Source organism: Theropithecus gelada, chromosome 14 (assembly GCF_003255815.1).
Source record: "Theropithecus gelada isolate Dixy chromosome 14, Tgel_1.0, whole genome shotgun sequence".
In the NCBI taxonomy this organism is placed as follows: Eukaryota; Metazoa; Chordata; class Mammalia; order Primates; family Cercopithecidae; genus Theropithecus; species Theropithecus gelada.
In genome coordinates this window covers 79,783,551-79,855,639 of record NC_037682.1, presented here as the reverse complement: position 1 = coordinate 79,855,639, position 72,089 = coordinate 79,783,551, and positions in this window count along the sequence as shown.

The following is a 72,089-nucleotide window of genomic DNA, read 5'->3' as shown; positions in this document are numbered from 1 at the left end:
AGAGAAACTAAATGCATTATTGTCTTATAAAGGGTATGGAAATGAAAAGATATTTGATCACCTACATTCAAAGCTCCAGGAGGGCAAGACCTGTATTCTTTCTATTTACTCCTGATTCCTAGTGGCCTGGCTATAGTATTCTATAACACATTTCAAATTCTTGATACACATAATGTACATATTCAAAATCTTGGTGTAATTCATTTGAACTACAGGGCAGTCTATTCACTGGGATGAGAAGAATTTTGTAGCCAGAAAAATATTTCCAATTCATAGTTTAAATATATTTCTAATGAAAAGGGTCATTCTGATGTCCAGAAACTCTGTTCTTTAGATGATCCTTAAAACTCATCTAGTTTCTGCCAGTAAATAGAGGAAAGAGCAAAATCCATTTCAGCTTGCCAACCATTGGAAGCACAATCCAATCACAAAATCTGACTGATCAATGAACAAGTGGTAAGCAATCTCATGTATTTTTTTCTTGATACTAAAGTAAAAGATTGTAAAGTTCCTTTTTTGTCACATTCTTTAGGGTGTCTGTTAGATGTCTGGTGTTTTAGCAAGGATGAAAAGCAAGAAAATGGAGGAACAAATGAAAAGCAGACTTGCTAAGGTCACCCCAAATGAAGACCTGTCTTTACCAATACTCTTCACATCACTGTGTAATTATTTTTCTTTAAAGATAGTAAAAGTTGAGAGGGTTTTGCTCTTTCTCGTGGAATGTATTGTGAATCAACCTAATCTAGATGAGAGAGGGTGGGTCAGAGCTGGTTTCATGAGAGTGTGACCTATGCAGGTGCACACAGCCTTATAGTTAGAAGGGTCTTACTCTTGGTTTAATGCTCTGCTGTTGCTATCTTGACATTCTTACTAATATTTTTCTTAACAAGAGTTCCCAATGTTTTCAGTTTGCACTAGGCTATTCCTCCTGAAATGGATATACTAGTGCAATATCTAGCACATAGTGAGTACTCAGTAAGTGAATGAATTCATAAATGAATCAAATTTTTCTTGAAAAATAAATTAGAGATTTCCAAGTTGAAGTGGGGAAGAATTAGTACAAGAAAAACTTACACAAAAACACAGAGGATAAAGAGAACTTCTATGATTCAGGGAGTGGCAGGAAGTTTCGACTATGGCTAGAGACCAGCCTCTTTGGAGTCAGTTATGGGAGAGATGAAATTGGAAAAAAAACAAAACAAACAAACAAAAAAACCCAAAACACAACAGTTAGTAAAAATTTTGAAAGCTTTAGATGCCATTCTAAACAGTTTAGGCTTTATTCCATAGCATAAAGAAATCCATAGAAGTCCATTAAACATGAAAGTAACAAGCATTGGGTATGAATTTTAGATGGTCACTCTGGCAGGTGAGGGATGCACCAAGGGCTTGGTATGGTCATGGGATACTTAAGCAGCAGAAGAACATAGGAGGAGCTGGCTGCTGGGAGGGAAGACACATCTCTCCTGGAAGGAAACAGGTTGAAAGTAACAGCAAAGTGAATGTGTTTGAACTTTAAAATACTTTTAATCTTAGGCAACATACTTAATCTTCCCATGCGTACTTCTTCATACATATTATAAATAGTCTGGATCACATGATCATTGAATTGTCTTCCAGGCTTAAAATCTGTGTGATTTTATAGTTTTTCAGATTTTATTAAAGTTTTATAAAAATATACAGAGGTGATTCTGTAACTTTACTAGATTGGTGCTCCTAGAAAGCAGATGCTTTTTCTTCTTCACCTCTTTATAGCTAATTACTAGTGTCCTGAACATAGAAGGTTTTTCACAAATATTTGTCAAATAAATAATATACAATATTCTATCATTTATAATGTATATAATTTTTATACTGTTAATATCATCAACGAACATTTAGTGTTCCTCTAACATAATGAAGCTCTGTTAGATACTGAGAACACAGAGGAGAGGTACGATATCTGCCCTTAAGGACACATTCTAGTTGCAAAAATAACAACAAAAAAACCACACACAAACACACACACACATCTACATGTTGAATAGAACAGTAAGTGTCATGTATAAGGAAAGTGTGATGTAAGAGAAAGACTATGGGCTTTGAAGTGAGAAAAACTCTGGATTCAAACCTGATGCTTCTATTTAGCTACTCTGTCAGTTTGGGAAGCTAACTTGGCTTCTGTGTGCTTCTTTTACAAAATTGGAGATAATACCTTTGTTGTAGAGATGCTAAGAGGATTTTAATATATAATATATGTAAACAATCTCACATAGAGTAACTACTCAAAAATTATAACTATCATTATTATTACTGATCATAATTATTATCATTATTGATAATTATTATAATTATTACTGCATACACGCTGGAAAAAGTAATCCAGTCAACAAGTTAGGAAAGGCTTTTTCAATGAGGTGATCTTGAGCAGATTCTTGAAAGGTGAGAAGAAATAAATTAGGTCTAATCCTGGGCAGAGGGAAGAGCACATGTGATTTGGATTTGGGAGGTCATGGGTACTCAGTGCAAGCATTCTTGTTTGGCCCCAGCAAACTCTGCATGGTAGAATCAGTCAGAGGGAGGTGGAGAAGGGTGGGAGGTGGAGAAGGGTGGGAGGTAAGGGGCCCTCTGCTCCCACCTTCTTTCCTTCTTCTGTACTTCCTGGGCAGACGGCACCTCAGCAGTTTCCTGGCCTAATAATCAAGGAGTTCTTCCATTTGGAGAAAAACATAAGGTCATACTTTTTTCACACTCATATTTTCAAACTTTAAAAACTATTGCTGATAAGAGGAAAACAAAGTTATTAGTGAGTGTTCTGTTCTGTATGTTTTTCCCTTTAGAGTTACATGAGCGCTAATTAGGGAAACATCTTTTCCTTGAAGCAGTATTCAATGTTTTGTCTAAGCATCCCAATGAACCGCTTGCAGACAGCACTAATTGCTAGTGGTGTCTCCTTGGAAGTAGCCTATGCCTCCATTGTCCCTTTGGAGTTCAATAGTGCAGTACTTCATTTCACCTTTTAGGCAACCAATCCATTGGGCTACGTGTGTGAGAAATTGGCTCTAATGGATTACAACAAAGGTAAAATAATCCTTGATGTAAACCATAGCTTATTGCTCCTCATCCCCTAAGAGCAGCACTAAATCTCATTTCTTGTATTTTTCCAGCAGGGTGGAAGGAGCAGGCAGCGAGGTCCCTTCTAACCCCCTTGTTCTTGAATATTTACTAGAAGAGCAGTTGAAGAAGAAGGAAAGGTACAGATTAGTACATAAATGATGCTTGCACATATATAATCTGATTTCCAACATTCTTTCAAGGCACAGATTATTATCTTTATCTTAGAATGAGAACTGAGGCTCAGAGAGTGAAAGTATGAATGTTCCAGATCTCACAGATAAAGAGTGATAGAACTGGGATTTAGACCCATATTTGTCTAACTCCAAAGCTGGTGCTCTTTTCATTATCACATGCTCTCACTTTTTCTGGCTGTTTGCAACTTACTGTATTACATCAATTCCAAGACACATTTTTTTCCACATTGCGAGCATAGCTGAAATGGAAATGCAGTGTTTTACAACTGCTATTAGCCAAGAGAGAATTGTAACTATTAGTCACTGCCTCTGTGTGCATAAACTTGGGTGTTATTCTCGGAGTCATGATTGGATAACTGCAGTCACTTGATGTCTTTGTCAACAAACCACTTAGGAAACATTTGAAGAAGGATTATGTGTCCTAGTGGTCTTCTGAAAAATCTTCCTTTGGAACATGGTAAGATCAAGAAAGCACCACCACTAAAATATACAGAACAAGAGTCTGGGGCTTGGGAAAAAAAAATCTTTAGGAAAAGAGTAGAATACTTTTCAGAAATGCTGCATCAATAATGCCCTTGATAGTACAGGGGACAATGTTGTATAAAAAAATGCACCAACTAGAAGATTTTTATAGCAAAGTTTACTCAGAATAGTCAAACTAGTTTTTCTTATATTGTTATTACATTTTGCTGTATTACCTCTGCTTACATTTTATTTTTATGTAACATTGGTAGGTGATTTTAAAAATCCATGTTCAAAATGTCCCACATAATTCTGGGATTATTCATGAATTTGCCTTCTTCCTTTAGCTAGATGTATATTTCAAAGAGCAAGGTCTGGCCATGACATGAATAACATCATGTTTTTGAGATCCTATCATCTTCCAAATTTTATGTTATGACATATATCTTTTATTTCAAACAACAATCTTGTCAAGTAGCTATTACTTTTCTCATCTTATAGATAAGGAAATGAGGCTTAAAGACATTAAATAATTTGCCTAAATTCATACTACTAGAAAGAGAGCATTTTAACACAGAGTAGTCAGACTTTATCATCTTGGTGTGGAATATCATATTGTATTACTTTTCAAATATTTTCTGCACATCACACCAGAGATCCTGAAGCACTCTGCAGAGCCTATGCTAAGTATTAGTCAGTTTCTGGAAAATTAAGTAACAAATTCCTGTTTGGGCCACTGAGGAAGAAGAGGGCAAGGATGCTCAGGGCAGCAGTAAGTTGCTAAAGACATCTAGCCTTTTCTTGCCACAGCACAGTGAGGTCAGGCAGACTTTGGAGCAAAACATAACTGAGTTTTAATTTCAAATAAACCACTCACTTACTGCAAGAATTGGAAAAGTTACTTAGCCTCTCAGAGACTCATTTGCATGTAAGAGGATGATAGCCTCAAACCTGGTGGGCTTTTGGTTGCCTTAAAGGAAATAATGAAGGTGATTTTGTCACACTTAGCACACCACCTAGCACAAAGGCCCCCATGGGAAGAGAGTTGTTTTCCCATTTCATGGGGTTAGTTTGGGGCTGAATATATTAGTCTGATTTTACTCTCAGGCTTTTACTTCATGAAAGTTATACTGGTTGATGAAAATTGTTTTCTGTTTGGGTGACAGATAGAACCTTTTATTGATGAAACATATATCCCTTGAACATAGACTGATGTATCAGAAGATGGGCTGACATCAGTGTAAAAGGGAAAAAAAAAGCAAGTGCTTCAGCATCAGGACATCCTCATGAAACCCGGCTCCATCAAGTGGTATCAGCTTGGACAATCAGCTCATCTTTCTTTCTCATCCTCACCTTGTTTATTGAAAGTGAATAATAGTATCTCTTTTCCAGGGCAGCCGTGATGATTAGAGGAGATAATTTAAATAAAATTGTTTGTACCAAGAAGGAGTTAATGTAATAGCTATTTCCCCTCACCTTGATAGCCATGGGTAGAATCACGATCCTTGATTAGTTGCAAATTAACCAACCAACTGCTAGTGTGCTGGTAAATCCTTAACCACAGGTTTTCTGGGGGAAAACAATCCCCGTTTGTAGCACTTGATGATTTCCATGGTGTAAATTCTTCCAGGAAATTCAAGCCCAGCCCCCATAGCTATTTCTCTTACTCTGTCTAACAACATGCAGGCTCACCAGCGGAGGACTGGAATCATCAGGAAGGTTAGATCTCTCTCTCCTGCACATGTGCATGCAAACACACACACTCACACACATACTCATGACATAGACCGTTTTTCCCTCCTGAATACTGTTGGGGTGATCAGACCCAACACCAGGTCATGGGAGCGATGAAGTCCAGTGGAGTTAAAGGAATGAGAAAAAGTTTCAGAAAGAAAGTGGGACCAGCCAGAGGGTCACCACGAATGTGGAGGCTGCAAAGGCCTGGAGCTCTGGGAGCCCATGCTATTTATTGGTGATCAAACAAAGAAACAGGTGGTGAGGATGTGGGAGTTGAAAGGAAATGGTGTATTAGGTGAATGAGAAACATATGGCTACTTGAGATAATGGGAGTGCTAGAAGCAAGGAGCCAGCAAGTCTAGCAGACATGCAAGCCCTGCCTCAGCTTCTCTCCCAACACTCAGCTTTTCTCCCAACAGAATACTAGAAAAGAAACAAAAGAATTATGAGACAATACTTCAATAGATGATTATAAATTTTAGTGTAATTTTTGCACCATCCCTATTCATTCCTTGATTGATACAAGTAACTGCAAATTCCTGGTACCTCATTTTTTAAAAAAATCCCATGCTAGAGGCCAAGGCCACAGGGCAACTGGTCCCCAGTTTTACCTTTTAGGTAACACTGCTTTAAGAAGAAACAAAAATGAGGTTCATTACCCCCAAACTCATTTCCTGATGATTAGAGGAATAATCATGACATCTGCTCACATCAGCCAATATTAAGGCGAGGTGCAGAAGTATTTTGAAGAGTGACTTCAGTACAGCAGAACTTATAGCCCTGAATTTTACACAGGAATGGGCAGGGTTCCAGCGTCAGGCATTGCATGTGTTTACCCGCAGTACACTGCCAGCCTTGTCTCTCATTTCCTGCCTATGCTACATGGTTCAGATGTCAGATAGGATAACTCCAAAGCAGAGAGAACAGAAGCAGGAATGTTCAGGGTGGTAAGTGTAGCAACAGAGCAACTAAGGATCACACCTGACACACCCAGTACATCTGAAGTATCACGTATCATTTTGATTATGTAGTAGGATGAATGTCTTCTCTTAAAATAGTAGTTCTCAATTCTGATTACATATTGAAATCATCATGAAGAAATTTTGAAAACACACTTGCGTGCAGATGATTCGGTTGTTCTGAGATGGGACCTGTGGGTCTCTATTTTTTGAAGTTTTTCAGATGTATCTAATGTAAAGGTAGGTTTGGGAACCACTAACTTACAGCAAACCCACAGTTAAATGTTCTACCTGATCCAGGGCCATAATGATCAGATAATCAACATTGGAATCATCTGGGGATTTCACTGAACTGTAGATTCTTGATACAATAAGTCAGAGGTAGGAAAATCTGCATTCTGAAAGGCATCCAGGTAATGTCATGATAAAATGGAAGTGTAGGGCCTTAGTTGTTTATTATTTTAGTGGGAATTAAGAGAGGAGTCCCTCAACTGATTTTGATATTCCTTTTTTGCCCATCTAGTCATAGAGACTAAAGTGGGGGTATTTGGGACATTGTCTTTGGCTTCCATTTATTTTAGTGCTCAGTTTCCTACAGTAATAACTCAGAACCTCCAAAATTACCTCTCTGTTGTTAACCTGTGAGCACAGTGTTTTCCCGCTTACTAAGGAAGTAATGTACCAGTTCCATCCCCATTGCTATGTGAAGGCCCAGGGCATTCTTTCTTCAGGACAGGGCACATCTTTCTCTGCTATGAACCATCTTGTCATTTTCATGGTGTTGCTCCAGGTGAGGCATTGCCCCATCTCCCAGTCTGAGGCCAGGCTATTTGACTAACAATTGATCTTTCCTTTGTTACTTTGTCCCACTTCAAGGAAATAACTATTATCTTCCTCCCCAAGGAATCCTGCCTTCCTTTACTTCAGGGAGCATTTCTTTTCTTCACTCTGACACATATCCCCACTCTTAGGAGCAGAAGCAACCTCAAATAATGTCATCAGATGTTAATTCTAGGGGTTTTGTTCCATTAGTTATTACCATTTTATTAATAGGTGACCTATAGGTATCTAATCTAAAGATAAGGATAGATGATGGTTTATAGAGACCATGTATCTCAGAAATTCAAGGTCATCATCCTTAGCTCAATCGTATAAGAGAATAAAACATTTTTTGCAAGTGTGGTCATGATGCTTAATAACAAGAGTAGTGTATGAGTTTTCTATTTCTTCCATAACAGATCACCACAAACTCAGTGGTTTAACATAAAATTATTATCCTACAGCTTGGGATATTAGAAGTCTAAAATGACTTTCACAGGTCTAAAATTAAGGTGTCAGCAGGGCTGAGTTCTTTTCTGGAAGATCTAAGAAAGAAACCGTTCTCTTGCCTTTTTCAGCTTCTGTAAGCCATCTACATTTCTTAGGTCATGACTCCTTCTACTATCTTCAAAGCCAGCAACAATACATCTCTCTGACCTGTCTTCCATTGGCACAGCTCTCTTCATAACCTGGAAAGGGTCTCTGTTGTTAAGAATACAAGTGATTAAGTTGGGCACACCTAGAAAAGCCAGGCAACTTTTTCCCATCTCAAGGTCCTTAACTTTAATCACTTTTGCAAAGTTCCCTTTGCCATGTAAGGCAACATATTCACAGGTCCCATCCTTTGCAGATCATTTTTCTACCTACCACAAATGGCTGCCATTTATAATGCTTTTCGTTATGTAGAGATTCTTATCTGCATTTTGCAGATAAAGAAACTATGGCTCAGAGAAATGAATACGGTAAGGTGACCTAGCTGGGAAATTGCAAAGGTGAGGTTTGAACTGAAGTCCTAAAATTCTCAAGCCTATGTCCACATTCACCTCCTTCTGCTATCTCCCTTATCAAGGATTCTGTAAGTCAATTCCATGGTTTGACAGAAAATTTCCAAGGCAACAGTTGGCTTGCTGTAGTGGTGAGGGATGGAGGTTTATTTGGAGATATGTGGTGTGATCTAGAGTTGATAATGCAAATAAAATTTGCTCTGGATGGCATGTGCTGTCAGCAGTGACCTACAGTAACCAGAGAAATATCTACCAAGAGTATTTCTATACTTTAGCTATGCTGATTCCACCAAGGCTTGTCGACCACAATCACAAATATCATATAGGAGTAAAAAAAGTAAAAATAAATTAGTGAAAATTCAATGAATCCTCTGCAACATAGTTGTGTTGGAACTCAGAGCTGTCTCTTAGAGCAATAAAAATGGGGAAAACATAGTACATTCTATTTTAATCTCAGCCAAACTTATTTTTTTTTCTTGGGGAGAGAGGAGAAAGCTCACAAAGACCATGCCTCACAAGCCATTTCCTGAAAAATAACTGAAATTCTCCTTAAGAAAATAGGTTACCTCAGTTTCCATGGGAATGGTTTCTAATGCCAAAATTTTACTGCTGACAACAAAAAGTGACAATGACAGAGAGACCAAAATGAGTGTAGCTATAGAAACTGCTTGTTTCATTATCACATCCTATTCTAATTGTTTCTTTACATGTCAGACATCACTCCCTATTATATTTTGAAGACAGAAACTAACTTATTCAGTTTGTATCCACATTATTTAACACAATGTCTAGCAGGAAGCAAATGATTCATAAAAATTGGTAGATACAATTGAATATTACATTACCTACTAGAGTGGTTCTCAAACATAATCTGCAGATTGATCGTCCTAGAATCACCTGAGGAGAAATGAAAATATAGGTTCTCTATATTTATCATAGACATTGTCAAGTATAAGATCTGATGGGGCCCAGCCATTTGCATTTCTTTAAAGCCCTTTAGGGACTTCCAATATACACCAAAGTTTAGAACCGCTACCTAGCCTTATATACAAATTTATAGGCAACATGCTAGATTCACATTTGCCAAAAGCCAACCTTGAATTAATACCCCCCCATGCAAAAGCATAGAAATAACTTATTTCACTAGTTATGGGCCTATTAATGTGGCCAAATCTGGGCCAGAGGCAGTCGAGGATACAAGAATGAGGAGCTCTATCCCCACAAAATGTAAAATTCTATTAGGACACCAAGGATATTTTTAAGATTCAGGTCAGTCTGGGATAGTTTGGGAGACTGGTAAGGAGCTAAGGAGGCTTCTGACAATAACTGTGCTAAAGGGGGAGATTTGAGTGGCATTAATTTGCATCAAGGACAATGTACAACTGTGGCAGGAAAAGAAGAATGGCACTGGTTACTATTGAATGCAAGGGCTCTCTGCCAGACACCAGCCGCCCTTTGCACATTGAGCATCAGTGGTCTTGGCATGGACACAGAGGCATGGCCAGCAACATGGTTCACAAGTTTGTCTGTTGTGTTTTTAGCAGGATAAAGAATATGGCTCTGACTTTTGGTATTGAAGGTATAAGAATATAATCAGAAAGCCAGAGCAGAAAATGCGGGAAACCTGAGGAAAAAAAACACTTAGTGGCTAAAAAGAACTAAATTATGGAGCTCATATTAGACAAACCCATAGTAATCTTAAGTAGCTGGAACTAGAGAAAGATCATATTGTCATTACAGTCCTATTCTTACTCACAGGTTAGTGTAGTGTGGCAAATAATACATTAGTTTTATAATAATGAAACACTGAGAACAGTAAATGAATGTAGAGAAAAGAATAACAGATCACTATGTGACATGATGCAGTCTCCACATTTATGAGTTCATGCCCAAAAGATATGGGTAAAAATTAAAATCATGTGAACCTAATAAAAAATAAAAGTAGAAAGAAAAAGAGAAGACAAAAGAAGAGTCAGAACTGCTTTATTAACAATTGGATAGGCATTCAATAGCCAAGTGCCTAATCTAGAATCTTTCTTTTAAGTCAATAACCCACGGATAAAACATGAATCAACAAATATCCTGGGTTCTGAACATGAGGGCAGCAGGGGCAGTGCATTATCCAAACAACCCACGTTATTCCATTCTCTTCAGTATTTTCTATGTGCCGGTGCTGTTAGGCATTGGAGATGCTATTACAACAAAGCAAAGCGGTCTGGGCAGGATGGCTCATGACTTAATCCCAGCAATTTGAGAGTCCAGGGTGGGAGGACCGCTTGAGCCCAGGAGCTCAAGGCTACAGTGGGTTATGATCACGCCACTTCACTTCAGCCTGGGTGACAGAGCAAGACCCTGTTGCTAAAATGAAACAAAGTACCTTCTTTATTTTTCACCATAGCACTCAGCACTAGTTGATACTTAATTATAAATTTATTTTTAAAGTGTCTGTAATATTTATTCCATATATGAATATAGTTCATGAAGTAAAGGGCTTGTCCTTGTCACCACTCTATGCCCAATGCCCTTTATAGGCCCCACTCATTAACTATTTGTGAAATAAATGAATAAATGAATGAATAATTGAGCGCGTGAATAATATTGGCCATTAAATGATTAAACAGCAAAGTAGTTTCTTTTGAACTATTATCTTGGAAGGTACTTTTTCAAGTGTATAATGTAGAAAGAGCAATGTTGTGGGACCCTATACATTCTTTCTGCTCTGACTGAAAATACAAAGTGAGTCTTCTCCCCAAAACTGAATATAAACTGCCTCAACTGGAAACAGTGTATTAGTCAGTGTATTCTAGGCTGAATGTGGCAAAAAAATAAACCTCACAATTTCAGTAACATAACGCAATATGATTTCTTTTTCATATTACTGTCCTTTGAGTGGCTCTTCTATAAGCTGTGACTTGGAGTCTAGCCTGTTACCATATTGTGGCTCTACCATCTTGAACTCTGTTTTCAAGGCTTCAAAATTGGGATAGAGAGAGCAGGAAAGATATGTGGAGCATGCTGTGGCCAGGACTCAAAGGGATGTACATTACTTCCACCCATATTCCGCTTGCAGAGTCTCACTGAGTTGTAAGAGGGCTACAAAACATAGTTATGTTGTATGCCAAGAAGGAAAATGAAGTGGTTTGGTGAACACACGGCATTGTCTCAATGTTACAGTTTCAACATTAGGTTTAAAATGAAAAAGAACAATAGTATTTCTAGTCATAGCCAACAAGTGTAGAAAATCCAGATAGGAAGCAAAATTATCTATGGAAATCCCTCAATAAATATCTAAGAATCAGATATTCATTCATTGATTCATTTTATATCTGAACTTATTACTCTGTACCACTATTCTCACTCTCTTAAAGCTTACAGTCTAGACAGGAGGACAAATGAACCATTAAATGAAGATGAGTGCTTTGATAAAGTACAGCATATTATAGGAGATCTATAATAATATTTAAAATATAATTACTAATATTTTGAACATTAGGTACTTTATAGATATGATTGCATTTATTTCTTTACAATGTGAGGAAATACTATTACTGTTGTTGTTTATGGTTAAAACAGCCACTTGCTTAGGGTCTCACAATAATTAATGCACTTTAAGTACCTCAATGAGCAATGACTAACATTGTTCATGAAAGTTACTAAAATAAGAACTGGTAGTTTTACCCCATATTAGATAATGTAGAAGGAAAAGAATGGAAAATCTCCAGAAGAGAGCCCACGTGAGATAAGCATAGAGGTTACTCCATGAGCACTCAGAGGTTCTCACTAGATTCCTAGGGAAGAAAAACTAGAGGTGACAGCAGAACCCACTCCACATTCCCTTAGTCCACTGCATAAGATGTAAAATTAAAGCTCAGAGTTCCCATTCCAGAGAGCAAGTCTTGCCTTTTTAAATATTTTTTGTTGTCTTTTCATAGTCCCAATTAAAAAAAAAAAAAATCTTCTCACTTACTGGAATACACTCCCCACCCCCATCCCCACACGTTGAAAAGTAGGCGGTCCCTTCCAAATCTGTCCCTTATGCCTGGTGCTAGGATGAATCATGTTCTCACAATGTGGTTACATATTTACATAAACACATAAGAAAATATTTATGAGTGTATACAGTCCGTATCCATGTAAATGAAAATTTTTATGCTCAACTTAAGCCATTTATTGTTTTGGTAATTGATGTAGGAATTGGTAAACAATGAAATTTATATTTATGATATGCCTAATATAAAAGCAATTATATTTCCACAATGAAAAAACAAAGCAAAACCACTAGAGTGTTGCCTAGCTTTAATATGACTTACCCCTCTCCTCAACATTTCTGTAAGAATTCAAAATCCTAGGCAATACATATTTTCCATTGAGGCAAAAAAAAAAAAAAAATCAATAATTGCTCTGAAAATTAGACAAGCCAGCTAAGATAGAGTACTTAACTTGGATATTTTCCATTGTAATAACATGGAAATAACAGAATGCACAAGAATAGCATAATGAGGTAGAGTACAAATTTCATCCTTGAGCCAAAGTCACACTTTTCTCTCCACAGGATGAATTAAAAAGGTGGATTGAGCAAGAAACTCACCTGGTGAGCATATTGGTTTTGCAGATGTAAGTGGCACACAGCTGGCTTTAAAAGCTATGATTTGCTTACCCATATGTGGTATTACATGAACTAAAGAGAAGCTGAAACTAGGGAGGGGAAATGCAATTTTTAGCACAGCCTCACTGTCAGCAATGGGAATTGCTTTTTCAAAACTGGGAGTAGCTTTGATGAAAACATCCTCCGACATTCTCAACATTGCCTTGGGATGAATTCTTCCAGAAACCATAGAACACTTCCTCTTTATTTGCAGTTTTATAACATTTTATTGTCTACGTTCATTTAATGTTGTGAAGCTCTTGCACTGCCCTCTGCTGTTTTCTGAGCTGCATAACCAGGGTGTTCACTAGCAAACTACTGAGTTCATTTAATTCTTTCTTTCTATCTATCTATCTATCATCTATCTATCTATCTATCTATCTATCTATCTATCTATCTATCTATCTATCTATCTATCTATCTTTAGCACATATTAGGCATCCAAGATAAAGGAGCAATGTTTTAAAAAAGCAGTAAATGGACAAAGCATAGATTTTACAGTTAGGCAAAATGAGTTCTGATCCTAGCCCCACCAACATTTTCAGTTGTGAGACTGTAGATAATTTAAATGCTCTCTGGCTCAAGGCTCAGTTTCCCTACATACAAAATGAGATATTAATACTTATTTGCATCATGTTACAAGGATAAGTCAGGCATACTTAGTGCCTACAACAGAGAAGACACCATGGTATGAAGCTATTATAATATAAATTAGTCATGCACTCTACAAGAAGATAGGGCAAGTGAGGAATCTGGCAATTATGTAACAGAAGAAGAGATAGATTAGATGGCTATTGTAGAAAACCAGATAGTAAAGTGAACTTAAATGAGAATTTCAGCCGTGAAAATGATACTGCTTTAGTAACCAAGTGGAGACCATGCAATTAAGGGGGCAGAGACTGGAAAAAGAAAGAATAGCTAGGAGGGCTAGTGTTATAGTTGAGGATGAAATGTAAGGTGGACATAACTATGGAGGCACCATTACTAAAAGGAAGATAGGCACAGTCAACAGTCATGGTAGAGGTTGAATATGAATAATTTGGTAATAGATTGGATACAGGACACAAATGAAAGAAAATTGGATTCTGGATATGTTGGAAGGATGATAATTGGCATATTACATGGATGAACAGGAGTCAGAGTTAGCAAGAAAAGGAGATAACATGGGTGTGGGGGGAGGGAGGAAATTCATAGTTACCTGGCATCAACTAATAGAAATAATTTTCCTTTATTCCTTGCAATAATTCTGCAATATATACTTTATTATTCCCATATTTCGAATGAAAAAGCTGGGTCCCAGAAAAGTAAATATGTTGTTAATGACACCCATCGCAGCATAAAGAAGCTAGGATTCTAATAGTTTTATGTGCATTCCAAATTCTAGGCCCTTTCCTCTATGGCTTTACAGATCAGTGCAAAAGAAGCAGTATAGTCCTGATTCCATGGATGAGGTCCTCAGCACTTATGGTACTTCCATGTATGACACTGTTTTCCTTAGGTATAAAAAGATGACACCTATCTTTCCTGTTTATACTGTTTATACAGAAGTCCACTCATGAATATTCTCATGATATTTACTGTTGATGGGTATTTCACTTTTGGTGATGGTGAAAAGGCACATTGATTTGACAACTGATTTAAGATTTCTTCTAATGCCCATTTGCTGTTTTAGGATTCTCTATTGAAACTGCATTATGTGGTTAATTTCCTGAGAGATACTATAAGGACACTTCATCTGAATGGCAAAGGAGAAAATGTGCCCGGTATCACTGCTCATCTGCTACCAGGTGAGCAGGTCCAAATAGCATTAAAGAACACCGTTTCCTTCTCTCTTTCACCAAAATCTTGTTTGAAGAGTAGTCTCACACAGGCCTCACTAGAATTTCATAATCCAGAGTGACTTCTAAGAAAAGAATTTTCAAACTTAAAGACAATGGAAAGTCAAAGATGTGCATGAACTCTAAAGAAACCACCTATCAAGAAGAGACATAGACTCAAACTAGCCTCCCACCAACTCCAAAGTCCTAGAAGCTTTCTAAAGTCTCCTGTCTTCATAATCCCTTCATTCTAACATTTTTATTAGGTAAGAATTAATATTTGTTACTTTTTCAAAGCTGTGTTAGTTTGGATTTGCTGAGGAGAAGTCAAGAGAGAACCAGATACACAAAAGGTTTATTGAAGGAGGAAGAAAGAGGAGATGGAGAGAGCTTTTGGACCATCACACTGGTCTAACATCTGTGAAAGAAAAGAAGGAAAAAGGACTATGGTAGAAAAATGGCTGGTAAGGGGCCATCATCATGCCCAGATACCCACTAGAGGAGGTTTCTATCTCTATAATAGACCCACTTTATTCAGTCATTGGCATGAATGTGGTAGTTGATCAGAAGGGCATCAGCTAAGACCATCACTCAATTCTGTTACCTGCAGCTAGAGATCTTAGCAGCATGTTTTCATAGCAGTTTCGAATTCTACCCCCAGAGATCTATATTGAAATATTAGAGGAAATTATAGAGTAATAATCAAACATAGAGTTTGGAGATGAACTTCCTAAGTTCAATTCTTAACTTCATCACTTGGTTGGGTAAAGACAATGGATAAAGAGTCTCCCTACAGTGCAATAGATCTAAAAGATTATTCTTCCTTCTATCTGAAACTTTGTAACCTTTGATCAACAACAGATCCATATCTTGGCCATTGTGAATAATGCTAAAATGAGTATGGCAGTATAAGTATCCCTTCAACATATTGATTTCAACTCCTTTGAATATATACCCAGAAGTGGGATGACTGGACCATATGGTAGTTCTATTTTTAATTTTTTGAGGAACCTCCATACCATTTCCCACAATGGTTGTACTAATTTACATTCCCACCAACAACCTGCAAGGGTTCCCCCTTTTCTCCTCATCCTCGCTAATGCTTATCTTTTATCTTTTTGATAAAAGGTATTTTTAACAGATGTAAGGTGATATCTCTTTGTGGATTTAATTTGCATTTCCCTAATGATTATGGATGCTGAGCATTGTTTATTTATTTATTTATTTACCTCTTAAGCCATTTCTATGTCTTTAAAAGGTATCTGTTCACATTCTTTGTCCATTTTTTAATTGGGTTATTTGTTTTCTTGATACTGAGTTGTTTGGGTGCTTTATATATTTGGGGTATTATCAGATGTATGGCTTGCAAGTATTTTCTTCCATTCTGTGACTGTCTCTTCACTTTGTTGTTTCCTTTATTGTTATCAGTATTTTAATAAGTGAAAGAATGGTACTTCACACAATATGCAATAATTAATTCTAGATGGGTCATAGATCATAATGTAAATGGTGAAACAATAAACTAGAAGTAAACATAGAAAAATTTCTCTATTAACAAGGAGTAGGGAAAGATTCATTAAACAGGACCAAGATGCATTAACATAAAGAATATTGTCAAATTGGACTTAATTATATTTGTAACTTCTGTTCATCAAAAAGTAACATAAAGAAAATAAAAAGGGAAACCACAGATTGAGATATCTGTCATATGAAGACCTGAAAAAGAACTATTATGCAGAATACACACACACACACACACACACACACACACACACACCCCTATACACTGGCAAATCAGTAAGAAATGTAAACATATTCAATTTTAAATCAAATTTATAACAGAGAGTTAAGAAAGAAATATAATACAAATTGAGTCAACTGATCTTTGACAAAGAAGCAAAACAATTCAATGGAAAAAGGATAATTTTTTTCATAAATGGTGCTGGGACAACTGGATGTCCACATGCAAAACAAAATCTAGACACAGACTTTACTCCCATTGCAGGAAATCAACTCAAAATGGATTATAGTCTTAAATGTGAATGCAAAGTTTTGAAACTCCCAGAACATAACATAGGAGAAAATCTAGATGACTTTGGATTGGGTTTGGTGATTACTTTTTAGATACAACACCAGGGGCATAATCCATGAATGAAATCATTGATAAGTTAAACCTCATCACTAAATAATAAAAACTTCTGCTCTGCAAAAAATACTGTCAAGAGAATGAGAAAACAAGTCAGAGACTGAAAGAAAATATTTGCAAAAGATATATTTGATGAGCGACTGTTATCTAAAATATGCAAAGAAGCCTTGAGTTTTAACCCAATAATAAGAAAACAGATATTAAAAAGTGGGTAAAATATCTGAATAGACACCTCACCAAAGAAGATATACAGATAACAAGTAAGCATATGAAAAGATGCTCAACATCATATATTACTAATGGATTGCAAATTGACACAACCATGAGACATTATTACGTACCTGTTAGACTGTCTAAAATAGAAAACATTGACACCAGGTGCTAATGAGAATGTGGAGGAACAGGAACTCTCATTTTTTGTGGGAATGCAAAGTTGCACAACTATGATGGAAGACAATCTGGAGGTTCTTACAAAACTAGTATTTTTACTATGCAATTCAGTAATTGTGTTCAAATTATTTATGGAAATGAGTTGAAAACTTACATCCATTCACAAACCTGCACATAAATGTTTATAGCAGCCTCATTCATAATTGCCAAAACTTGGAAGTAAACAATATGTACTTTAGAGGGTGAATGGATAAATAATCTGGGACACATTCATACAACAGAATATTATCCAGCATCAAAAATTCTGAGCTATCAAACCACAAAGAGCTGTGAAACACCTTAAATGCATGTTACTAAGTGAAAGAAGCCAATCTGAAAAGGCTAAATACCATTAAGTAAAATGAAATAAAAGATTCCAACCATATGATATCCTGGAAAAGGCAAAATTATGGAGACAGTAAAAAGATCAATGATTTCCAGGGTTAGAGGGCAGGGAAGAATGAATAGGTATAGCACAGGGGATTTTTAGGGCAGTGAAACTATTCTGATACCATAATAGGGGATATATATCACTACACATTTGTCAAAACCCATAGAATGTAAATCAAGAGTGAACGCTGGTGTAAACTTCGGACTTTATTTTATAATGACATGTCAGTGTTGGTTATCAGTTGTAACAAATGTACCAGCCAGGCGCAAGATGTTGATGGTCGGGGAGGCTGTGCGTATGTGAGATGACGAAGCATAGGGGAACTATTCATACTTTCCACTCGACTGTTGTGTACCTAAAATTACTCTAAAAATACATTCTATAGAAAAAAAATCCAATTTAAAAATAGACAAAAAGTTGAATAGTCTATTCATGGGAAAAGGAAAAGGATATTTCAATGGCCAATATGCATATGATAAGATATTCAATGGCTTACTACTAAATGCACACCAGAATGGCAAAAATAAATGACAAACAAGTGTCAGTAAAGACACCAGGTAAATAGTACTCTCAGATACTGTTGGTAGAAATGTAAATTCATACAACCAATTTGATAAAGTATTAAGCACTATATTATAAAGCTGAGCCTATGACTCTGGAGTTCTATTCTTTGATGTATATATATCCAACAAAAATATGTACATATATTCACTAAAATACAGGTAACACTATTTGTAATAGTCAACAGTGGAAACAAACCATGTGGCCATCAATAATAGAAAGGTTAATATGGGGTATGTTCATTCAACGCAACATAATGAAAATAGGTAAACCATTACTATATAGAAGTCATGGATAAAATTCACAAAATGTTAGGCAACAAAAATGCAGCATATATCATATGCTTCTACTTATATAAATTTCAAAAACAGTCAATCCTAACTCATGGTGTTAGCAGTTAGAATATTTGTTAGCCACAGGGAAAATGTAGTGGCTAGGAGAGAGAATAAGGCACTTTTCCAGGATATTGATAATGTTCCATTATATTTTGTGGAAAATCATTTATCTACATACTTATGATACATCTACTTTTCTATATTTATATTTTTATAAAATTATACTTTAAAATATGCAAGGTTTTTATGGAGTAATTTATGCTTTTAATTGGAAAGCACTAAAAATAATTTTAAGCATAGGTATATGACCGTGTGCATGTGTATATGTATTTGTGTGTATACCACAAACTTCTGGGTCAAGTTCAAAATCTTAGCATGTATCATATATTTGAGAATTTGTTTTGTAGGTGTAGTCTTTTTCACATGAAGCCTCACTTCTTACCTAAGCTGAGCCAGTCTAGCTCTGATTCCTGCTTTATGGGAGCTTGTGGCAGACGGTAGGGAGGGGTTGCTGGGAATGGATCACAGTCTGTTGCTCTGGAATCTAGACGTTTCACAGCTTGTCCTGGAGGCAATCAGAATATACAATGACATGCTTTGACAAACAGACTAACAACAAATTTGAATCATGTTTAGACCCTCAGGTGAAATCAACTAAACATAAAAACAATTTTCTCAAAATTGTTTGGTTTAATTTTTACATGTTACATATGAAACCCAGTGTTTGCATCCAGATTAAAGTTTGAAACAAATGGAATACTTTGTACATAAAACATGGTTACAAAATATTTTAACATTTTGCGTGATATACTAAAACACAAGGTAATGTTATGTGTGATATAAAAAATTCAATTGCATAAAATGCAGGATTAAATAATTGCATTGCAAATGAAAAAAATATGTTTTTCATTTGGTCTGAACATAAAGCACAAATATACAATGATAGTTATTCCATGCATAAACACCAGACTGAGATAGGTCCCACATGATGATAAGGTTGTCACTTTCAACCCCTTCTTTCCCCTTCCAATCGCAGAATGTAAGTCTATTTCTATTAAAAATTGGCTTGGGCAGAGGACAGGAGCAATTGTGTTATATCCTTGCTTGAGTTATCACTTTCCTGCTCCAATTTATGTGGGCATCTTCTTAATGTCACACATTAGTTGATAATACAAATAGGAGCTATCTTAGCTTAGAAACACCAAACTAAAAACAAGAATAAAGAAACAAATTTAGGCCGGGCGCGGTGGCTCAAGCCTGTAATCCCAGCACTTTGGGAGGCCGAGACGGGCGGATCACGAGGTCAGGAGATCGAGACCATCCTGGCTAACACGGTGAAACCCCGTCTCTACTAAAAAAAAAAAATACAAAAAACTAGCCGGGCGAGGTGGCGGGCGCCTGTAGTCCCAGCTACTCCTGCTGAGGCAGGAGAATGGCGTAAACTCGGGAGGCGGAGCTTGCAAGGAGCCGAGATCCGGCCGCTGCACTCCTGCTTGGGCGACAGAGCAAGACTTTGTCTTAAAAAAAAAAGAAACAAATTTAGTATGGTCAGAAAAGCCAAAGACCACAGTAAGGAAAAGTTATGGATCCCTGATGACAAATGTGTGTAGACCCTTAAATGATTTTTTTGTTTTGTTTTTTGACAAAAGGAATTTCTTAAAATTTGAATTAAGAATGAAAATGGACATGAATAGCTACATCACAAACATAAGACCTATATTAGTTTTGGTTTAAGTCTGTGCCAGTGATTCTGGGCCATTTTCACGATGACTCACAGTGGATGATGTCTCTGTATCTGACATTCTGGGCATATACAGATATTTTACAGAACTGTGAAAGCTTTTGAAAGGAAGTACAGTAAATAGTCCCACAAAAATATTTTCTCTTTAATGAGGTGCTCATAAAAAAGATCTGTTGTGAGCATGTGAATAATAAAATCAGTCCCAACTAAGTAAGTATTTTAAAAGGCTAGATAATATAATGACTAAACTAAAATAGTATTAATTTTAAAAGGTCTTATATGTTTCCAGACTTCTATTCTACAGATAATATTAAGATGAACAATATTACATAATTTAAGCGTAAGTATGAATATATTTTATTTTATTGTGAGGGTTATTATGGATTTTATAAATTAAATAGGCACATTATAATGAATTTTAGAATTTTCTGACTTTTAACATATCTATAGAACTTTTTTAAGTGTTAGCTTAGTTGAGTTGCTTTGATTGGCAACAGGCATACCTTTTTGTGAATTTGGTAATAAAATCATACTGCTCTTCTCCTTCATTTATATATACTTTAGAGATGGCCGTGCAGGAATGCAGCTGATCATTTGGGCTGTATTGTGTAGATGGGATGTCTCCTACTGAAGAAAACATAAGGGAATACAAACAAACAATTACAGTGTTATTATTGGAATACTCTTGAAAGAACCCTAAAGTTATTTTTTTCAGTTCAAAACTTCACAAATACTTGAATATAGTACAAACAAGGACTACAGACTTAAAATGTACTTTTTAAACAATAGCACTCCATCTGCTGCTGTGATTTATCCAGTAACTACAAAATTACTGCATTTTCCAAAAAGATTTGATACTTCTATTAATGCAGACCTGTTTACAGGGTACATATGCACTGTAGTAGAGTAAACAGAGCAGTAATTTGGGGTGAGTGAGTTGGGTTCTTATTCAGGCTCTCAAGGTGTATTGACCAAGTAACTATGAGGGATTATTTAGTTTCTCTGAATCTCAATTTTCTAATATTTCAGTTTAGGATAATAATACTCACCACATGAGTGTTAGGAAGACTAAATGAGATAGATGTTAAATGTTTATCCCAGTACCTGAAGTATAATAAATAATCTAAAGAGTAGTAGCTGACCTTGTGTTTTGGTTGATGAGAGAGCAGATGATCATTCAGCAGACAGCAGTAAAGGACAGTTTACCACAAAAATATAAGTGATCATGATAGTGACATTTAAAATGGTTTGTTTTATGGCTTTGCTCCCTAGATTCTGATACCAGAATAAGATAACAGGATAAGGCAATGGAAAAAGTGAATCAAAAGCAAGTTCTCGGCTAGAAAGTCATGGCAGTCTGTTTTTTGTGGGAAGCTCTGGGAGCACAAACAGTTCCAGTCTTGGTTTCACCTTTGGGCCAGGGAGTGGCCTTTGTTACCATCTAGGCAGTCAGACATTGGTGACAGCGTATGAACCTGAAGAAGGTAGGAAAGAAACAGGCCTCTCTGTCTTGTGGGAGGCAATTCTCCTGAGAAGGAGGCAACACTCAAAGCAGCTGGGATGGTACGCCAGCCAGAAGAGAGGATGTGAGCAGGGTACCAAAAGTTGTGTCCCCAGCAACTAGCATCCTTCCTCAGTTGGATCTATTCAGTAGCAGAGAAATCCTGTGGTAGGAGTATATGGCCTTGTTGTGTGTCTATCCTCCAAATTAATTATCCCTTCTTTGTTTATTCTCATTGCCTCTGCCTCTCTCTCTCTCTCTCTCTCTCACTCTCTCTCTCTCCTTCTTTCTCTGTGTCTTTGTCTGGCCTCACCCCTTATCATTTTAGCCCTAATCTGGATCACTCTTTAATTTCTGTTGCCACATTCTTTGTCACATAATGTCTTAGTCTATTTGTTGTTGCTATAAAAGAATACTTGAGGCTGGGTAATTCATAAAGAAAAGAAGTTTATTGGCTCATGGTTCTTCAGGCTTTACAAGCAGCATAGGACTAACATCTGCTTCTGTTGAGGGCTTCAGTCTGCTTCCACTCATGCTGGAAGGTGAACAGGAGCTGATGTGCACAGATCACATGGTGAGAGAGGAAGCAAGAGAAAGAGGAAGGAGGTGCCAGGCTCATTTTAACAACAGCTCTTATGGGAACAAATAGAATGAGAACTCACTCACTACCTCAAAGATGGAATCAAGTCATTCATGAAGGATTTGCCCCCATGACCCAAACACCTCCCATTAAGCTTCACCTCCAGCACTGGGGATCAAACTCCAACATGAGATTTTCAGGGGCACTCATATCCAAACTATAGCACATAATGTTCCACATTTCAAGATATTCTATATGAGACTGACCATTTCCATGTATCAGTCTTGACATATCAACTGTGAAGGGTTTCAGCATCTTTGTTCATAACTGTTGAGTATTCTGTTTCATAAAGTGTGAGATAATGCATAGTGTCACTCAGATTAGGGCCAGGTGACTTGGGTTTGGATCTTATCTCTGCTGTTTTCTTTTTTTTTTTTTTTTTTTTTGAGACGGAGTCTCGCTCTGTCACCCAGGCTGGAGTGCTGTGGCCTGATCTCAGCTCACTGCAAGCTCCGCCTCCCGGGTTTACGCCATTCTCCCGCCTCAGCCTCCCGAGTAGCTGGGACTACAGTCGCCTGGCACCTCGCCTGGCTAATTTTTTGTATTTTTTAGTAGAGACGGGGTTTCACCGTGTTAGCCAGGATGGTCTTGATCTCCTGACCTCGTGATCCGCCCGTCTCGGCCTCCCAAAGTGCTGGGATTACAGGCTTGAGCCACCGCGCCCGGCATCTCTGCTGTTTTCTAGCTCACTGAGTTGAGGCAGATGATGTAACTCTCTGGATCTTAGTTTCTTCATCTGTAGCATAAACATAAATATTTCACTTACCTGTTAAGAGTCCATGGTAATTCAACTAATTGATACATTTAAAACACATAGAATAGTATCTGTTGTTCTATTGTGCTTACAGGGTAAGCACTAAATATTAAGTGTTCATAGTCATAAAATGCAGAGGCTGCCTTTTTCAATTTCAGACTTCCAATTGTGTTTCTAGTTATTACCATATCTCCCAATTGCTATTTATTACCCATATCTGTGAAATTTTTGGATAATCATAAAGTCCAATTCTTGAATGTCAGGAAGCTCCACCAATGTCTTCTACCTACAATTTCCAGAAAAGCCTATGAATAGTTGTTGTGACTATACTAAAATAGATTTGGCTTTTAGCTAAAGGATAAATGACTTTTAGATTAAGTTTTGCGTAGAAGACTCTCACATTACAGTGGATTCTTTCTTTTACTATGGCATTTTAATTTTTCTGTCTTGTATCTAATGTACCCCAAGATCTAAACATTGAGACTAAAACTGCTTCATGGAGACCAAATGTTAGTCTTTAAAACTGAAATAACTATTTGGATCATTGTTTGGCTACTATGGTGTCCAATGAACTCCAAAATTTAACCTGAGAGGTATTATCCCAATTAGCTCTGTAGCTATCATATCTTCTGGTCTGCTGCCAAGCATGTGGTAGTGGGCCTGGATTTCTGTTCATCTGGACAACCAACATTCAGAAAGCTGAGCTGGATGCAAACCAGAGAAGAGCAAGAACAGGTTGGCTCCACCCAGTCATGTCTGCATTCAACCATCATCATAACTGATTTCAAATACCTTCCAAGGCAATGGCCACAGATTTACTTCTGTTTCCCAAATATTTTGCATGTTTCTCATTTATCCAACTCTACCCTAGGACTCTATAGGGAAAGGTGTTTGGTAAAACATAGCTCCAACTTAACCAAGTCTCCATAGCAAAATCCAGCCCATGCCAGAAGCTTTCCTGACTCTCCACATTCAGTTGAATGCTCCTTGCTGTGACCCTCTTCCATCTTGGGCATGTCAAAGTTATTCTGTGAACACAAATCAGCTCTTCACATTTTGGTACAGGGGTCAGGGGAGCTTGCATAACTACCTATTATTCCGATTAGTTTAAGTTCTACCACCTTGCCCACTACATGGCACATGGTAGGAGTTCAATATACATTTATGGAAATGGAATGAACAGAGACAAGAAAAAAATGAAAAGGAGGTTTGGTAGAAGGTAATTCTCTCAATAAGTATATATCACAGAGACAGAGCCAAGACTCCAGAAAGCAGCTAAAATCAATAATAGAATTCAGCTTATTTCAGTTATGAAGTAGAATTGACTGATTTGTGCCTGATAAACATGTTTATAAAGAGAAGTGAATGAAGAATAAAGCAATGCCATGGAAAGCAATGGTACTGGAAGAGTCTGTATTGGAAAGATATTAACCATGGAGTAGTATTAGTGCTTGCCAGAGAACTTGCCACAAATTAAGGTACACATAGAGGCCCCAAAATCTTGATATTTGTTTGCTGCTTAACTCTTTCCTCAAAATTCTGGCAAGCACATCAGTAACTCTAAGCCATTTTCTCTCCCTCTTCCCCTATGCCCCACACTCTTCCTGCTCTGGATATCCTTGTCCTTCCTACTTTTCTCCTTTTCAGTTACTTTAATTCCTCATTCCAGAGGAAGATCAATCTGGCTTGGAATACTGACTCCACTGTTCATTCATACTTTCTGAGACTCAGATTTCTCTTCTATAAAATTAAGAATATTTTCTATTGCAAAGGCTAACAACTAATTTATTGTGAATATTTATTCAGTGTATATGTAAATGCCTCTCCATTTCCTTCTTTCCAAGACTAAAAAGATAAAGATTAGGGGCCATCTGCTGTTGCACCAACATAGTCCCTGAGATATAACCTGACACGTACAATATTCTCCTGAGAGAAATTCTAGTGACTACAAAACCCCTTCCTCTTTCCGTTGTATATTTACCCTGATTGGTTTTCCAAGTCTGCTGCCTCTCACAATTTCTTAATCTTTCTCTGCTTTTCTTCCTTCCTTCTCTTTTCCTTCTTTTTTCCTCTACCTTCCCTTCTCTTCATGTCCTCCTTTCTTGATCATGTATTAGCTTCCTATTGCTCATCTAACAAATCACCACAAAACTAAGTGGCTTAAGGCAACATATTTCATCTTACGGTTTTGAAGTCAGAAGTCCAAAATCAGTTTCACTGGGCTAAAATTAAGTGTCTGTGTTCCTGTGGGAGACTCTAGGGAGGGAGACACCCTTACTTTGCCTTTTCAAACTTCTAGGAATGCATGCGCCAGAATTCTTTGACTATGACCTCTTCCTCCATCTTCAAAGCCAGGAGAATAGCATCTTCTCTCCTCTATGACCTTTGCTTAGTTCCTTATATTTTTCCTTCTGATTCTTCTGCTTCCCTTTTGTAAAGACCCTTGTGATTACGTTGAGACCACCTGGATAATCTAGCAAATTTCCACACTTCAAGATCCCTAATCATATTTACAAAATCCTTTCATTAAGTAACACATTCACAGGTTCCAGGCATGAGTACATGGACATCTTTGGGGGATGTTATTCACTCCATCGCAAACCCCATTTCTTCAAGTTCATCTTCCCTTTTCCCCCATTTCCTCCATCCTTCCCTGTCCGTGGTCTTCCTTTCTGGTGACCCTCTTACAGGAACACATCAGTCTCTCCTCATATTACGTGCAGTAAAAATAAGTGACTCTCATTTTGTCAAATCACAAAATGTAGATGACAAGAGAATGGCCATGTTTACTCAATTAAATTATAAGGTAGAAAATCTAACCTTTCAGATACACAAGCTGGATAGCCGTTCTGCTGAGTTATCTCTGGAAGTTTGTTTAGGTGATGAGCAACCACACTGAGCACTGCTTCTCTGTGATATTACTCAAGTTAAATTCTATTTTCACCTTACCACCATCTAACAATATTTTATACTTTGTCTAACTCGTTTCTTTTAATATTTGAAAGTCTTCCACTATTCTTTCACCCATCTAGTGTTGAGGGAAGAATATAAATTAGAATTCCAAATAACTGGTATCATATTCTAGTCTGACACTCACTAGCTATGTGGCTATGGGAGAATTATTTTATTTCTTTGAGCCTCAGTCCTCTCACCTAATTAAAGGATAAAATGTTACATTTTCTGTCAAAAAAAGTAAGATAATTCATATTATACCTGTAAACCATGATATTCCAAGAAAATGTGAAATAAGAATATTATGTTTGAGGCTTTCTGACAAGATTTTTGCAAAGACTAAATTAAATGATGTATGTAAATTATGAGGTAAAATACTGCTACTACTACTACTGCTAATAGCAGTAGTAACAATGTACATATATTGAGTAGGCCCAGTAGAGGGAGAACTGTATCAATGTATTATATGATATAATATATAACATATTAATATAAATAATATATAGTATAGTATAGTATATTAATTATATGAGCATTGTGATTCCACCAGCCTTGAGAGTGGAATGATGAGGGGACTGACACAACTAAGAAAGAAGTTTTGGTAATGTTTTCTCCGTAGGGTGTCATTTCCAAAATGTCCACGTATCTACCTATGAGGGACTTTTGCTGAAGCCCTGGTTAAGAACAATTAGCTTCATCTTTGGAGCAAGAGTTACTCTCTCAAAGCCCACATGTATTGCTGCATGTGGGAAAGATAAAGGGTAGATTTTTACCATGATCATGACCACCACTCCCCCAAAAGCTCTACTAGGTTCAGCTGCTCAGCCTTGGTAGTACAGGGGGTGGTAACCGCTTTGCCCTGAATAGGAAGATATGTATTAGCCCATGGGGCAGCATCCATTTATAGGAAAAAGCACTGTATTATTTAATTTAAAGGGTTTTCATATTATGCTTAGACATTTTTAAATTCTATAAGGATTTTAGGTGAGTAAAGTTAGTGAGGCTAGGTTGCATAGTAAACTATGCTTATCTAAAGATTTAAGAGCTATACACTTTATTATGAGTATATTTAATATAGCTAGAAAGATGGTTTAAAAATACGGGATCAAGCAGAAAGTGATTCTATCAAGCAATGAGTTATAAACTTTGAGGAGGCCTAAAATCTAGGTTTAGGTCTTCAGGTTTTTATTTAGAACACTGTCTTATTTACACTATCATGCATCAAACAGAGTCCTGCCTTCTGTTTCTGTTTTCATGTATTTCTGCAAATTCTGTCGTAGGTCTGAAATTGGGACTTTTCACCACCCAGTGGTTGTAACTCCCCTCTCCAGCCCACTACCTACTTCATGCTTGCTGGTGAAGTGTGAGAAACACTACTCTGCGGTTGTCTTATGAAAAGAGTACAGAACGAAGAAAGGAAACTAACAGGTATTGTCATTTGCCATAAGTTGGGTACTTTTGGGGTACTTGACACTTTCAGTATGTTATTCTCTTTAATCCTTCTCTCCCCCTTATAAAAGCAAGATTATTTTCTATTTTAAAGATGAGGAAATAAAAATCAGAGAAATAATTTACCTAAAGTCACACAACTTTTACTTTTGCAGAACTGATATTTGAATTCAGATCTTTTTAACATTGGAAGACCATTCTAGTGCCATTCCTCTACTATTCATTCTTTTCTCACTTCTTCCTACTCATTCATCCACCCATCAACATTAAGCATTTTCTATACACCAGACTGTGTTCAAGACACTAAAGAAGTATATTAAATAACATTCAGCCTGTGTCCTAGAGAAGCTCAGTGATTAGTGCAAAGGGACTGCTATAAATGAATTACTATATTAGAGTGAGTGCTATTTTAAAATATGTGCTTTACAGGGAATGGTTTATTCATCAATCAAGACAAAGGCTTTATTTATTTATTTTAATGTAAACGTTATTTATCAACATTAATTCCTTCAAGTTCAAGACACTTTCGTAAGTGATGATACCAGCCATTTAGTCTATCTTTTAGAAAAGATTGTAAACATTTACTTAGTATATTGTGTCAAGGTTTATATAAGATATACTGAATCCTTGCACATTTATTTGAAGATCAGCATTATTAATCTCATTTTTTAGTTTTTATTTAACTTTGTTTTAAGTTCAGGGGTACACGTGCAGGTTTGTTACATAGGTAAACTTGTGTTGTGGGGGTTTGTTGTACAGATTTCATCACCCAGATATTAAGCCCAGTACCTATTAGTTGTTTCTCCTGATCCTCTCCCTCCTCCCACCCTCCATCCTCTGATAGGCCCCAGTGTGTGTTGTTTCTTTCTATGTGTCCATGTGTTCTCATAATTTAGCTCCCACTTGTAAGTGAAAACATTCCATATCTGGTTTGCTGTGCCTGTGTTAATTTGCTAAGGATAATGGCCTCCACCCCCATCCATGTCCCTGCAAAGGACGTGATCTCCTTCCTTTTTATGGCTGCATAGTATTCCATGTGTATATGTACTATATGCACCACATTTTCTTTATTCAGTCTGTTGTTCATAGGCATTTAGGTTGACTCTATGTCTTTGCCATTGTGAATAGTGCTGCAATGAATATATCCGTGCATGTTCCTGTATATAGACAATTTATATTCCTTTGTGTATATACCCAGTAATAGTATTGCTGGGTCAAATGGTATTTGTCTTTTGGTCTTTGAGGAATTGCCACACTGTCTTCCACAATGGTTTAACTGATTCACACTCCCATCAACAGTGTATAAGCATTCCTTTTTCTCCACAACCTTGCCAGTCACTGCTATTTTTTGACTTTTTAATAGTAGTCATTCTGACTGGTGTGAGATGGTATCTCATTGTGGTTTTGATTTTCATTTCTCTAATGATTAGTGATGTTCAGCTTGTTTTCATATGATGAGGGTCCTGGAAATTTAACCATATAAATGCACTCTGTTATACATTATTAACTGAGGAAAAATTGATGCTCTTTTAAGACTAGGAAACAAAAATAAGTCAAAAGGAGCCAAATCAGGAATGCAAGTTGGGTGCCTAATGATTTCCCACTGAAATTTTTGCAAAATTTCCCATGTTTGATGAGAGGAATAAGCAGCAGCATTGTTGTGGTGGAGGACTCTCTATGAGGGTGTCCTGGGTCCTTTTCTGTTAAAATTTTGCCTTTCTCAAAATATTCTTATAATAATCAGATAATATCACTCTTTGGCCCTCTAGAAAGTCAACAAGCAAAATGCCCTAAGCATCTCAAAAAACTGTTGCCCTGACCTTTGCTCTTGACTGGTTTTTGTTTGCTTTGACTAGACCACTTTCACCTGTTGGTATCCATTGCTTTGATTGTGCTTTGTCTTCAGGATTCTACTGGTAAAGCTATGTTTGATCCCTGATTATAAGTCTTTGAAAAAAATGCTTCAGTATCTTGATTTTTCACATGTTTAAAACGTCCATTGAAAGCTCTGTTTTTGTCTGCAGCTGATCTGAGTGAAACCATTTTGGCACCCATTGTTCAACTTCAATTTTTCAGTCAGAATTGTGTAACCTGAACCAACTGAGATGTCTATGGTGTTGGCTATTGTTTGTGCTGTTAAGCATCCATCTTCTTCAATTAGGGCATGAACAAGATGGCCTTTTCCCATGCAAATTAATGTGGGTAGTCTGTAGCTGTGGGCTTTATTTTCAATATTGTCTTGTCCCTTCTTAAAACAAATTATCCATTTGTAAACTGCTGATTTCTTTGGGGCATTGTTCTCCTAAACATTTAATAAAGCATGAATAATTTCACCTTTGTTCCAGCAAAATTTCGCCATAAATTTGATTTTTCTTCTTGCTTTAATTTTAGCAGAATTTATGTTACTCAGATGCGGACTCCTTTTAAACTGATGTCTTGGCCTTATAAAACATATATGACATATAAAGTGGGATCCTTACTTTAAATTATAACATACTGCTCCTTTCTCCAAAAAACTCCAACTCATTGTGGAAATAGCTCTGACTTGTAAAATAAAAATAACAAAAATAGCTTTCACATTTGACTCAGAAAATAAAAAGTCCAGATGTTACTTATTTTATTATCTCTACCAAAACAATCTGAAATCTTTTTTCATTTGTATTATTTCCTTAGCATTATTTTAAATCAGCTTAGTGAAACAATTAATCAGTCACTCAACAGATAACTCCATATTCTTTCTATTTACAAAGGTTTGCATTCATTTTAATATTTATGTAAGAATTTTATTTATACATTTCCTTATAAAATTACATACAATTAAAAAGTATTCACAATGAAAGTAAATGTCTCACTTTATCTTATCCTCTCAATTGTCTACTCTCTACTCTAAAAGTAATTAGTGTTAAAGTTTGACATCTATTATTCTGTAAACTTTATATACATTGCATATAAATGTAACTTTACAAGTTATAATTTAATTTTTACAGAAATAGGGCCATGCCATTTATGTTATTTGGCAATATTATCATTTCACTTAATTCTGTAACTTAAGAGTTTTTTCCTAAAGCAATACAATTAGATTTCATTGGGTTAAACTAAAGTCATGTTGCTTTATTGATGCATATTTAGTATTGTTCTTATTTATTGTTACTATAATTATATGATGAACATCCTTATGATTCCTTTCTCTAGTATAGTGAGCACTTTTAGACATTGGCCCATCAAGCATCTATTTTTTAGTAATGAAATCTAAATCACCTTTGTTAGAATCTCCTCCATCGCCCTTCTAAGTAATTCAGGGAAGACCCTACCTACCCAATTAGGGTGGAGCATGAGCTTTAGGCTGATGCCAGTTGAAGTATTCCATATCACAGACACGTAGTTTGGCTTATAGATGGGTACATGACCCAGCTGGCCCATAAGCACCATGGCTTTCTCTTAATTTGAAAGAAAGAGAAACAATATTTTCTGCTGACTACAAGCTTGTTACAATACAATGTGGAAAGCACTAAAATCTTTCTGCCACTACCATGAATGAACCTGTCTGGGAATGGAGCCAAAATAGTGGAAGCAGAGCCAAGAAGTAGAAAAAGAAGTAAGTCCTGTTGACCTATTGTTAATCTCTGAAACAAGATGTTTCTGATGCCAGCAAGAACTAGCTCTGGACTTTACAATGGTGTGAGTCAATAAATTTCCTTTTGCTGCCTAAGCCACTTTGTTAACTTTTCTCTCAATCACAACCAAAAGATATGTTACTAATGCTGATAGAGACATACAAATATAATTGTCAAGCCATTTAAAGGTATCTGCAATTAAAATTATTATAAATGTTCACAAATTGCACTTCCATCAATGCTACCAATTTAAACAATCACAAACCTCCAACCATCAAGGTGTCTTAATGGTGCATACATTTCTCCTATTTTTCTATTAGGTCATTTATTATTATTCTGATTATCTTCATATAGCCTGTAAATGTTCCCTTTATTACACAGAGTACAGCATTTTCTTTCAAACCACCCTTTTTCTTGAAACATTATGTATAAGTAGTCATATCAAGGTTTTAAATAAAATTTTAAATTATTAAAATCTAGGGACATCTGCTAATTATTTCTTTGTAACTGACAGATTAATATTTTGTCTTCTCAATAGCATATAAACATTCTTAAACTTTTATTTTTTTCCTATTTTTAAAATTTTATTTTACTATTTTCTTTTAAAACATTTAGAATTTATTCAAGTGTATATTGTGAGGTATTGCGATGAATAGTTAATTTTGCTAAAACTATTTATTAAAGAGTCTATTCTTTTCCAGCAATTCAAAAGGCTATTTTTATTCTTTGTTATGTTCTTCTTTACATTTTCATTTATTTTAAGTCTGTTCCTTGGCTTTATTCTGTTTTGCTGAATTATTTTTATTTTGTGGACTCAGGTGGACACAATTTTATTAATCATATTTCTTGTTTATGATATACTGTCACCATTGGCTTATGAATGAATTGTCATTTATTTTGTTTGTTTGACAATTTAATAAACACCTCCAAATCCATCACTGGAAACTAAAGTTAGGACCTTGACAATGACCTACATATAACTACATCCCTTCTTCCTATCCCATTTCTACCAATCCATCATTTCCTGTTTTCTTTATAAATACTATATGTCCCTTGTAAATTCTATGCATATTCCCAAAATTAAATATTTTATATTTCATTTCTTAACCTTAATGCAATGGCATTTAAGATTTCCTTAAGGTTTTTAGGGTGTTGAATAAATTTTTTGTGTGGAGTCCCTGTCTGTAAATAATTTGAGTTATCCCAAATAAGCATGCTAGAACCATAATGGCTTTCTAATGTAATGTGATCCCATTAATTAAATACCTTTCCGGTCTTCAGCAACAATTTGCTTGACAGGCTACCCTCCTGGAACCACTGAGTTCTTGCAACAACACATAGGCATGAGTCCAGAGTTCCTTGGAGCATTTGGTCAACTCTACAACAGAGTAGAGGATCAAAGAGGACGCCAAAGAAAAGAAATAGCAACCTGAGTCCAAAAGTTCTGGTCTGGGATCAGAGAACTCCACCTGGATGACACTGTAGGCCAATGTTGATTCCAGGCATTGGAGAGGAATTAAGAAAATTTTAAAGAAGTCACCTGCCTCAATCAAGTACAGAGAAGCCTTGATGATCTAGGTTTCATTACATACTTTATTTCATTTACAAGCACTGGTTCATATTCTGCACATGTATCCCAGAACTTGAAGAAGAAGAATAAGAAGGAGAAGAAGGAGGAGGAGGAGGAGGAGAAAGAGGAGAAGGAGAGGAGGGGAGTAGGGGAGGAGGGGAGGAAGAGAGGAAGGGAGGAAGGGAGGAAGAAGGGAGGGAGGGGAGGGGGAGGGAAGAAGAAGGAAGAAGGAAGAAGTTCTCAAGCTATGCTCTAGTAGGACCAAGGCATTTTGATGATAAATTTGAATTATTTCTGCTATTCACAGGTTTGATGGGAAATGATGAGAAAAAAATTTTTAATAATACATTTATCTAAAACTTTTGGTGTTTGTTACGTTCACATACTAAAATCTATATAAAACATTGTATTAAGATAAGTAGGGTTAGTAGCTGCAATAAACAACAAATTTTTGTGGCTTACATTAATAAATATTTACCTTTTTCTCATGTCATAATCCAATGTGAGTTAGCTGGGATTGTGCTCCACATAGTTACCCAGAGACTCAGAATCTTTCCAACTTGTGTTGCTTCCACCTTTAATAAAAGATTCCCACAGGACAGAGAGTATATAAGAATATATGAAGAGCGTATATGAGAATCACTCAAGTGGTTTTATGTGCCAGTCATGGAAGTGGACCACACTGCTTCCACTCAATTACATTGGTCAGAATTCAGTTCATTGCTCCAAATTTATTTGTAAAGATCAGGACACATAACCCTCCCATATGTCCAGGAGGAAAATGATATACATTCGGAGAATTTGTAGCACCATCTCTACCACAGATGACCTCTTACCACAATATGTACCTTTAATGGTTTTAAGTTTGAAATTAAGTAAATTGTGGTGTGCTCCAAAATTATTGTGACTTCTAAGAAATCCGTAAGTTTATAAAAGTTTAAGGAACACCGAACTAAATGTTGGAAAGTTCTGTGAGTGTTGTACCCCCAGATTACATGTTGCCCTATAGGAAGCATAAAAAGATACACAAACAAATACAAAGATAGAGCTTTAAAAAAAATACCAAGGCTATCCTAATCAAATGAGAGAACTGTCAGAATTATTTATGTTTATTTAAAGGATAAATATAAAAAATGATACAAAAATCTTTTACAATTGGGAGGCATAGGATATTTTTATGTAGGAAAAGACTAAATTCTAACCATTTCATTCTGATTTGTATTCCACAGATTAGGTGTTTATTCTATAAGACAGCTTTATGTAATTTCTTTTCTCTTATCATCTATAAAAATAATTCTAAACCATTATTTGCAAAGTGTATTTTAAATTTTCTACTTCACTGTATTTTTTCCTATTCTCCACCCTAACTTTAATAATAGAATGATCAACTTGCAACAATGATTTAGATTAAATAAAACTTCCAATATAATGACCAAAAAATTTCTTTTACTCCCCAGCAATTGCACATAATTCTTACATCGCCACTGTTCTGAGTTGATAGACAACCTCAGTAAGCCAATAGAGGTCCACAGGGGTCTTGTTGAAATGGAAGAGCAAGAGATTATTGAAGAAAAGGAGATCACCATGGAAACTATGCTTTTTCCTGGGTATAATATCTGAAGACTTTATGGAAGCATTTATATACACTGAAAAAATCATGAAAAGTTTGAAAAGCAGTGATTTTAATTTTTAAGAAATCTGACAGTCCTCAGAGAAATGCGGGACAATAAATTTCCTTAGCTTACTAACAGGGAAACTTTCTTAGAAAAAACTGGAGGGAAACTTTCATAAGAACTTCAATAGGCTCATATATTAAGGAATCATAAATAGTCCCCCAAATGCATAAAATGTCTTCAGAATACAATTTACCCTATAGCTTTCTGTACTGTCCTGTTTTTACATAATTAAAAAGTGTTTTCTTAAAGATGTTTTATTTTAAACATTTTTATCAATTCTGGTGTTTTCATGGTAGAAAAATGTATTTTCATGAACAGAGCTCCAATTCTAAATTTTGGTTTCTAGGAGGAAAACATTTCACTTACCATATCTTTACTTGTGGTTAAAAGGAAACATAAATGACTTCCTACTGGATATTTAGTTCTCTCAAAATCCATATTCTAAATCTTTATGTGCTAAGAGTGGATCATTTTCCTATTCACTACCAAATGTTAAGTTTGTTCTAAGGAAAAGAGAATGTAAGAGAAGAACATGAGAAGAGAAATAAAAAGATCCATACACTTCTGGAGAGTCTCATAGCCTTCACTCTTTATGTGCACAATGAACAAAATAGGCTCAAATATTAATAGAATACTACATTTCTAGTTAAATTGTATAGAATATTAGCTAATTTATCTGATATTACATCACTAGAAATTCTTCATTTACCAGCTTTGGCAGGCAGAATGGTAGTCTAAAGATGTCCATGCCCTACTCATGGAACCTATGAATATATCACCTTATATGGCAAAAAACAAAAAACAAACAAACAAACAAACTTTGCTGGTGTGATTAAGGTCGAGGACTTGGAGATAGGTCATTTATCCTAGATTATCTAGGTGGGTCCAATCTAACAAACAAACCTTTAGATAGATGCAATAGTAGAACTAGACCTGTTATTGCTGGCTATGAAGATACAGAAGGGGGACATGAATCCCAGATGGTCTCTAGAAACTGGAAAGACCCTCAGGTGATGGTCAGTAGCCAAATAATCAGAATTAAATCTTCCCTTAGACCCTCCAGGAAAACATATAGCCTTGCCAACACCTTGATTATAGGCTGGTGAAACATGTCAGATTTCTGGCCTACAAAATTGCAAGAGAAAGTTCTGTAATTTAAAACCATTAAGTTTACGGTGATTTGTTATAGTGGCAACAGAAAATGAATTCATCAAAATTTCTGTCAAATTCAAGACTGTTCTGAACCGAAGATTACAATTTTGGTTTTCTCTTTAGCCCAAGCTTCCACTACTGCCATATCACAAATGTCTGCTCCAGTTAAGCTTTCAGTTCCCAGAACGTAGTATTTTTTTTCACTGCTTCTACCTGGTATTTGTCAGCTTGGGCTGTTCCATAACAAGGTACCATAGACTGTGTAGCCTAAACAATAGACATTTCTCACAGTTCTAGGGGCTAGGAAGCTCAAAACCAAGGTGCCAGCACATTCGGTTCCTTTTGAAGACCTTCTTCCTGGCTTTCAGAAAGCCACCTACTCACTGTGTTCTCCAACGGTGGAGAAAGAGAGAGCTCTTATCTCTTCCTATTCTTATAAAAACACTAATCTTAACATGGAGGCCTCACCTTCATGAACTCATCTAAACCTAATTGCCTCCCAAATGCTCCACCTCAACATACCATAATATTAGGAGTTAGGGCTGAATTTTGGAGGATACAGACGTTCTGTCTATAACTCACTCATTGGCCCATGTTCTTTCTGCCTTGAATGAAATGCCACATGCTTTGTAGGGACTTCATAAACCTTTCCAGATGTAGCTGACCATATCCTCTCTTTTAACCCAAATAGATATTCTACTCCATCTGTGATATCACAACCATAACACATAATTAATAATAGGATTCAGACTTTAAAATTTTCCCTAGTAGTTATCACATATATTTTTGTTAGGAGGCATCCCATTTTGTAGTGAAATACGTCTTGCTTAGTCAACTTTAGATAAGATAGATGTTAAGTCACCAGGATCTGGGTTTCAGCTACTGTCAAGATTTTAGAGAAAAGAAAAGGTTTATTTTCATAATGCAGGAAATATTTCTAAGAGATGCATAGGAATTTGAAAAGAAGCAAGAAAAGATGAGGGCAGGAGGAGAGGGAAGCAAAGCAAGACTGTGCATTGTGTACACAGTATACAACTGTGTTGTTGTATTCTAGTTCTCTTAGCTCTTTGTGGTTACTGTCTGGATATGTAAACCATCCTATTTCCAGCATCATTCAATTTTAATCCTGCGATGAAGATATAAATGATATTTAATGCAGAGATAAGAAAAGAACATTTTATTGTTATGTTGAAACTTTCTATTAAAATTTGAATCTGTTGCCTAGTGTTTGAACCATGGTGTACCACTAATGTCTCAATTTCGGGCCTTTTACTAGATCAATATTAAGAAAGATATATTATGGCCAGAAACAAACACCATTTTCTTAAGAATATTTTGCTCAGAATATTTTTAAACAGAATGTATTTGCAGCAAGAAGTGTGCCTTTGATATTGTTTTCAACAGTAAGTTGTGAAGCAGGAAGAACAGTGAAATGACTAGAAGGGCGATGAGATTCAGGACATACTACTCCAAAATCTCGACACCTTGGCATTTGGAGAAGCAGCCAAAGCAGAAAGATCCTTTTCACCTTTCCTCTGCCCTTCTCCCCTAACGTAGGTCATACAAGCTCAGAATAATTTTCTGACCTTTCCCTGAAGTAGGTCATAAAACCTTCATGTGAAAGGTGCTCTCTCCATACCCAGAGGAAAGGAATATCCTTGTCTCTGAAGACACAAGGATACAGAGAAGAAGCTGAACAAAAAGACCCTGCTAAGTTATCTCCAGTTTATTACCATTCAATTGTACATTTTTATCCAATTATACTTCCCATGACTATTCACTTTTTCATCAAACTTAGCATAAAAAAAATAGTTTAACTGTTTCCTTAGGTCTTCATTTATGAAATCTCCTGTGTCATCTAAGACTTATTAAATAAATTTGTATGTTCTTCTCCTGTTAACCTGTTTTTATCAGTTTGATTTTCAGACGCAGCTTGAGACCCTAAAAGTGTCTATGAAAACCTCTTCTCCCCGACAATGGTACTCTTGTGAATTTCAGAGCTCAGCCAACCACTTCCAGGTAGTAGAGTTCCCAGAAAGACCCAGGCTCTCTGCAAAGCTACATATGGCAGGGTTTAATCTTAGGATCAAAGAGATACAATAACTTCAACCTCATATGAGTTTTTAAAATTTAGCAAGTGGAAACTACCTTCCCTCTCCAGCTATATACTGTTTTTCTTACCTTTTCTTTTAATGCCATTAGGTTCAATTTGTGTGCATACAGGGGTAATAGCTGGGGAAAAGGTAAAATTAGCATGTTTCCCAGATGATTCAGACCAAACAAACAACAATGAAAACAGTTTATCTTTCAACATTCCCACTCATTTAGGCATGAAATGCCATTCTAAATACTGCCTTTAAGTAGTCTAAAGGCTCTGAAAATGGTGGGAAAAAATAACTTGTGACTCATTTTTATTTTAAGAGGTATGACTTATATGATGTGGAAATCAGTTCAATTCATTTTTATTATCTGCCATGTCACATGCTGAAGATACTGAAGTGAGCCAGACACAGCCTGTTTTTAAGGGGTCTACAATTTAGTTGGGGAAGGGGTCAGGGAAGAAAGGCTATCAAATAAATGCCCTTTGGGTAACAGATGCTAAAGTCAGGCTCAGTAAGAAGGGTCTAATTATTATACCCATTTGAAGGAGGTGTAGGTAACTCCAGTAAAATACTGTCTATGCTTTTTTCAGAGGGAAGGCTGAGGGACAGCATTCTGTGTGAATGCCTCTCTCCCTGAGGGGAACAGGGGACTGTCCCCAGGCTTGAAGCCAATTGGCATAACCATGAAATGCATGGATCATAGCTGGATCAGTCTTAGTGTGTATGGTGGAATTTTATAATACTGATAAATTGCCACACTGGTCAATGAAAAGGACATGCACTTTGATGTTCCATTCAATGAGATCTGCTACATAAGTGAGTTAAAGAAAGGTGTAGCACTAAGCTAAAATTCCTCAGATTAAATATAAAGAACTTCTAACACTTTGATGGGTTGAGTGCAGGTATTGTTTGTGTGTCTACTGGTGTGTGTGTGTGTGTGTGTGTGTGTGTGTGTGTGTGGCAGTGTTGTGGGATTGGATCCCCAAAGCTAATTCTTTAATCATTCTTAGGTGCCTATACTTGGGAAGAAAAGACGAAGAAGTTATAGATATTTTGCCTAAAATATATTGGGTAGCAATATAAAGACTAAAAAACTGGATAAAACCATGAGCCAGAACAAGAGAGGAGTTCCCAAGGGGGGTTTTTGTACCCATCACCCAGCCCCCAAAACATAAGAGTGTGCACACACACACAAACACACACAACAGCTTTAAAAGGAATATGATTTCGATTATTTGTAGAGGTGGGGAAGTTTTACAAACAGCAACACTGTCAGAGTTATAGGGGAATGAGGGAGGGAAAGATTAGTTTTCAAATTGTAACCTCTAAGGTTATGAAGTGTACATATGTGTGTATGTTAAAAGGAGAAGAGAGAAGGATGACTTTTTTCATTTCTAGAAAAAAAAACAACTATTGTGGAATGATGTCCGTGGGGAAAGAGGCTGCAGAAGAACTGATATTATTTTGTTGAGTCAATGTTTTGGTACTTTAGTTATCGTTATTTTATGAAGACTTGTTACCTTTACAGACAAAATAACTAAATTGACAGGTTGAGTGAGTCTTTGTGCTTTTAAAGATTTTAATGTAGAATGTGTGTAGGTATGTGGACATGTGTGAGAGAATATGTGTACTTACAATGAAGTACCCCATGAGGCATAACTTTTATTATTATTATTATTATTAGGCCAAAAAAACAGTCATTTAAAAGCTGCTTGCTATTTTTGTTGCTGATGAAGATACGATCAAGCTACCTTGAACCAGAATACAACGAGTTTGAGGTCATGATAATGATCCCTCAATTATAAAAGTCAAAGCAAATACCTATATAGTGTTCAAAGAGGCAAGGAACAAGATCATTGTTTTGCTCTGTGGGATTCCAAGGTTAAATTTTGTTTGCAAGTCAAATTCTATGATACTTACCTATTACTTGACTCATTAATTTTATTCAGGGAAGTTTCTGGATGAAAAGATGGCAAAACAATGATTATTTCCCTTTGAAGATTAAAGTTATTAAACACTATGTCCAACTGGCAGAAAAGGACAACACCCAAAGATATTCACAGGAAGGAGGGGTGAGATATCTAGGCTTAACATCAAAATCTATATTATTTCAGGGAGGTACAGAGTATGTGACTGATGCTGAAACTGTGTCTCTGATGCTGCCACACTGACACTATTGGCATGACCTGGGGGGAATGGTTCTGTCTGTGTGACAAGATACCCACCAAAAGCTCCAGTCTCTTTTTATACAGAATACTTCTGAATGGAGCAGTCAGCGTTGAGTAAGCAGATCTCAGCTGCCAATTCTATATATGGTGACCACATAACTCATAGCCCAGATGAAGAGCAGTTTAAAAGTAGAAGGATGAGGGAAGGTGACTATTAATCATGAAACCAGATAAAGAGGCATAAACTAGCATTGTCCTGGGCAAACTGGGGTACAAACCCCAAGAAACTTGGGTCAGATGAATGGGGTATTATCCCCTTACTGCTGTAACCAATGTACCAACTTCTGATTTCAGAAGCAATGTTCTATGGTGGCGAAAGTCGTGTTTATCAGGGCCCTTTGGTTTGCTGGGAGGAATCCATAGTACTGTTTCAACTGAAGTAAGTCCTATAAGAATCTGGAACTTATTACTAAGACTGGGGAGGAAAAAATATGTGTCTTGTAATAAGCAGGCTACGGACAGAAGGCCATTTTTATTAGTATAAAATGGGACCTAAACACTAAAAATATGGCCACATTGGGGTTGGCATTAATATGTGACTATGTGAATAAGGAATTAAATTAATAATTACATGTTATAATGCAATAAATAATTTTCTCCCTCGGGTATGCACTGATTTTCTGGTAGTTAATTTGTTTATTAATTAAGTCTCAGCTTTTAAAAATTTTCAGGTGTGGACCTGATGGGTTAGTGCTTTTGGAAAGCTTTACTGTTTATCTGACAGCTCAGAGAGAGAAGGAACTTCAAAGCTGTATGAACACAAAATGTTATTATGTATTGGGCATTACTAGAATACAAAAGAAAAACATCTTTAAATTTGGTGTTTACTGGGTCTTTTTATTGGCTGGATTTTGTCGTGGAAAATACAGGCATGTGAACATATTTTGTTATTTCCAACGAGAGCAAAATAGAATAAGTTATAAATAAAAATAAAATCATAAATTATCAGATTTTGAGACATCACTGAATTAGGCTTATTAAGCTTAATTTGCTCAAAGTAAGACAGAATGTCAACTTTCAATATTTTAGGAGGAGGAACAATATGCTTTCATTCTTACTATAAATCATTAGACCTGGAAGATGATGGCAAGGGTCAAAGACAGACTGCAAGCCAGCATGAAATGATATGCTTAATGTCCAAAGCTGTGAGTTACTAAGAAACTTCTGGCAGAGGAAACTGGATGCTGGCTGTCCTTTGGAACATCCTGTACCCCTGTTTATCTGAAGAGCTTGCTAAGTAGATGATGATTTATTTCCCTGTATGGTAAGATAATTTTCTGAAAGCTGCAAATCAGGAATGAGGTAGGAAGGTGATGGAGCAAAGTTAGATTAGAACTACAGGTAGATATAACTGAGAATTAATTGGTTATCCTTTTAAAAACTGTAGAAATAATATGGCACAACTAGAGAATGGTTTAATAGAATAAAACTCTACTAGTAGACTTTCATTGTATACCTTGATGTTTGGAAAGTTATTTAATTGGTAATTATTGGCCTCCAGTTAAGAATTTCAAGGTTTGTATTCTCTTAGCTCTTTTATTCTGCCCCATATTATATTCCTCAGAGGGAAGTATATTGACATGTTTGGCCCAGAACACTGACATTGTTTATTGAGGGTCAGTGAAAGAACTTGTCTCGTCTTTCTGTATTTTGATTCTTCCTTTCTCCCGCTTGATTTGTGGCTGCTGAGGTTAAATTGATCGTCACAACAAGAAAGAAGAATGTCTTTGGTCATGAAACTAAGTATCCTATGTATGAGTCTTGATCTGCTGCAGCCTCCCGTGTACCTGCTGTACCTTCCCACCATCTCACCCCTACTCATTCCACACAGGAGCATGCAGTGATGTCGCCAAGGGAAGCATATTCACAGAAGTCAATGCCGACCCCACAGTGAAACTGAAGGCCTAGAGGAATTATTTTGTTTTGTTTAGAAAGAGAGGGAGGATTTTGGTAACAAATTCAGTTTATTTAATTGACGTAAGACTATTCAGCTTTTTTGTTTCATTTTGTGTAAACTTTTATAAGTTATGTCTTAAGAAATCTGTCTGTTTCATGTAAAGGGTCAAATTTGTTAGTCCAAAGTTGTTTATAATATTCTCTTGTTCTTTTAATGTATAGAGTCTATTGTAACAAATCCTGCACATTAAGCATTAATTACTGATATTGTTGATTTATGTTCTCTTTTATTCGTGATATTCTAGCCATAGGTTTGCCAATTTTCATTTTTAAAAAAAACAGATTTTTACTAATTTTTTTCTACCATCTGTTCTTTTTAATATCAGTGATTTCTGGGTTTTCTTTGTAAAATCTTTCTTCGACTTTGTTATTCCTTATCTAGTTTCTTAAGATGGGCCTTAAATTATGAACTTTAGATCTTTCTTTTTTCCTGATAAATGCATTTGAAATTATGTTTTCTACTTACCTGTGCTTTAGCTACTCCTAAAAATTTTGGTATGTTGTATTTTAATTATTAGTTCAAAATATTCTATAGATTTTCTTGTAATTGGGCATTGACCCACGAATTATTTACATGTATAGTTTAATTTTTATTTAAATGAAGTTTAACTCTACAGTTACTGCTATTTGGTTCTAATGTAATTCCCCTGATGTGAAAGAATGCACTTTGTATTACTCAGCTTTTAAAAAATTCACTGCATTGTTTTGTACTCCAGATTGTAGTCTCAGTGTATGCATTTCATGTACTGGAGAACAATATGTATTCTTCAGTCATTGGATACACTGCTCTACAAATATAATTAAAGTGGTTCATTATAATTATTGAGGTCTTCTTTGTCTTTATTGACTTTTTGTCACATTGGTCTATCAATTACTGAGAGTTGTTGAAATCTCCTATGAGAAAAAATAATTGTATTTAATTCTGTATATTTTTTATTCATGTACTGCATATCAAGGCTTTTCCTAATTCTCTTATTATTAGTCTAAAATGCATTCTTTGTAATCTTATTTATCTTAAAGCCTATTTAATGGATATTAGCATAGCCACTATAGCCTTCTTATGCTTACTATTTGCATTTCATATCAATTCTTCCCATTCATTTAAACTTATTTGTGTCTTTATATATGACGTGCAGCTCTTGTAGCAGCATATAGTTCAGTCTTGTTTTTACCCACTTTGTTCATTTCTGTCTGTAAATTGGAGTAACGAAGCCAATAACGTTTTATGTAATTATTGATATAGCTAGATTTAGACCTACCATTCTCTTATTTATTTTCTGTTTGTCTTCTTTGGTTTTTGCTTGCATATCCTCCCCTTCCTGTTTTTCCTTTGAATAATTTTAGTATTCCATTTTGATTTATTATCTGGCTTTTTAGTGCTGTATTTGTGTTTTGTTTTGATTTGACGTGATTTAAGTGGTTCTTTAGGGATTACAATATACACACTTAACTTTTCAGTCTACTTAGAATTTCTTTTATCATTCCTTTAGTAAATATCTGTTAGTGACACATGCTCTCAGTTTTATATCATGCCAAAATTTCTTTATCTTACCTTCAATACTGAAGGATATTTGCATTGGATATAGAATTACGGTTTGCAAGAATTTTTCGTCTTTCTTTCAGTACTTTAAAGATGTAGTCTTTGGCTTTGGCAGCTTCTGATGAGAAATCAACAGTCTAGGCCGGGCGCAGTGGCTCATGCCTGTAATCCCAGCACTTTGGGAGGCCGAGATGGGCGGATCATGAGGTCAGGAGATCGAGACCATCCTGGCTAACACGGTGAAACCCCATCTTTACTAAAAATACAAAAAATTAGCCGGGGTTGTGGCGGGCGCCTGTAGTCCCAGCTACTCGGGAGGCTGAGGCAGGAGAATGGCGTGAACCCGGGAGGCGGAGCTTGCAGTGAGCTGAGATTCGTCCACTACACTCCAGCCTGGGTGACAGAGCGAGACTCCCTCTCAAAAAAAAAAAAAAAAAAGTCTAATCTTCGTTTCCCTATAAGTAATATGTCATCTTAAGAGGTGACAACGTGCTAGCAGCCCTCCCTCTCGGCGCGCCTCCTAGGCCTCGGCGTCCACTCTGGCGGAGCTTGAGGAGCCCTTCAGCCCCCCACTGCACTATTAGACCCCCTCTCTAGCCTGGCCGAGGCTGGAGCCGGCTCCCTCTGCTTGCCAGGAGGTGTGGAGGGAGAGGCGCAGGCCGGAACCGGGGCTGTTCGCGGCTGCGCACTCGGAGCCCAGAGAGCGCGCCGGCCTGCGGGCGCCGCCCCTGGCCAAGCGCAGTGAGGAGCTTAGCACTAGCGCCAGCAGCTGCGGAGGTTGCCACGGGTCCCCCAGCGCCGCAGCACTGCCTGCCCGCATGCACCGCAATCGAATTCTCGCCAGGCCTCAGCCTCCTCCCTGTGGGGCAGGGCTTGGGACCTGCAGTCCACCATGTCAGAGCCCACCCCCACCCCGCCCCTGGTGGGCTCCCAGATGGGCATCGCCCCCTGCTCCGTGGTGCCCAGTCCCATCAACCGCCCAAAGGCTGAGGAGTGCAGGTGCAGCTCCATCCGCGCCCTGGCACGGGATCCACTAGGCCAAACCAGCTGGGCTCCTGAGTCAGACAGGGACTTGGAGAACTATTTTATCTAGCCTGAGGATTGTATGTGCACCAATCAGCACTCTGTATCTAGCTAATCTGGTGGGAACTTGCAGAACTTTTATGTCTTGCTAGAGGATTGTAAATACACCAATCAGCACTCTGTGTCCAGCTCAAGGTTTGTAAACACACCTATCAGCGCCCTATGTCTAGCTCAAGGTTTGTAAATGCACCAATCAGCACTCTGTCTAGCTAATCTAGTGGGGACTTGGAGAACTTTCATGTCTAGCTAGAGGATTATAAATACTCCAATCAGCACTCTGTGTCTGGCTCAGGGATTGGAAATGCACCAATCAGCACCCTGTCAAAATGGACGAGTCAGCTCTCTGTAAAGCAGCTCAATCAGCTCTCTGTAAAATGAACCAATCAGCAGGATGTGGGTGGGACCAGATAAGGGAGTAAAAGCAGGCTGCACGGGCCAGCCAGAGGCAACAGACTCTAATTTTTTTCTGCCCAGTGAAAGCTTGGTTCTTTCTATCTTTGCAATAAATTTTGTTGTTGCTCACTCTTTGGATCCACACTGCGTTTGTGAGCTGTGACACAGGCAAAGGTCTGGAATTTCACTACTGAAGCCAGCGAGACCACGAACCCACCAGGAAGAATGAACAACTCCAGACACGCGGCCTTTAAGAGTTGTAACACTCACCGTGAAGGTCTGCAGCTTCACTTCTGAAGTCAGTGAGACCACAAACCCACCAGCAGGAAGAAATTGTGGACACATCTGAACATATGAACGAACAAACTCTGGACACACTATCTTTAAGAACTGTAACACTGACCCCGAGGGTCCGCACCTTCATTCTTGAAGTCAGCGAGACCAAGAACCCACCAATTCCGGACACAATTTTCTCTAAATGCTTTCAATACCTTTTTTATATTTGAATTGAGCAGTTTGTCTGTGTCTAGTATTGCTGTCTTTTGAGTTTATTGTTTTTAGGATTCACCAAGCATTTTGAATTTATAAATACAAGCCTTTTATGAAAGCTTGAAAGCATTCAGCCATATATTTTGATTTTTTTCCTACAGCAATCTCTCCCACCCCACCCCTTTTTTGGAACTTCAAATACACGTATATTCAATCTTTGATATCCCATACGTTCCAGAGGCTGGTCATTTCTTAAATCTCTGTTATTTTCACTATCATATCCATTTTGCTTTTGTGTTTATCCAGTGCATTCTTTGTTTTGGATATTGTATTTCCAGTTCTAAAATGGTAATTTAGTTTATTTCTTGTTGAGTTTTACTTATCTTCTAATTCATCTCATGTGTGAGGCTTTTGTATTTTTTATGTTTTTCTTTATTTTTTACAATTTATGAAGGAGCTAAATAGATTCCTTAAAGTTTTTGAAAGACCTATTCCATCTATGTCATCCTAGTGTTGGTATCTTTTCCTTTTATTTTCTTTGAGTTGGGCTACATTTGCCTGGTTCTTTGTATGTCAAGTAATTTTGGGTTGTGTCTTAAACTTTGTTATCTATTACAATCTGCAGGATGTTCTTATTTTTGTATTAGCAATAAATCGAATTCTATATTACTTTTTGTGGATGATGGTTCAAATTTCAGTTCAGTTCTCTAAATTATTGCTGTTCTTGATAATGACTATTATAAATATGCATGATTTGGAGATTATGTTGAGATATATACAGGTAATTCAGAACTGATTTTAGTTTTCTAAACCTTTGCTATGCTAGTTTGAATGTGCCCTCACATGTGTGTTTCAGAGGTTAGGCTCAGTCTTGTGCTAGTGGTTCAAATCTCAGTTCAGTCTTGTAGGCCTGTACTATGTTGGTTTGGGTCTGTCCCATGCATATTTGTTCAGGGTTTATGTTAAGGTTTGCTTATTAACTTTGTTTTCCCATATGTACAAGTCAGACTGATTAGGTTGAAAGTGAACTTTTGCTTCGGACTAATAAATTAGTCATTATAGATGCAGAGTTGTAGCAGACTCAGTGATGAAAGTGGCAAGAGTGGTCAAAGAAAGTTAATAAGGCCTACTTTGAGAAAAGTAAGAAACCTGAGATAAATTAGAGAGGGAATAGAACATAGTAGCTAATAGTATTGACTTTGGAATCAGACTAAACGAGAAGCAAGTTTTAGATCTCCTATCTAGCTCCTTACCTTTAGGTAAATTACTTATCTGTGCCTCAGTTTACTCAACTGCAGCAGGAAAAATGATTCCTCTCTCATAAAATTCTTATAATTCAATATAATTGTGCAAACTGCTTAGCATAAGGCCTAGAATATACTGAGATTTCAATATATAAGAAGATACTTAAGGCATACCTGAAACAACTTGAAATAATGGCATTCTCATGGGTTAAACAAAAACCTTGAGTTAAAAATGAATTGCTATCCTTGTATGTTTCAGTTTTCACGCAAGCAAATTTTAAAAAGAGTAATCTCTATTTATTTCATAGGATTATTTTGGGGATACAATACAATAACCTATGGAAAAAGGGTTTTTGTGTTTTTTTTAAACTATAGAGCATAATGCAAAATGCAAAGGAGTAGTTGTAGCTTTGAATCTGATGAGACGTTATATGAAGGTCATGAACAGAAAATAGAAAATATAGTTAATTAAAGCATCCAAGGTAGATTAAAACTAAGAGATGAGGAAAGATGTTATCAAAAGTCTACATGAATTGAAAACATGATCGTAACTCCAGGATTGTCTAGTTTTTTAAGTTAAAAGGTAGTGAGTGGAATGAAGGAGTCACTTATAACAAACTGAACATTTCACGAGAGAAAGGACAGAGAATTTATATTACCCAGAACCCTATGACAGATTTTCTTTTTCAGTCATATAAATCTTTGACTTAGAACCCTTGCTAAGAACTATACTTGATTTTCATATCATGTTTTGCGGTTACTAAAATATTTTCTCATTTAATCCTCACAACAGCCTTGCAAAGTAGTACAGAGGTTACTTGTACAAGCAAATTTAGGTTTGAAGTGTTTAAGTAACACATATAAAATATCTCATAAGTAAGCTATGGAGCTGAGATTTCAATCTGGGTCTTTTGATTCCAAGAGTAGTGCTTCCTTTTTCTTAGCATGAACTATTGATGTACATATTAGTCAATTAGAAGCACTTAAGGTGCAACTCCCTTGCCTTGGTGAGGTAGCAGAGACAGTAAATGTTCAACTTCTGAGTAATTTATAGGTAACCATGCAGCAACACTAACACATGGTTCCTTCTTATCTGGGCAGATCTGTAAAACCTCTTAGTACTTTACCTGCCCATCATAACCTCCAACAAGAAAAACTGAAGGAAAAAGGAACCAAAGTAATTCTATCGGAAAATTAGCCAGTAAAAGTCTATATAAGGAGAAAAGTGTAAGGTTGTGACTGTTTGAAACATATGTAGACTAGGCTTCCAATGAAATATGCTCACCTCACCTCTGACCAGCATGGTATTCAGAGAGGTAGACATAAGTGGATGCAAACAAAACATGTGTGTGTCAACACGTGGTTTGTGCTGCCCACCTCTCAGCACTTCTCAACAGGGCCCAAACAGCTGTGTAAAGAATGAATCTGGGAGCTGAGAAAATAAAATATGTCTAGATCCTGTGGAAGGGATTGAATATAGCCCCTCACTAGAGCCCCCATTTTGCTTATTTCAGTCAACATTTTCCCCTACAGCTTGTTCCCACGGCTGCAAAGCCCAACCTGACCAGTTCTGCACTTCTCATTGAGACAAATTTCACACCTTTTATAATAAATGTTTTTTGTTTTTCAAACTTTTTTTTATAAAAGTGGATGTGTGTGTGTGTGTATGTGTGTGTGCATGCATGTGCGTGCACATGGGGGGGATTTATTTTGTCTAGTGAGGAGCACTTGAGTGCTAGTGAAAGGACTACTGAGGTAGTCTTTCCAGGAAAGTCAGGTTAAAATAGAGATAATATGCAAACATCAAGTAGAAAATAACGAACAAGCTAATTTTTGTTAAGGGGTGATTAAGGAACACATTTATTTGTGTAGTTCACAGATCATTAGAGATTTTGGATAAGCACAATTTTAAAAGCATTTATGGCATAAATTAATTTCCCAGATACTAATTAGTAGTTGTTGAGATGTTCATGTACAATGAAGGCCGCTCTCCAACTGTGCAAGAGGCACCTTCGGGCTTTTGATGATATCAAATGAGGCAGGCCTTGGAGCCATTTGCAGAACTTTACTTGGACTCCAGAATTTCAACTTATCTCCTGAAACCCTCCTCCCAAACTCAGCACATACATTTTAAAATCTTATTTTTTCTTCTTTATCCCTTTGTCTCTCAGTGACACAGATTAATGATGCTCCATTGTCTCTTCTCTAGGGAAATTCTTGTCCTTCACTAGTGCTGTGGGTTTCCATGTCATCTCCCTTCACATTATTTATTCTGGTCTAGTAAGCTGCTGAAATTTCTTTTTCTTTTTGTAAGTAGCCTCTCTGATGTGTTTTTCTTTACTCATCCATGACACTTCTCAAATTCTACTTTAATGGCAAAAACGTCAGGTTATACAAAGATAATTGCATCTTTCAGTCTCTGAATCTTATTCCCTTCCCTTTCTGTGACGAAGTGTTTCAAAGAAAAATAGAACAAAAAAATAGCAAGAAGAAGAAGAAAATAAAAAAAAAATAAAGGGAGGAAAAGATAACACTCAGCCAAGTGAATCTCAGAGAATATAAAACTACTCCAAATGTTCATATTCTCCAAATGTCCCTTAACAGAAAGCAGGAGTAAACTACAGGTGGAGTGACTATACATCCCATGTTGCCCAGGACATTCTGGTTCATACTTTTTGTCTTTATATCCAATCAGTTAGCACTCCTTTTATCCTCCAAGGTATCTAGATGTGTTCACCTATAAACAATGAGTTTTTTTTCATGTCCAGATCAGGTTATACATTCCAAGAAATAGGCACAGATATCTGAAACTTAACACTGTTTCTGGTCTGTGGGTGGACTGGTCTTCAGACAAACATCCAAACTCAGAAAAATTCATCAAGGAAATGTGTAATAAACAGAAAATACACACTTTTCTGTTGGAAGGGATACTAGCAGATGAGTGGTAGGCAAATTAAATTGAGACAAAAATTTGAACCCTTCAGAAATTATAATGATTAAGTATGAAGTATAATCTCTTGAGCACAATAGTAACGATAGCTGATTGTGTTAGTCCATTCTCATGCTGAGTCATGGTGGAAGGGGAAGCAAACATGTCCTTCTTCATATGGCAGCAGGAAGAAGTGTCAAGCAAAGGGGGAAAAGTCTCTTATAAAACCATCAGATCTTGTGAGAACTCACTAACTATCATGGGAACAGTATGAGGGTAACAGCCCTCATGATTAAATTACTTCCCACTTGGTCCCTCTCATGACACATGGGAATTATGGGAACTACAATTCAAGACGAGATTTGGGTGTGGACACAGCCAAACCATATCACTGATATTTTTAAAATATATGTACCAGGCACTATTCTAAATACTTAATATTAACTCATTTAGTCCTCAAAGGAACACCAAAAAGATGATCAGCTGTTTTGTTACTATTTCACAGGCGATGAACACGAGGCTCAGAGTGACTAAGGAGCCAGGAATGATGGAATTTGGATTTGACTTAGTCTGGTTTCAGAGTTGTCATGCTTAATACCTGTAATACGAACCTTAATCGCTATGCTCTACAGCTGTTCCTTGGTGACCAGGGGAAAGATGTTATTAATATGGGTTAAAAAAATAATAAAGTGTAATAAAATGAAAATGTATACTAATAGTAGTGCTTTAATTTGAACCACCCTATATAGAGGTGTGTCTATAAAGCTAAAAGTCAGATTTCTATGTGTCTTACAAATTAGAAACATCCATATTCACCAGTAATTTTACATTACTTTTTATGGTAATGTCACATTACTTTTTATGGTAATGTCATTTCAACACATTTCTGTCTTTGGGAACTCCTACAAAGTTCAGTATTATGAGACAAAAGCTCTTAAAATAGATTTATATCACTGGGTTAAACTATAACACATACTACCTTAATTTAGCATTAGTATAAAATATTGCAAAATAAGCTTTCCTACCAGGATGCTGAGCTATTGATTACATGTGTGTAGGACCTGTGTTACCCTGGTTGAACAGGTAGTCCGTCATTCCACTGGACTTTGTAGAGAGGTCATTTTCTTGATGAACACTTAGCAAAATCCCAATCGCCAACTTTCAGATAACCAGAGGCCAAATTAGTTACCACTTGGGCACCTTAGTTTTATGCTATTTGCTTACTCCAAAGTCCAAGACCCATCATGACTCCCCATGTTTCATAATTTCGCCAAGCAAATAGGGATTTATTTCTCTTCTTTAGCTTGAATGCCAAAAAACTTCAGTAAGCCATATGGCAGTGACCATTAATTTGTAACTTCAACACCTTCTCAACTCTTCCTTTTATTTGTTATCACTTCTCTTCTGCTGCTTCTTTTTCTATGTCCCCTTTCTCTCTCCTTTCCACCAAATAGTAGCCACAAATAGAGCCTTCTTTGTGTAAAATAATTTGCAATATTTTCCTGTTGCCGAGGGCCCAGTTTCCCTAATAATATTACATGGGCTCACTGGTCTATATAATGAGATCTAGTCTTGTTCTTTTGTTTTCATCCTCTGTACTTTTGAAACCAGTATCATATGCATTGCTACAACCAATCTGACTGAAACCTGCTGATGTGCAGGACAGATAAAAAGATTTCTCTTTACTGGCCAAATGAAGGTTCATTCTTATTATACTCAAAAGTTTCATCCAGTTTATGGTATCCCAATTATCAGTAAGTTAATATGAATGGAGGTTGCTGGAGAAATTTTCCCTAAATTTCTTAGCATCCAAGTCAGATAAATCTCTATCTTCTACTTCATTGCTTTTCCAATATATCATATTAAAAGAGTTTGTTCAGCTATTTCTCAAGTACTTAAAAATTATTTTGCTTTTGCTGATAAGTTTGACAGTTAAAAATGTAATACAGATGGTTTTTTTCTTTGATGTGTTACAAAGTAACTTAAATCGTGTAATTTTGCTCCCTCTACCCAAGTTGGTTTTGGTACACTGTAATTAAAGAAGCATAGCTTGATTGATTTGTTCATCCTATGTCACTGAAAAAGAACAACTGAAAAGTCAGGCAATCTGTAATTAAAAAGCAGCCAAATATAGCCTATGTATACTCCTGTGCATTTGATAAACACAGGTCAAAATCCAGACCCGTGTAGACCACTATCTGTCTGAATCCCGACTTTCTGCAACATCTCTGGTCATTTACTTTAATTAGCAAAGCATTATTCTATGTTTTCAACTGCAAAGCAATGCATTACATATTTGGAGATACCCATGAAGTATAAAAGATGGTCCCTGATCAAAGAACACAAGACTAAAATCTATTAACACCTTTATAAGCAACAGGTAGAGACAATAAAAGCACTAGGAATTTACTTTCTAGTAGCAAAATGTACAAAAACCATTAAATAAAGGATCTTTCGCTAGGCTTCTGACTAGGATAAAATTACTCCAGTCTAACATCTCTCTTGTGTCCGATGGATAGTAGCACACTTTACTAAAGTAACATAGCATAGTGATTAGGAACATGGACTTTGCAGTGATACAGCCTAGATTAGATTCTCAGCTATGCCTCTTACTGGCTGAGGCAGTCTGAACAAGTTACCTGTGAAATGGAGAATACATTCAAATTCACAGGGTTGTTATGAGCATTAAGTAAGATGATGACAGTAATGAGTTTTACACAGTGTCAGCACATAGTAAGCAGTCAGTAAATGTTAGATATTTTTAAAGTTAACAGAGGATGAGCTGGCAGAACTATTTCAGGATGTCATATGTTGTTTCCACAGTGTAGGATTTGAATTAAAACATAGAAATATGAAGTGATGAATGCCCACCATGGGGTTCAGATACACCCACATCACTGGTGTTTTATTTATCCCAGAAAAGGTTTGTTCAAGATGAATGCTTCTCCTTGATAAAAGCAACAAGACCACCCAGTTTTCTCGAGAGAGCTCAATTACTGTTAGGTATAATTGCCCCTCCAAAAGAGGCAGATCTCACAAAGCCACCTTAATACCAACTGGAGAAAGATTGAACTGGTTAGTTAAGAATGATTTCTGTTAAAAAGTAGCTGCTAATTCCTGAGGCTGGTTGTTGCATAAAAATGAATGTAAGTAGGCCAGGCGCCTGTAATCCCAGCACTTTGGGAGGCTGAGGCAGGCGGATCACGAGGTCAGGAGATCAAGACCATCCTGGCTAACACGGTGAAACTCTGTCTCTACTAAAAATACAAAAAAAATAGCCAAACATGGTGGCGGGTGCCTGCAGTCCCAGCTACTTGGGAGGCTGAGGCAGGAGAATGGCGTGAACCCGGGAGGCAAAGCTTGCAATGAGCCGAGATCGCACCACTGCACTCCGGCCTGGGCAACAGAGTGAGACTCCATCTAAAAAAAAAAAAGTAAGCATTTATTCCTATATTGTTTTATTGGGAAGTGCTGCACATGTATCACAAGGTATTAAGCAACATTTACACATGAAATAGTAACCAAGTATTTATTAAAAACTTACTAAGAGTTAAACTCTGATTGCTTAAGAGCAGGTAATTTTCAGAAAGATCAATTCACAAGAAGACAAGAAACTAATAATTTGGAATCTTGTATGTCAACAAAATCTCCAAATATTGTTATATACATGTGTAATATTTCATGTTGTCATCACTGCCTTTCCCTTAGGTGAATGGCTATCCATCTTGGTAAGATGGAAAATGCAAAGATTTTAGTCAAGAATTAGCTTCAAGGGAACACTGTCTGTGTGACTTTGAGCAAAAAACCCATAGTATGCTTGATTTTTATTTATATAGATCAGTTACATAGATAGCCTATGTATAAAATAAGCAAAATGATGCTTGACTCATTTGATATTTGTGAAGACTGAGTGATAATAATTGACTAGCACCAAACTGATTCTCAGTAAACATTAGTTTAATTTGGTCCAGTAGTTAAATCATTGCTTATGACACTTATACCATACCACTGTGGTATCTCTCTAATCTTTTGCTTAATACTTATGGCTTATGCAGATCTAGAAGGTCAGAAAAACATTCTAGAGCTCTAGATGTTGCCTACCAGAGTAGATTATAGATCACACTTGATGCCTCTTCTGGAAGAACTGAAAATAGAAGAATCTCATTCATTTAAGAAAAATGCATTAGGTATCCACATTGTTCTTTACATAAGGAATACAAATGTACCCTCATGGAGCTCACAGACAAGCACCCAACACTTTAAACAACGTATATGAGCTAACATGGGGAAAATGTAGGGAGCTATGTAAGTATGCAGGAAGCATTCCAAACTCAGTTTTGAGTTCAGGAGTGGTATGATAAGGAAACCATGCTCAAAGAGAATGGCATTTAAAAATAGTAATAACTACCATTTATTGAGTGCTCGCAATGATCACTTGGCTATCATAAGCATTTTATAAAACTTAATTCTGTTATTCTGCACAATGGCCCATTGAAGAGAATTCTTTGATATCCCCATTTTACAGATGAGAAAGCTGAAGCATAAGACTAAGTAATTTGCATAGTGTGATTCACCTAGTAAGTGAGGCACTGAGATCTGACATCTAAATAAAAACTTTTCATTAAAATGGGAGTTCTAGGAAGAAAGAGTGGGTGACAACTTCCAGACAGTGGGAATTTAAAGTACAAAATCCTGGAGACAATGAGTATAAAAAGAAATTTAATGTTGGTGTTATGGCCAGAGCAGAGCATAGGACTGTGGGAAAAAGAAGAGGTAAGATCACAGAAGGAGGCAAAGACTAGAGAGATAGTCAAGAACTGAGTAAACTATGCTGTAAAATTCCTATGCTTCATCCTGAGGGCCATGGAAAACCAATGAACGATTTAAATGCTCTCCAGAACCAACCTGCCACATAGAAGACTCTAGCTAGAGTATGCAGGAAAGATTGGAGGAATGATCCCTGGAATCAAAGAAAACAATTGGGATTTTGTGGTGGTAATTTTGGGGAGAGATGATGGTATGCTGAGCTCAGATAGTAGCAAAGGACATGAGAAAAATGGATGGGGTAGACTACTGCCTTAGGTACTGGAGTCAACAGCACACAATGATTAATTGAATGGGGAAGGTGAATCAGAAAGTAAAAAAAAAAAAAAAAAAAAAAAAAAAAAAAAAAAAAAAAAAAAAAAATTACTCAGGTTTCTCGACTGAGAAATCAGGTAGATAGAACTTTTATTTGCCAGAAAAAGGAATGTCAGAGAAAGGACAAATTAAAGAGAAATATATTTAGTCATCTAACTACACAATTGTTTGTAGAAAAACCCAAAGTTAGTTTTCAATGTAGTGTTTCAGAGGTGAAATTGTCTGAAGGGTTCAAGTCTTTCTTAAAGACTTTACCATAACAACCCTTTACCATAACTAGCACAATTATTGGTCTTATAGTCAGTTTTCTAATATGCAGAATCTGCTCATTGGCATTCCTTACATAGGGGAAAATGCATTATTCTAGAAAGCTTCCCCCACATTATTATGACTGTATATTGTGTAGATATTTTGAGACTTGTTGAAGAAAAAGTATAGGTTAAAAGCTATATTTGGTGTCCTGGACCTGATTCTAATGCTGGGAAGAAAAGATGTCCTGGATGTCAATTGGTAAAATTGAAGAATCAGACAAAGGAGATTACTATGTGAATCTCCTTCATATTTGTATTAGTTTGCTAGGAGCTGCCATAATAAATACATAGACTGGGTAGCTTTTATTTTCCCACAGTTGTAGAAAATGGAAGTCTAAGACAAAGGTGTTGGCAGAGGTTTTGCTTCCTTCTGAGGCTGTGAGGGAAAGACCAGCTCCAGGTCTGTTTCTTCAGCTTGTAGATGGACATCTTCCTCTATCTTCACATGATCTTCCCTTTGTATATGACTATGACAACATTTTATTTCTGATATGGATAGCAGTCGTACTGAATTAGGGCCGACCCTAAAAACTTTATTTTAACTTAATTAGTTCTGTAAAGACCTTATGTCTAAAACAGGTTACATTATGATGTACTAGGGGTTAGAACTTCAATGGGGGGAAGCAAGGACACACAATTTGGCCCATAATAGAATCCTTGCTACAATGCCCTAAGCCAGGGCTTAATACGGAGGGAGTGAATCAAAGAAAGTAGAGACAGTAGAGAGTGTATTCCAAATGCTTCAGAGATAGTAGCTACAACATCCAAGATCAAGACTGGCAGCAACTACAAGTATAACCAGCATTCAGAGCCTTTGGTGGTGACAGTACCCACCACACAGCCTAGTTCCAGTTGGTGGCAGAGGTGCCCTCGTCCAATAGTTCTTCTGGCTGGTTTCTGTCCCCTGACTTCCCTTGGTTTCTGCTCATTTTCTTGGTGTAGTTCCCCAGCTTTTCTAGGATTCTATAAGACACCCAATGCATTCGTTTCTCCAATTCAATTAGTCAGATTTGGTTTCTCATGTTTCTAACCAAGAACCATGACAACTAAAGAAAACACCTAGGGATGCTTCTACATGTTCGAATGAAGACTTACTATCTCCTATGGCACAGGAGAAAGAGAACAAACTGCATAATGGGCAGATCTAGGTTGAAGTCTTGGCTCCATCATTTTCCAGACACATTGGTAAGTTTCTGAAACTTTCTGAGCATCAGTTTCCTCATAAATAAGTTTGAAATCATAATACCAAACATTTATTGGGCATTTATCAAATTCCAGGCACTGCTCTGGTACTGTATACACATCATGCCATTTGTGTCTCATAGCAACCCTTCACCATAACTAGTACTACTGTCAGGTTTATAGATTAAGCAATGATGCTGCATGTCAGTGACTCCTAAATGCATGTTCTAAACTCAGGACCTGTCTATGAGCTCTAAACTGATATATCTGACTACCAGGTTTACATATTTCAAACTATATTTAACAAAGAACTTCTGAGCTCTAAATCCTTCCCTCAACTGAATTTCCCCCCAAATTCTGTTGACTAAATAATGACATCCAAGTTTTTCAATGCTAATCTTTATTATTAGCACTCCCCATTTCTTCATTTCTCCCACTTCCAGTCATAACTTAAGACCTGATTATTTAACCTCTGTATTAGTTTTCTATGGCTAATATAGCAAATCAAAACAAATGATGCAGCTTAAAACAACACCCAATTATGTATTACCTTACAGTTTTGAAGGTCAGAAGTCTGGATATAACACGACTCAGCTAGTTCTCAGCTTAGAGTCTCATAAGACTAAAATGAAGGTGTTGGCAGGAATGTGTTTTCTTCTAGAGGCTTTGGGGATGAATCCTTTTCTAAGTTCATTTAAAGTGTTGGCTGAGTTCAGTTCCTTGTAGTTAGGACTGAGGTCACAGTTTCCTTGTTAATTTTGGTGGCCAGTCTTTGCTCCTGAAGACAGCATTCCTTCTTCATATGCTTTCCAAATGGACCCTCCAATAATCATGACTCCAGTCTCCCTCATTCCTTGAATCTCTCTGATTTCCTTTTCCCTTGCATCTCTTAGCTTTCAGCTGGACAAAGTTCTCTGGACTTGCCTGGATAATTAAGTATACTTTTCCTTAAAGCCAGCTGAGTGATAACCTTAATTGCATCTACAAAATTCATTTTGTCATGCTTTGTGACATTCACAGGTTTTGGGATTGGAGCATGGACTTCTTTTGGAGGACGTTATTCTGCCAACCACCATAAGAAAACACATGCGTACCTCATTAGAGGTAATAGCAATGTTACCTATTAGTTAGGAGGGTAGACTATGGAGCTGGATTCTTTTGGTTCTTCTACCTATTACCTGTCATTTAGGACAAGGTATTTAACAACTCTGTGCTTCAGTTTCTTCACTTGTAAAATGAAGGTAATAATAGTACTTACCACATAAGATTCTTGAGAAAATTAAAAGAGTTACTATATTTAAAGTTTTTAGGCTGGGCGCGGTGGCTCAAGCCTGTAATCCCAGCACTTTGGGAGGCCGAAACAGGCGGATCACGAGGTCAGGAGATCGAGACCATCCTGGCTTACCCGGTGAAACCCCGTCTCTACTAAAAAATACAAAAAACTAGCCGGGCGAGGTGGTGGGCGCCTGTAGTCCCAGCTACTCGGGAGGCTGAGGCAGGAGAATGGCGTAAACCCGGGAGGCGGAGCTTGCAGTGAGCTGAGATCTGGCCACTGCACTCCAGCCTGGGCGACACAGCGAGACTCCGCCTCAAAAAAAAAAAAAAAAAAAAAAAAAAAAAGTTTTTAGAACAATGCCTGGTATAAATTAAGTGCTGTGTTTAATTATGTTATCATTACAAATCGATATTATGAAGGGGGAGAGTATGCTATATGAAACATGTGGGGACCAATTTCTAATGAGATGTCAACAGAAAGATTTCTAAGCTCAGAACTGATGGAAAAAGAAAGGAAAAAGCTAAAACTAGGTTGTTGGGAAGAGGTAGGATAGTGGAGGAAGCAGCATGGACATAGAATTCTAGATGGGCAAAGACTCAGGAGTGAGAAAATACTGGTCTATACAAGAAACTACAAGTATGTTATTGTTACTTCAGCCTGATGAAGTGAAGGTAGAGTGAAACAAAAAAAAGAGGATGTGGAGAAATAGGAACACTTTTACACTGTTGGTGGGATTGTAAACTAGTTCAACCATTATGGAAAACAGTATGGCGATTCCTCAAGGATCTAGAACTAGAAGTACCATATGACCCAGCCATCCCATTACTGGGTATATACCCAAAGGATTATAAATCATGCTGCTATAAAGACACATGCACAGGTATGTTCATTGCGGCACTATTCACAATAGCAAAGACTTGGAATCAACCCAATGTCCATCAGTGACAGACTGGATTAAGAAAATGTGGCACGTGGGGGCCGGGCGCGGTGGCTCAAGCCTGTAATCCTAGCACTTTGGGAGGCCGAGACGGGCGGATCATGAGGTCAGGAGATCAAGACTGGCCTGGCTAACACGGTGAAACTCCGTCTCTACTAAAAAAATACAAAAAACTAGCTAGGCAAGGTGGCGGGCGCCTGTAGTCCCAGCTACTTGGGAGGCTGAGGCAGGAGAATGGTGTAGACCCAGGAGGCAGAGCTTGCAGTGAGCTGAGATACCGCCACTGCACTCCAGCCTGGGTGACAAAGTGAGACTCTGTCTCAAAAAAAAAAAAAAAGTGGCACGTATACACCATGGAATACTATGCAGCCATGAAAAAATATGAGTTTGTGTCCTTTGTAGGGACATGGATGCAGCTGGAAACCATCATTCTCAGCAAACTATCACAAGAACAGAAAACCAAACACCGCACGTTCTCACTCATAGGTGGGAACTGAACAATGAGATCACTTGGACTCGGGAAGGGGAACATCACACGCCGGGGCCTATTATGGGGAGGGGGGAGGGGGGAGGGGGGAGGGATTGCATTGGGAGTTATATCTGATGTAAATGATGAGTTGATGGGTGCTGACAAGTTGATGGGTGCAGCACACCAACATGACACAAGTATACATATGTAACAAACCTGCACGTTATGCACATGTACCCTAGAACTTAAAGTATAATAATAAAAATAAATAAATAAATAAAGGCTAAAGAAGAAAAAAGATGTCAGTCTCACAAGTCTGTGTGGTCAGAATGAGGAACTTGGCTGTCAGAACAACGGAGGTAGAGAGACAGGACCTAAGCAACATATTTTAGAGGATCACTCTGGTTGCCCCTTGAGAAGGGATTAGAAAGGGGCAAGAACAACAGCAGATAAACTGTTTAGAAGTCCATGGTAATAGTCTAAATGAAAGATTAATTTGGTCTATGGTAACAGTCCATGTGAAAGACTGGTTTGGGGCTATGGAAATAAAGATAATTAAGCATATTTGTGATATGTTTTGGAAGTTTTGGTAAGCTGAATAATGTCCTCCATCCCTTACACACACACACACACACACACACACACCCCTTCCCTCCCCCACTGTGAGATGTTCTAATGTCTGGAATTTGTGATATGTTATGTTACATGGTAAAAGGGACTTAGCAGTTGGAATTAAGGTTATGGACTTTAAAACACAACGTGTATCCTGAGTTATCTAGGTGGATCCAATCTAGTCAGGAGTTCTTAAAAGGAAAGAACACTCTCTAGATGGAAGTAAAGGAGGATGTCACAGAGCCGTGGTACATAGAGAAGTCAGAGATTCCAAGTGTGAGAAGGATTTGGCCTGCTGTGCTGCCTCTGAGATACAGGGGCCTGGGTGCTCGGACTGGAGAGAGTCCTGCCAGAGTTAAGGGAGGCCCCCAGTGGACAGCCGATAAGAAAACAGGGGCCCCTCAGTCCCACAACCACAAGGAACTAGATTCTGCCAACAATCTCAATGAGCTCAGAAGCCAATTCTTCCCAAAGCTATCCAATAAGAGCCCAGGTAACAGATACCTTGATTTCTGTCTTGAGAAACCAGGAGCACAGAAACAAGCTGAGCCAGTCTGGACTTCAGAACTACAGAGTTGTGAGAAATAAACTACTGGGATTTTTTTAAGTGACTGATTGATGGTTTTAAGCCACTAAATTGGTGGTCACTTTCAATGCACCAATGGAAAACTATATATTTACATATTAATATCAGTCTTCCTCATAGACTGTAAGTTTCATAAGTACAAGGACAGTGACTGTTTATTTCACCATTCTTTTCCTAGACTTAGCCCAATGCTGGCATTTGATAGATGCTCAACATGAGGCAGTGAACATTTAAATAGCTTATCTAATGTCACACAATTGGTAAGTGTTAGAACCAGGCCTTGAGCTCATGTCAGAATACCATATATAACATATAATTCTTTTGAACATTAACACAGCATATTTAATGTCTTTGGCACATAGTAGACATTTAATAGCTATTACATCCTCCAGGTCCCCTTAATTACCCGGACCCTAGCTCAAACTCTCCTTTTTGCACTTCTGGCTAATAGTAATGTCCTAATGAGCCTCACTGAATCTAAGCATTCTCTACTGCAATCCATTTTCTGCCACATTAATATTCTACAAACACATATATTAAGATTATGTCTTTGAAAGCACAGGGCCAACTGTAAAGCTTGTTTATTGTTATTGTCACCATTATTACCATCACTCACATTAAATCTAGACTGCTGAGTCAAGCTTCCAAGGTACCAGTCTCAGGGCTTTCCTGTCCTCTCTGACATTTCTCACCTTTCTCAGCATGGACTCATTGTGTAAGCCAAATAATCTGCTACCTGTTGGAGATACATCCACGACTCACTGTTACCTTTGGTCTTTGCTCATGCTTTTTTGGACTTTCCTATTTAAATATTGCCATGCTCCAGCCTGAAAGTCCACCTTTTTCACAAAGCCTTTCTTAGCAACACTACATCTCATTGATCTCATCTGAATTCCTACAGCACTGAGGCCCTGATCCATGTTCTTTGGCACTTATTTAGTCTATTCCACACCCTAAAATGCATGCCTTTGAAGTGACAGACATGGGGCTAATCATAAACTATGACTTTTGTCCAGTACTATTTTGTACGGCTTTTGGTGGGGTTTTGGGGTGTGGTGTATGTGTCTTGTCTCTCTCCAGCTATGTAATAAATCCTTCAGACAGCCATTTAAAAAATTAAGCAATTACGCTCTGGAGTCTAACATGCTGGATTCAAATCCTGTCTGTCACTTATCAGCAATCTGACCTTGGGCAATTTCCTTAATTTCTATAAAACTTAATTTCCAGTCAGGCACTGTAGCTCACACCTGTAGTCCCAGCACTTTGGGAGGCCAAGGCTGGTGGATCACTTGAGCCCAGGAGTTTGAGACCAGCCTGGGCAACATGGCAAAGCCCCATCTCTATCAAAAATATGTGCATACAAAACTTAGCCAGGCAGACTGGCACATGCCTATAGTCCCAGCTACTTGGGAGGCTGAGGTGGGAAGATCACTTGAGCCATGCAGATGGAGGTTACAGTGAGCCGAGATCACACCACTGCACCCCAGCCTGGGCAACAGAGAGAGACTCTGTCTCAAAATTTCATAGATAAGGAAATTAAATTTTATTTAATTAATTCATAAAAATTTAATTTCCTTATCTATAAAATGATGTACAATATCTAATATATTTGATATTGCATATCATTATAATCTATCAATCCTATAATATTAAATGTTATGCTATATCATTTAACAATATAATAAATAGTGTACAATATATAGTATATAATGGTAGATTATAATAGTTTTCTTCATTGGGTTATTGTGAGAAATAAAATAAGGTAATTCATGTAAGGCTTTGAAAATACTCTCCAGCATATAAGTACTCAATAAACATTATCCATTATTAGGCTTCGAGCGGGTTTTTTTTGTTTTTTTGTTTTTTTGGTTTTTTTTGAGACAATGCCTTGCTCTGTCACCCAGGCTGCAGTGCAGTGGCACAATCGTGGCTCACTACAGCCTTGACCTCTGGAGCTCAAACTATTCTGTCACCTCAGCCTCCCAAGTAGCTGGGACCACAAGTACACAGCACCATATCCAGCTAATTTCTAATTTTTTGTAGAGATGGGGGTTACACTATGTTGCCCAGACTGGTCTCAAACTCCTGAGCTCAAGAGATCCTCTTGCCTCAGCCTCCCAAGTTCTGGTATTACAGGCCTGAGTCACTTCACCTGGCTGATTGTCAGTTTGTATTCCTACCACCATTCTGCGCCTTCCACAATTCTGGGCACAGAGTAGGTATTTAATAAATATTCTTGTCTGAATATTATTGAAAAATAATGATATATTAGATGGCTAATCTGGTAGAGGAAAATCAGAAAATTGATTCAAAGGAGTATTGACTGAACTGAATATTCAATTGACAGAAATCAGGAAATAATTTGGGAAGCAAAGACACCCACAAATTATTCCATTGTATACAGATCAAACATCATAAGAAACAAGAAAATCACAATCATTAGGTAATTTTATTTTGCTTTACGAAAATATTTGCTTGTTAAATTAATATGTGCTATTAGTAAAGTTGAAATTCCAGAAGTCGGGAGAGATATCACCTCTATCTTTATACCTCACTATCCACACTGCTGAGAGGCACCTCCTATACAAAGTTTCATGCCTGATCTTCCCTAAATTTATTTGGATTTTTAAAATCATTTAAACTTTCATTTTGTGTTAGATTCAGAGGCAATATGGTTAAGCCTTGTGTCCCCACCCAAATCTCATACTGAATTGGAATCCCTAGGTGTTGAGGTGAATGGATCCTGGGAGCATTTTCCCTCATGCTGTCCTCATGATAGTGAGTGAGTTCTCACAAGATCTGATGGTTTTATAAGGCAGTTGTCCCTGTTCTTGGTCACTCTCGCTCACCTGCCACCATGTAAGACTTGCCTCTTCCCCTTCTGCCATGATTGTAAGGTTCCTGAGCCCTCTCCAGCCATGGGGAACTGTGAATCAATTAAACCTCTTTTCTTTATAAATTACCCGGTCTCGGGTATGTCTTTCTAGCAGTGAGAAAATGAAGTGATACAACAGGGTACATGTGCAGGTTTGTTTCATGGGTATATTGCATGATGCTAAGGTTTGGAGTACGATTAATCCCATCGCCCAGGTAGTGATCATGGTACCCAATAGTTAATGATCTTCCCTAAATTTTCTGTGTGTAGTTACTTGCCTTTCTAATCCTCCATTTCCTTATCTTAAGAAATACCAACTCCTTTGCAGGAGTGTTCTAAAATTTATAAAGCACACAATCATTTTATCCTAGGTTAATCTGAAAACAGCAGAATTTTGTAGTCATGGAAGCAAAAGAGAGGATATTTGTCAGAATACTTTCAAGGTGAATCAGCGATTAATTCCCTTGAAGTTTTTAAGTCCCAAATGCATCTTTAACTAAAGATTGTTATAGAGTTTGCCTTTTCCTAAATCTATTTAAATGACTGCAATGTTCAAACAGGAAGTTGTGGATAAATTAGCTTTCAAAAATGTTTAAGAGAAAATAATATGTGCATTTATAATCATTCATCACAGAGTCAGCCTACCACATTTAAAGCACATTGTTTGGCAATCAGAAAAGCTGATGAACAAATTGAAAAAAAAAAAAGTAATTACAGAAAAAGTCAATGAATAAGCAATTACTGAAGAATAAATTACCCAAAAAAAGGCAGACTAGAAAGTACGGCATGGAGTCCATACCTTTGTGTACTGGATGGGCCTCTGCAGTGTCATTGTCCGGCACTTGCCCTCTGAGCAAGAACAACCTAGTTACCTTCCCTGGCATCCTTACTCCCTGGCAATATACAACAGGCAGAAAACACCTCGCCACTGCTTTCCTATCATAATTGCACGTGTTTTATGGCAGGAGGAAAGGATGCAAACCCATTATCTGGAGTACAGATTAGAGATACTCAGACCTCTTAAACATTTTTAACTGCCAAACGTAGTAGAATGGGGATTTAAAAATGAATATCAAACTTAAAATATCTTGATGGAAATAGATCAGCTATCTAGTAAATATGACAAAGTTCTTAACATTGAAGGAACAAGGCATTCATGATACTCTAAGCAAGAAGGTGAAAATTTTTGAAATTTTAAACATAACTTGCAATAGTTTTAAAAATTATTTGGGGACCTGGTATCAAATCAACAAATATTTCTGTTTTCATAACATTGAAGTCAATGGTTTTTAAATATTTTTAATAAATGTTTTATTTTGGAATAATTTGATTCACAAAAATGTTGCAAAGATAGAGCACAGAGTTTCCATATATCTTTCACCCACTTTCAGCTAACACTAATATTACCATATACATTTGTCAAAACTAAGAAACCTACACTGGTAAATTACTATTAGTTAAACTCCTGGCTGTATTTGAATTTCACCAGTTCTCCACTAATGTTCTTTTTGTGTTCTAAGATCCAATCCAGAATACTACACTGCATTTACAAGCTGTCAGGTTTTAATCTGATCTTTTTCCCTCTAGAAATCTAACTACAACAGACAACTTCCTTTGCTATTTCATAAGGTACAGTTTAGAGCAGCTTCTATAGGTTGCCAGAATTTGTTTGTGAGTAGAGATAAATTCAGTGTGCTGATGAATTTTGTGGGAAGTTCTCCATGTAATTCTTGTCTCCAGGTGAACTGATTATTTTAGTATTGGGAAAACAGGCTAGCAGTGCCAAGAAATATTCTGAGACAGGTCAGTTTATATTATAGTAATATGGATTTGGAGATTTTTTTATTTCTATCATTGTCACTCATTAATATTCTTCCTAAATCAACACCATCAGTGAAATTTAATATATTTTCACTCTAGGGTCTGTAAAAGAAAAGCTGTGACTACATTTTTGTTGTTATTATGGTTAGGCATCATGATATTTCCTTAGAAGGAAATAACATTTTAAACAAATCTGATCAATCATGTTATTCTCAATCAGATTCTTATTGTTCATAGATTACTACTTTAAAACTTTCCAATAAAGAGCTCCTAATGAGAGAGAATCAAACCTAGACCCTTGAGATCCAGGAGATTGTCATAAAAGCTAACCAAAAGCAAAAAAAATAAAAAATAATAAAAATAAAACTTTGAAGTCTTCAGCTTCAACTTAAAAATTTGTAAGTTTTCCATTCTACTCCATGATATATTTATATTTGTTTTCATATAGAATTAATGTTTTAAATTACTTACCAACTTGGTTAGGACTGATGACGCCTTTCACATTGATGATCCTCACTGGTATGGATGTCCCTGTCTGACAACCAGAGGCCTGTTGATGGAAGTCCACGTTAGGCAAGGTACTCCTTATTGTTACCTCAACTAAACTTTTCAGCCAAATCCCTGTCCACAAATACCATGATATCCACACAGGAAAAAGAAATGTCAGGCTCCAACCACGCCTGAAGTCCTCACTCTTCTATTCTATATATAGTTTATTCTGTCAGCAATATCCTCCCCTCTTCCTTCACTTACCCAGCTACTGAACATGGTGAAGAGGTTAACGACCCAGGCCTTGGAGTCAGGGAGGCTGGTTATCTGGGTGTATTCCAGACCAACACCCACGGCACTTTTTACCAGGTGGTTGTGGTATTTAAAGTTCTAGCACTGTCATTTATTAGCCAAATGACCTTGAACAAAAATCTTGCTAAGCCGTAGTTTCCTACTCTGTACAAGTGAGATTTATCATTGAAATTTCAGATTTATTATGAGAATTAAATGATATGATGTATGTAAAGCAGTTAGTGAATTGACTGACTCAGAAAGAGCTCAATCATTTTATTATTATATGTTAAGAACCAGTTCAATGTCACTTCCTGTCTTTTCCAAGGGGAGTTGGTATTTTTCTTCTTTAGATTTCTTTGCATTTTTACTTTTTAAAAAAATATATAAAAAGCAATGTCATGATAAAATCACCATATGCTTTTAAGTAACAAAGATTATAAAACAGCAAGTGCAGCATGTATGTGCATTAACCACATTAACGATGAAATACTTTCTTTTGGCACCTTTATTTTTCAAATTTTTTACAATAAGTATGCATTAATCTTATCTAAAATAAAGAAAGCAATGTAATATTGTTCTAACCATCCACATTAAATTCATTTTATCAAACAAAGATATGCACATAGTCCTATTTCCTGTCACTCCTACCACTGAATCCTCATCCCTAGTAGATTTCATTTTCAAAACTTTTCATTGATTCTCCTATTGTATACCTTCGTATTTCTAAACAACATGACTATGTTATCACTCATTTTACCATTTTAAACATCTATTATCTTTCTACTATGGAAGATAAAGACTTCATTTTTGCACTACTACCCAATTTCCCAATATTTTTCATCTTCCCAAAATAGTTATACTATACAATTTTTAATTAAACCATCTTTTTTTATTGTAACAATGTAAATATAATTTATAGCTGAACTATGTAGTTTGACTATTTTGTACACATTTAGTTCCCTGAAGTTAACTGTTTAATGATTTGTTTAAAAATGATGTCCCTATTACTGCTTTTTCTCAAACTCTCCCATAAAAGAGTCAATCACCTCTTGATAGCAAATGCAATCAATAATCTCTCTACTTTTTCTCTACATCCTTGCAAACTCCTTGTCCTCTAGCCTTACTCAGGACTGCTTCCCTCTTTAGGCCTTTGTTATGGACTGAATTGTGTTCACCAAAAATTCATATGTTGAAGCCCTAACCCCAGATTCTTCAATATATGACATTATTTGAAGATAGCATCTTTCAAGAAGTAATTAAATTAAAATGAGACTACAAGACTGGCCTTAGTCCAATCGCACTGGTTTCCTTCCAAGAGGAGATAAACACATACAAGCAGACACCAGGGGCGCTATGCTTAAAGGGACAGCCAAGTGAAGATGCAAGAAGAGGGGCTTCGAGGATGCCAACCCTGCTGGCATCTTGAGGGCTTCCCACCTCCAGAACTGTGATAAAAGATATTTCTGTTAAGTTACCCAGTGTGTGTTATTTTGTTACGGCAGCCCTAGCAAACTAACACAGCATCCCTAATAGTCAATGAGGACTCCATTTTCTGAACTCCTTCCTTTCTTAATTTATTCCTTCATTTTTACTAATATTCTGATTGTTTTATAATAACAGGTGCATAGGAGATAATGCATGTCTGACAATGCCTGTATTTTACTATATAATTTAACTGAGCGATTAAATGTAGGATTCTTGATGGAAATAACTGGTCTTCAGGAAGGCTCCATTGCCTTCTAGCTTGATTCTCTGTCTCTCTCTCTCTCACACACACACACACTCTCTCTCTCAAATTTGTTCTTTATTCCGGATGTTCTGGAATTTCACAATGATCTATGTGCCTTACCGGTGATCTTTCATCTTTTGCAGTGTTAGGTACTTGATGGGCTCTTTTAATCTGGAAATACATGTCCTTGATTACTGGGAAACTTTAACTTTCTTTAACTGTTTTTTCCCCCAGTCCTCACCTCTAGTGTCTCTAGGCTTCTACGTAGAACTCTCCTGCATTTTGAACCTCTTAGAATGAACCTCCAATTGACTTCTATTTTTTCCACCTGTTTTCCATCTATTTGTTAGTTCTTTCTTGGACATTTATCCAGCTTTTTCTTTCAATCTGTCTATGTAATTATTCTATTTGTTTCATTTTAAATTTCCAAAAGCTTTCTCTTAATCTCTTAGTGTCTTTTTGGATACTGATACGATTTTTTAGTGGATTCGATAACTTCCTTGTGTCTCTGAAGTGTCAATTACAGTTTTTATTTTAAGCTTTCTTGTTCTTCTAATTTTGTATGTCTCCTACAAGTGCATTTTATGTTCATTTTTCCGACTTTTATTTTAGTACCTGTAATTACACACATGTATAGGGTTTCTTGACCATTCATTTAGATTTAAAAGGGAGGCCTTAAATAATTGATTTGCACCTTGGTGTATGTGATATGTGGGGTAATAAGGCAGAGACTCAAATGTTTTCTGGAAAGCCTCCAAATATTAGCATCTGTAGACATTTTTTAGTGAGCCAGTTTCTCTTACTGTTCAGAGGAAAGACAGTTGATAGTCTCACTGCTCAACATGTAGACTTTTCTCTTAATCCTAGTGCAGTGATTCATCTTCACCTATGCAGTTATAAACACCCCTCCCACCATGCTGGGGAAGGGATGGCAATCTGTCTGCACAGAGATGGGGAGGAGGATTTTGGAGGCAAATTGCTCTTTTTACATGCTTTTAACTAATCCTCATCTTTCAACAAAAACTTCAACATTTTTTTCCAAAATAAAACAAAAACTGAAGCCTTTAATTTCATGAGCTGTTTAAATATAGCAATGTGAAATTGAACGTGTCTTGTTGGCGTATCTTCACAGGCATTGTGTACTAGCTTTCTCTGATTTTATATAATATGTACTTATTTGAGTCCAGCCTCTTTCACTTTGTATATTCTTCTTAAAAATCATCTGTGTTCCTTTTTATTGCTAAATAGTATTCCATTGTATGGACATATCACATTTTATTTGTCAATTCATCTATTGATGAGCATTTGGGTGGTTTTCAGTGTTTAATTTGGTTACTATGAATAAAGTTGCTATGACCATTTGCGTTCCATTTGTTGAAAAAATCTTTACTTTCCGGCCGGGCACGGTGTCTCAAGCCTGTAATCCCAGCACTTTGGGAGGCCGAGACGGGCGGATCACGAGGTCAGGAGATCAAGACCATTCTGGCTAACACGGTGAAATCTCGTCTCTACTAAAAAATACAAAAAACAAAACAAAACAAAACAAAACAAAAAAAACTAGCCGGGCGAGGTGGCGGGCGCCTGTAGTCCCAGCTACTCGGGAGGCTGAGGCAGGAGAATGGCGTGAACCCGGGAGGCGGAGCTTGCAGTGAGCTGAGATCCGGCCACTGCACTCCAGCCTGGGCAACAGAGCGAGACTCCGTCTCAAAAAAAAAACAAAAACAACTTTACTTTCCAAATTAAATAACATTAGCAACTTTGTCAAAAATCAATTGACATGTGGATATATTTCTGAACTTTCTGTTTGGTTCCATTGATCCATATTTCTATTCTTATGTTAGATAATACCACATTGTCTCAATTACTGAAGCTTTCTACTAATTCTTGAAATAGATTAGTGTAAAAATAAGTTTTTTCTTTTAAGGATGTGTTTTAGCAGTTCTACATCCATTGAATTTTCATATATATTTTAGAAACAACTCAACTTTTACCAAAAACAACTGCTGGGATTTTAATTGGGCTTATATTTAATCTATAGTTGAATTTGGGGAAAATTATTATTTTAACAATATTTAGTTTTTAATATACAAACCTGGTATATTTCTCCATTTAATTAGATTTTTCAAAAATGTAATTGACCAATGTTTTCTGGTTTTCAGTATACAAGTATCACATATTTTGTAAACCTTTCCCATGAGTTTAAGGCAGCTATTTACAGTTTTTAATGTATGTCTGCTAATCAAGTTTGTTAATTACATGACTCAAATATCTATTAACTCTTCTGTCTATAATGATTGGAGATTTGTCTGTTTTTCTTTGTAGGTTCATGAAGTTTTGCATTATATACTTTGAGGCTGTGATGTCATTTAACAAGACTTTAATATTTTTCATCTTCCTGTTATAATTAACTTTTTATCATTATAAATTAATTCCCTAACTTTGGTAATGTTTTTTGTATTAATGTCTACTTTACCTGATTTTACTATAATTGCATTAGTTTCCTTTCTGGTTTGCCTTTTTTCATTATTTCTATTTCCTTATGTTTTAGATGTGTCCTGTTAAAAAAATCATGCGGGTAGGCAACCTCCAATGATCTCTGCCTCCTGATTTACCTCTCTTATGTAACATCCTTTCCTTGAATATAGACTGGACTTAAACTGACTCATTTCTAATGAACTAAATATGAAGGAAGTGATTAGGTTATAAAAAGACTGTGCCTTGTGCTATAAGTGGTCTCTCTTACTCTCTTTTGGATTGCTTGCCCTAGGGAAAGCCAGCTGTCTATGGTAAGATAGCACTGTGAGAGTTTCACTTGAGTAAGCTGGAAGAAGATCTTCTGAGGCCTTCCAAAAAACCACTAGAGTGAGCTTCAAAAAGGATTCATTCACAGTTCAGCATTGAGATGACTGCGGCCCTGTCAACACATGGATTGAAGTCTTGTGAGAGACCCTGACCAAGAACCACCTGGAAAGACATTCTCAGATTCCTGGCCCACAGAAACTGTAAAGTAAAAATGTATGTTGTTTTTAGCCACTATGTTTTTGGGCAGTTTTTATGTAGCAATCATTATCTAATACATGCTTGTACTTGGATTGTTTTAATCCACTCTGACAATTTTTTGCTTTGAACTGTAATATTTTGTTCAATTATAGAGAATAACAATTTTTTATATATTTTGGATTTATTTCTACTATTCTATTTTGTGCTTGTACTTATCTGACCTGAATGATTTTCTTTTTTCTCCCATTTTTTGGTTTCTCTTGAATTGTATTTTTTTCTTATTTTAGTCCCTGTTTTAATTTGGAAGTAATGTGTTGTATTTCTACTTTGTATTTGAAATGGTTAGTGTAGTAATTAGAAGACATATACTTCTCAAAGTTTAAAATTAATCAGGTTTTTTTCACCTGCTAAGAAATACAAAAGCCATGAAACACCTTAATTCCATTCACAATTTCTCCAAATTATATAATATTATTATCATGTACTTCACCTTTATTTTCGAATCCCCAATATTTTATTATACTTTTTTTCTTTTTTTTCTTTGAGATGGAGTGTCGCTCTTTCACCCAGGGTGGAGTGAAGTGGTGCAATCTCGGTTCGCTGCAATCTCTCCTGCCTTAGTCTCCCAAGTAGCTGAGATTACAGGTGCCCACCACCACACCCAGCTAATTTTTTGTATTTTTAGTAGAGACGGGGTTTTGTCATGTTGGCCAGGCTAGTCTCAAATTCCTGACCTCAGGTGATCTACCTGCCTCAGCCTCCCAAAGTGCTAGGATCACAGGCATGAGCCACCGTGCCCAGCCTTTATTATACTTTATAACCAGTGCTTGTTTAGACTTAGTCACAAATTTACTACTTTGCTTTTGTTTCTTGCAGTTACATTTGAGAAGAATTTTCTTCTGCCTTAAATATATCCTTAAGAATTTTTTTATAGAGAGTTATTGCTGGTAAACTCCTTAAGTTTTGTTCGTCTGAAAATTTCTTTGCTCCACTCTTGTTTTTCAGACATACTTCTAATGAGTGTAGAATTCTAGGCCAACAGTTATTTTCTCTCAATACATTGAACATACTATTCTAGCTTCTGTGGTTGCTTCTGCAAAATCAACTCTTCTTGTATTACTGCTTTGGAAGTAGTCTATCATTTCTGCTTGCTTGCTTTTAAAATGCTTTCTTTTTCTTTATTGACTTTGGTTTAAATATAATGTGCCAGACTTTTTAAAAGTCCTACTTGTGATTTATTGGACTTAAAAAATGTGGATTGGTCTTTTATTTCTGCTGGAAAATTCTCAGCCTAAACTCATTCCAATATTGCTTCTGTTTCTCTCTTTTCTCCTCTTGGAACCCTGATGATACATATGTTGGATTGTCTTACTCCAACATTCATGACTCCTTGTTTCCCTTTTAAATATTCCATCTCATTGCTTCATACTAGTTTCAGATCATTTCTTTAGAACCATATTCTACTTTACTAGTTTTTTATTCTTCTCTCTATAATATGCTACAAAGTCACCTGTGCTATTTAAACTATTCCCAATATGGTCATTGATTCTATTCCTTATTCACTATACATGTTTTTAAACTTTTTTTCTTTAAGCATATTAGAGAGTTATTTTATAATTTGGATCTGATTATTTTATTATGTGACGATTTTATAAAACTTTGTTTGCTGTTCTTTAATGCTCGTTCTTATTCACAGAACCTCATTTCCTAGTGAATTTAGTTCATTTTCATAAGCTTATTTTTCTTAGAGTTTTATGCATG